This window comes from Prionailurus bengalensis, chromosome A3 (assembly GCF_016509475.1).
Source record: "Prionailurus bengalensis isolate Pbe53 chromosome A3, Fcat_Pben_1.1_paternal_pri, whole genome shotgun sequence".
In the NCBI taxonomy this organism is placed as follows: Eukaryota; Metazoa; Chordata; class Mammalia; order Carnivora; family Felidae; genus Prionailurus; species Prionailurus bengalensis.
Window position 1 is genome coordinate 84980002 of NC_057354.1, and position 72089 is coordinate 85052090.

Genomic DNA, 72089 nt, shown 5'->3' on the forward strand with positions numbered 1-72089 from the left:
TTTACTCAGAAAAAGAACCACAGTTCTGGGCTCTCTAGACATTTCTAGCACTTGTGAATATGTCCTTTACTAATGAGCTTGTTCAAGTAATTTGTCAAGCTGTTAATCCTCTGCTTTAGATTTCACTTGACAATATTTTTCTATAATCTGGTAGTACGCTTTCAGACTCAAAGGTTTATGTTAATAAATTGCACCTTTTGCTTGGTTCTACCAATGAACTTTTTGATGTTGAAAGTGTTATTAGTGGTTCAAAAGAAAAATATTTTTGAGGGGTACGGAGCTGAAGTATAGTTTACTTTCATTTAGAACAAACTGTAGAGAAAAAAAATTACCAAATAGAGGCAGTCAAATCAGTTACTTGAATACTTCCAAGTGTCTTTGAAGCAACAATAAACAGATAAAAATTACTGGTTTTTTGATGTCTGAAGATTTATTTTTGTGAATTGTCACCTATACACGAAACAGTATCTTATTATTTCTGCTTCCATTACAGAGTTACTCTGTTTTCATTTTTTTTAAGTTTATTTACTTAGGAGAGAGAGAGAAAGAACGTGAGTGGGGAGAAGGGAAGAGAGGGAGAGAATCCCAAGCAGGCTCCGTGCTGTCAGCATGAGATCATGACCCAAGCTGAAATCAAGAATTGGATGCTTAACCAACTGAGCCACACAGGTGCCCCAGAATTACTGTTTCCTTGGGCATACCCTTATTATGTTCCTGCCTCAAAATTCTAATATGCAAAAAGGAATTGTGTTTATTATTCACTTAATATGTACTTTCATTATGTACCTCAAATTTCAGGGTCATTTTAAAAAACAGCTAATGCTAGGGGCACGTGGGTGGCTTAGTTGGTTAACTGACCGACTTTGGCTCAGGTCATGATCTCAGTTTGTGAGTTTGAGCCCCATGTTGGGCTCTGTACTGACAGCTCGGAGCCTGGAACCTGCTTCAGATTCTGTGTCTCCCTCTGTCTCACTCCTGCTCAAGCTCTGTCTCTCTCTCTCTCAAAAATAAATTAAAAATTAAAAAAATTTTAATGAAAAATAAAAAATTAAAACAAGCTAATGCTAACACTTACTGAGCACTGACATAAAAATTTAACATGCATTATTTAATTCAATACTTCTATGAAGAGGATATTGCTTCATTTTGTAGATAAATACATAAACATAAGGAAACAAAGTGGTTCATTATTCAAGATCACATAGCTAAAAGTGGGAGGGCCAGAATTCAAACCAGTCTGGCACAAGTGTTCACTTTCTTAACCATTTTTTTAACCATATTTTTTAACTCTATTTTTTTAACCATAGAAAATATGAAACCCACATCTTAAATATGAGGAAATTGAGACTCAGATGAGGTTAAGTGACTCAGTCAAGGCTACATTTTAGGCTAGAACCAGTACTAGGACCCAGATCTTCCCAATCACATCCTACTTAATTTTGCACTAGATGAACCAATTTTCTGTTTAGAGTTAGGAAATGTAAAAAATTGCTTATATATCTATAAGGCTCTTGAATTTTCACTGCTGAAGAGTCTGTTTTAAACATATTTATTTAAAATATGCAATAAATAATGTAAATAATTTGGCTATATTCAAAAGCCCGAAATATAACTTCTATGTTCCAAAACACTAAAATAAAAATATCTTTTATGAGTTTCTTTTTACTCTTGTATATTTTAGTAAATTGTTACTTTAAGCCCATGATTAAAGCTTTTCCTGTTTTTATAACAATCCTATTGGCACACTTTATTTAATGAAATTTCCTAAATTTACCTAAAGTTATACATAAACATGTAACCGAAATTCAGGACAGAAAGTTTTCTGTTCAATTATATTTTCAGAATTATTTTTTTAAATCAATAAAGTTTATTAAGAACTTTGATCAAAAACTATTTGGGGTATTCTGACTTTGGTCTTAAGCAGTTTGACTGTGATATTTCTAGGCTTGGTTTTCCTCATACTTATCTTGTTTTAGATTCACTGAAGTACTTGGATTGTAAATTTTTGTCTTTCACCAAATTTGGAAAGTTTTTGATCATTATTTCTTCATATTTTATTGTGCCCCATTTTCTTTCTCTGCTTTCCTTCTGGAATTCTAATTACCCTTTGATATTGTACTACAAGTACTTGAAGCTCTTTATACTTTATGTCTACCCTTTTTCCCCTCTCTCCTTCAGACTGAATAATTTGTATTGATCTATCTTCAAGTTAACTGAGTGTTTCCACTATCATCTTCACATAGCTCTTTAACCCATCATATGAATTTTTTTAATTTCAGATATTCCATTTTTTAGTTCTAAAATTTCCATTTGGCTCTTCTTTCATAGTTTCCCCACTAATCTTCCTATTGTTCATCACAAATATCTTCATTTATATCACTGAGCACAGTTTTAAGAGCTGCTTTAAAACCCTTGTCTGATTATTCTAAGTTATTGATCATCTTAGAATTGGCCTCTACCGATTATCTTTTCCCTAGAGATTAGATCACATTTCCTGGATTTTCATACATCAAATGATTTTGAGTTGTATCCTGCACATTGTATCAGTTACGTTGTAGAGACTCTGAATTTGGTTATATTCCTCTTAAGAGTCTTCATATTTTTGTTTGAGCAGGTGGTTAGTTTGGTTGGATTCAAACAGAAACCTCTGCCTTGCCTGTGGTGAGTAGCAGCTCATATCTCAATTCACACTCCTTTCAATCATCTCAGCACATGTGTGGTTCTAGAGTCAACCAGGTCTGCCCAAATGTTTAGATTTGCCTTATCTGCCTCTCTCCTTTCTGAGTTCATACACAACTCTGCTTGTTGTGTCTCCTAGCCTTAGTTCCTCTGGAAAAAAAGACAGCAAACTTTCTCTCAGCATTTTAGCCACTTTTCACTGTACTACAACTGTGCTTGACCTTGCAGTAAAGTCTCTCAAATAGAGAAAATTCACCTTCTGATGATTATTGCCTCCAACCTTTAGTTTTCCTCTAAAATCTGCCTGCTTTTGTCAATTCTTTAAAATCCTTAGGTGATTGAACTTTTAATTCTGTCCAGACTTTTTAGTTATTAACTATATGGTGAAGGAGAAGAGTTTGTTATGTTTATTTTTTAATTGGAGAAAGAGCTGTCAATTTTAGATATTTGGAATAGAAAGAACTAATATGGAGATTTTGTTCATGAGAAGTTCCTAATGTAGGCATAAATATGTCATATTTCACACAGCCCCGAAATAACACAAAATATTTAGATACAGAAATCCATATTTTAACTTCTGAACTAGCCAGAAGTTTTTGTCATTAATTATTGTTTTGTTTTTGTCATTAATTCTTGTTTTGATCAATAATTAATTGCCAACTAAATTTCTCTGGATATCTGTTATACCCACTATGAAAATGAAGGAATTAATTTAGATATCTAAGATCCTCAAGGTTCTGTATTTCTAAAAGAAATAGGTTTGAATAGGTTTTATGTTTGTGTGCTATTATTGTTAACATATTTTGAAAATTATAGTTTTAATCAGGAGGTTTTAATTATATAACTTTATATAATAGATAGTTCCTGGAAAGAGTATATATAAATTAATACTATATAATATTTAGAGTATATAGTAGATGACTGTCATTTATAGGAACTGTGTGGATTATTCTTTTGTTATGACAGTTTTTGTTAAAACAATCACTTCCTAATTTAACTTTTGTATAGATGTATATTCATACACACACACACACACACACACACACACACAAACTGATTACATGCTTTGAGTTAGAAATATTAGAAATAACCATATAATTTATTGCCATGATGTGAGGTAGCATAACCTATAAGCTTTGTTGTATAGAGTTACTGACTTTTACAAGTAGATAATTTTTGTTGTTAACTAGATAATAAAGCACCTGTATCATTTTAATTAATACATATATTAAAAGAAGTAAAAATTTTGAAGTTAAATTAAAAGAAATTTTTCAAATAAAATTTTCAAAATTACCATTTTGTCTTTACTTAGGTGAAAAGAGGTTATAAGAGATATGGCTAATCATTTTAAATACATTCTAGGGGTGCCTGGGTGGCTCAGTCAGTTAAATGTCCGACTTTGGCTCAGGTCATGATCTCATGGTCCATGGGTTTGAGCCCCGCATTGGGCTCTGTGCTGACAGCTCAGAGCCTGGAGTCTGCTTCGGATTCTGTGTCTCTCCCTCTCTCTACCCCTCCCCTGCTCATGCTCTCTCACTCTATTTCCCTTTTTCTTCCTCTTCCTCTTTTTTTTTTTCTCTTTTAGAAACAGGATCATAGTTTCTTGTTCGTTTTTTTGTTTTTCACTTCCTTTTTTCTCTTTTTTTTGGATCAGACTTTTTAATTAATTTTCTTTCTTTTTTCTTTTTCTCTTTTTTATTTTCTTTGTAATTGGCTTTATAGTTTTTTGATTCTCTGTTTTGTTGTTGTTGTTCCTTTTCCTTTTCTCTTGTTTGGCGATTAGGCTCTCCCCTCCTCCCTTTTTCCAGGCTTACTTCAACAAACATATCAAAGTACACCTAATTAAACGTCCAGATACTTCCCACTGCAAGGAAGAGCTCGGCAGAGGTCTGATCAGTGGGAAAGGGCAGCCAAAATCCAACAGCAGCATGCATACAGCATACACCAGAAACACTTCCTAAAGTGCCAGGCTCTGGACAGTGTATGACCCCTTTTTAATACAGCAGGACTCTTAGGTGCAGGAGACAAAACAAGCTTTTAAAACATGCAAAAGACAGAAACTTAGCCAACATCTCAAGATGGAGGAGTTCTCCCCAAAAGAAAGGTCAAGAAGAAATCACAGCCAGGGACTTGCTCAAAACAGATATAAACAATGTATCTGGACAAGAATTTAGAACAACGCTGGGCTTGGAAAAAAAGCATATAAGGCAGAAGAGAAACCCTTGCTGCAAAGGACGAAAAACTAGTCAGGCTGAAATAAAAAATGCTATTAACTGAGATGCAAAACTGACTGGATACAGTCGTAAAGATGACTGAAGAAGCAGAGGAGAGAATGAGTGACATAGAAGATAACATTCTGGAAAATAAAGCTGAAAAGAAGAGGGAAAGGAATGTATTAGATCACAAAGGGAGAATTAGAGAACTTAGTGATTCTATAAAACAAAATAATATCTGTATCATAGGAGTCCCAGAAGAAGAGCAGGAAAAAGGAGCAGAAGGTTATTCGAACAAATTATAGCTGAGAATTTCCCTAACCTGGGGAAGGAAACAAGCATTCAAGTCCAAGAGGCCCAGACAACTCCCTCAAAATCAACAAAAATATGTTAACACCATGACACATCAGAGTGAGACTTCAAAATACAAAGATAAAGAGAATTCTGAAAGCAGCTAGGGAAAAAGTTCCTTAACTTACTAGGGTAGACACATAAGGTTACCAGCAGACCTGTCCATGGTAACTTGGCAGGCCAGAAGGGAGTGGCAAGAAATATCAAATGTCCTAAATGAGAAAAATATGCAGCCAAGAATTCTTTGTCCAGCAAAGCCGTCATTCAGAATGGAAGGAGAGATAAAGAGTTTACCAGACAAACCAAAACTAAAGGGGTTTGTGAGCACTAAACCAGCCCTGCAAGAAATTTTAAGGGGGACTTTCTGAGAAGAGGAAAAACAAAACAAAACAAAACAAAAAAACCCCAGAAGACCAAAGCAACAAAGACTACAAAGGACCAGAGAATATTGCCAGAAATACCAACTCTACAGGTAACACAATGGCACCAAATTCATATCTTTCAAATAATCACTCAATGTAAATGGACTAAATGCTCCAATCAAAAGGCACAGGGTGTAAGGATAGACTAAAAAAAAAAAAAAAGATCCATCTATATGCTGCCTACAAGAGACTCATTTTAGACCTAAAGAGACCTGCAGATTGAAAATGAGGAGATAGAGAACCATCTATCAAGCTAACAGATGTCAAAAGAAAGCCGGAGTAGCCATATTTATACCAGAAAAACTAGACCTTATTTTATTTAATGTTTTTCAGATTTATTTATTTATTTTGAGAGTGAGGAGGAGAGGGGCAGAGAGAGAGGGGGAGAGAGAATCCCAAGCAGGCTCCATGCTGTCAGCACAAAGCCTGATGCGGGGCTTGAACCCATGAACTGCAAGATAGTGACCTGAGCTGAAATCAAGAGTTGGATGCTTAACCAACTACGCCACCCAGGTGCCCCTGTTTTCTTTTTTATTTATTTATTTATTTACTTACTTACTTACTTACTTACTTATTTACTTATTTATTTATTCTTTTTTTTTTAAGTTTTTATTTTAATTCCAGTTAGTTAACATACAGTGTCATATTAGTTTCAGGTGTACAATTTAGTGATTCAACCTTTCCATACATAACGGGGTGCTTATCACAACAAATGCCCTCCTAATCCCCATCACCTATTTCACCCATGCACTCTCCTTTGTAACCATTAGTTTGTTCTGTATAGTTAGGAGTCTGTTTCTTGGTTTCTCTCTCCTTCTCAATCTCTCTCTCTCTCTCCACCCCCCTCTCTCTCCCCCTATAAGAGTCAAATGCAGAGAGGGGCGCCTGGGTGGCGCAGTCGGTTAAGCGTCCAACTTCAGCCAGGTCACGATCTCGCGGTCCGTGAGTTCGAGCCCCGCGTCGGGCTCTGGGCTGATGGCTCGGAGCCTGGAGCCTGTTTCCGATTCTGTGTCTCCCTCTCTCTCTGCCCCTCCCCCGTTCATGCTCTGTCTCTCTCTGTCCCAAAAATAAATAAACGTTGAAAAAAAAAAAAGAGACAAATACAGAGAACAAACTGAGTGTTGCTGGAGGGGAGGTACATGGTGGGGGTGGGCTAAATGGGTGATGGGCATGAAGGAGTGCACTTGCTGTGATGAGCACTGGGTGTCATATGTAAGTGATGAATCACTGGGTTCTACTCCTGCAACCAATACTACACTGTATGTTGACTAACTTTAATTTAAATAAATAAATTAGAAAGAAAAAAAAAAGGAGCTGCCTAATTAACTCACATAATCATGGGAGATAGTAAATGTTATTATTTAAGTCCCTGATTTTTAGGTGTAGGTTGTATGCATCAACAGAAAACTAACACAACCAATAAGTTCTTTTCATCCTTTACAAATTTTACTTCTCTCATTCATATACTTTTATTTGTAATGGCTAATATCTGCAAGAACATTGTTGAATAATTGTCATCATTGAGGGTATCCCATCTTACCTCTGATTTTAATAAGAATGCTTCCAGTATGTTTTTTTATTATCTACATTTCAGACTTTTAGAATGAGACACATATCTTGCTAATAGTTTTTATTATTTTTATCCTATGATTTATCTTATTTTTGTAAATCAAGGATTTCTGCTTAAAAAAATCTTATTATCATCATTAGTGGTGATGGCTATGGGAGATACTACTTTATGTTTTTATTTTTTTTTTTATTAAGCTTTTTTTAAGGTTTATTCATTCCTGAAAGAGGAAGACAGAGCATGAGCAGGAGAGGGGTAGAGAGAGAGGGAGGCACAGAATCAAAAGCAGGCTCCAGGCTCTGTGCTGTGAGCACAGAGCCCGACACGAGGTTCAAACTCATGAACAGAGAGAGCATGACCTGAGCTGAAGTTGGATGCTTAACCAACTGGGTCACCAAGGCACCCCTGGGAGACACTACTTTATATTGCCCAATATCTATTCCCCCCTTCTTCATTATTAATTCTCTAATGTTAGTTGGGGCCATAAGGTCCCTAACATTAGGGTATCACTGTATCATTTCTAAATTGCTTATGCTCAATCTATTCCAGGAAAGAGAAGTAAACTTTCATTTCGTTAAGCCACTGTTATTTGAACAATTTCTTATAGCCAATGAATGTGTTGCCTAATTAATAAAGTAACCCTGTGAGTTTTCTCTCTTGTTTTTGTTTTCAATCTTATATTAAATTACTGGTTTTCCTAATCTTAACTTGTCCTTGTAGTACTAAAATAATCCAGCCCCACTCAGTTATATTCTTGTACAATTCTTGGAATGTGCTGATGGATTCCACTTGCTAACATTTTGTTTAGGATTTTTTCAGCGAAGTACACTGGTAGTTTTCTTTTGTGTGGATGTGAAATCTGTTTCATACATTGGTATCAATGACATGGCCACCTTATAAAAAGGATTTAGAAGAGTGCCTTTTTTTTTTTTTACCATATTCTAGAATAAGTTAGGTAATATAGATTTATCTATTTCTTTTAGAATTAATTTCTGAAACCCTCACAGTCTGGAACTATGGAGGAATAGCTATTTGACAATTATATTTATTTTATGATAATTGGTCATTTAGATTTTCTTTCTTCTCAGGTAGTTGTAGAAAAATTCATGAAAAGATCATTGAACGTCTCAAGCAAATTGGTAACAAGGTGTAGGGATTACAAAATATGTAGAATTAAAATATAATGCAATAATTATATACAGTATGAAATGTTACAAATTTCTTACAGCATACACAAGTGGACACAAAGTTATAGGGGTAAAATGTGATGTTAAAGACATAGATTGCAAAACCTGGAAGAACAAGTAAAAGTAAGAAAGGGAAAACAAGCCAAGAAGGAATTAGGTAGCTTAACATTATTAAAATATCCAAAACAAGGCAGGTAAGGAAAAACAACCACAAAGAACAGATGACACAAATAGAGAACACTGTTTTCTTACCTGCTTTAATGGAAGTCACATCTTCCTCTCATCCTCTGCCAAAGGTGAAGCATTTCATGTGTTCCATCTCTTTAGAGGAACTTGTGATTTTTTAAAATTCAGTTTAATAGGTTGCCTTGCAACTCAACTCTCTGATAGGTTCAAGAAAAGTGTTATTGTTGTTATTAGGTTATCCAGCTGTATCTCATTTTTAGGAGGGAAGGAACATTCTCTTGTCACTTCCTGTATCCAAACGAAAAGCAGAAATCTTTTTCAATAGTTTTTGTCTTTGAACAGTGTATCCAAGTTATATGGTATACAATACAGATTCATAACTAGTATATTTTCATTTTCAATTTTATCATCTTGTTTTAGAAAGTAAACTTTTTTGTATCATTTAGTGATTTGGAGCCTGAATACAATCTTGTCTGGTATTAAAATTATGACCTTCCCTTTCTACTTATATTTGCTTAGTAAAATTTTGCCCATCCTTCAATTTTCCCTTCTGAATCACTGAATCACTTTTTCAGTTATGTCTTTTATACAGAGTTAGGCTTCACTTTCTCTTAATGGTTGAGATAATTTATTTATATTTATTATGATGATAAATATATTTGGTGTCAGCATCATATTATGTTTTGCTTTTTTTTACACTTGTTAAAAAAGCCTTTCAAATTAGCCTTATCCCCTCCCATGCATATATTTTTCATTTTTTCCTGATAATTAGATTTTTGTTTTCATTCTAATGAATACCTTTTTAATAAGAACATCACATCACATAGGATTAATTTTTTTTTTATTTTTTAACGTTTATTCATTTTTGAGAGACAGAGAGACAGAAAATGAGCGGGGGAGGGGCAGAGACAGAGGGAGACACAGAATTCAAAGCAGGCTCCAGACTCTGAGCTGTCAGCACAGAACCTGACACAGGTCTGGAACCCATGGACACAAGATCATGACCTGAGCTGAAGTCGGAAGCTTAACTAACTGAGCCACCCAGGAGGCCCTCTGGCTTTGAATTTTTCTATAGAAAAGTCTGGGACCAACTTCATCCCCCACCCACACCCCATACCTTAAAAGTAACTTGAGCTTTTTGCCTGATTGCCCAAATACTTGTTTCTTTTTCACTGAACTCCTCAAAAATTTCCTAGGGAATGTTTTATTGTTCCTTATTTTGAATATACATTTCTTTGACAGAGTTTTTCTTTTACTATGTAAGTCCAAATCTTTTATTTCAGGGAAATAAACTTGAACTATATTGTAAATCACTTGTTCTTTTTCATTTTTTTTCTTTTTGGACTCTATGCGAATCTTGAGTCAATTTGCTCCTGTTCCCTTTTACCTCTTTATTTCATTTCCTTACTTTTCTTATATCTATATTTTATTGTTTTCTGCAATCTTTTCTCCATTGTGCTTCTTTCTATTTTGCCTTTATTTGAGGGATGGTTTTGTCATTTTTTTCTTTCACTTTATAGTTGAACTTATAATTTATCTCTTCCTACTGTCTTATCTATTCCTTGAGCTTTAAAATATCTTTTCCATGTTCATTCTTCATAGGAAGTATTGCTTGATTGAGGTTTTTAAATTCTGTTGAAAAATTTGGCCCCAATTTATCTGATACAATAGGAAAAAAATTCTGTTTAAAAACATTTTTTTAATGTTTTTATTTATTTTTGAGACACAGAGAGATAGAGCATGAGCAGGGGAGGGGCAGAGAGAGAGGGAGACACAGAATCTGAAGCAGGCTCCAGGCTCTGGGATGTCAGCACAGAGCCCGACACGGGGCCGGAACTCACAGACTGCGAGATTATGACCTGAGCTGAAGTCGGACGCTTAACCAACTGAGCCACCCAGGCGACCCATAAAATTTCTGCTTAATATTCTTGGTAAGATACTCGTATTTGTTTCCTTCTCGCAGTATATTCGTGTATCTCTGGTGATACTTCCTTTTTTTTTCATTACTCATCTTCAAAGCAAATGAATTTCCCCAAGGTCAGTTATTTTCAGGAGTCTTATGTTTGGGAAAGTTGATGGCTATATTCCAGGTTAGCTGGAATTATCCTGAGGATCCAGAATTCTGTGGATCAGTTTGTCTCTCTACAACTTTCCCAAGTCAATAAGGATAGGAAGTTTTTCACAATGCCAGATCTCTGCACTCACTTTCTGCAAATACTCCCTGCAAATACAGCCGATCTGTATGATTCCTTGTTTGTTGCCATCCTTTTGATTCCCAGAAGTAAGCCAGATCCAGAGTAGTTCCTGCCTCTAGCACATGCAGCCTATTTGCATTGTTGCAAACAAGGCATTGGATTTGGCATCTCAGAGGGTATCCCTCATTGTTAAGAAGTGTGTTTTGCTGAATCATTCTTAAATCTGAAGCCGTATTTTCCCCCTTGTTCTTCTGGCACAGGCATCCCTGAACCCTTATGGGGAACTCTACACTTAGTTTTTAGTTTATCGTTCAGTACTCGTTCTGCAAAAAAAAAAAAAAAAAAAAGAGGAGTTTGTGTTATTTTATCTCCTCTGTGCTGCTTTGGGTGATATCCAGGAAGAAAATGGGGGAAATGTTGACTTTATAACATCATCTTCATCTTTGATGCCAGTTCATTTGAGATATTATATTCAACACTATAGAGGTTATCTCCCTTGGCTTGTTCCAATTTGCAGAGATTATTAAAGCATACTTCAGGAAATAGAGTTTTCAAACACAACTTCATTTGAGTTATTCATTTGTTTTTTTGCCTTTGAAGAAACTCTCAGTCGTATCTCTGACTTCTCACTATTTAAGTCACAATTGTTTCCTTTAAGTTTTCTTAACCAGTGAAATGTTTAGACCTAAAATACACAGTAAATGAATTTAGGTAAAGTGTTAGTTATGTTTAATTATAGGCAGTTATATTTCAACTATTTGGGGAAAAACCTCTTTTCAGGGTACAGGTTGAAAGTACGTACTTTGCTATATTTTGCATCACTACTCCTAGAACTCTATTGCCCCCAACTCATATTTTCATTTAACAGCTGAATGGACAATTAGAGCACTTGCTTTCTGGACCTGTTTTGCAGGCTATAGTTTTATTTGGATTTCATTGCCATCTTGTGCAACAATATTTGAACAATTATGTAAACAATTTATTGCATATTTTTCTATTTTATAAATTAAGTGGGAAGAAAAAGAATGAAATTGCTAAAATATGCACTTAGAGGAAGTGTATAGAGTCTGTTTTTAAAAATTAAACTATAACTTGCAAACAAAACAATCTGGCCTAATATAAGAGGAAACTGCAACACAGTTTGATACTGAGCCAGGGGTAAGGTTAGGATATGAAGTGTCTGTTGTGAAGTCCTGTTATTTTCACTCAGAAATCGGTGAAATTTGTGGTAGAAATTTGGCTTTTAAACTTTTTATCATGGGGCTCTGATTTCTTTTTCTTTGTGATGGTAGGGAAAAACGTTCTGGGTTTGTTCTGTTTTGGTCTACTATTAAGCACTGTTATAAACCCTCTATAATTCTGCATTATTTCAACTATTAATCAGGAACCTCGATGATAATCATAATTTCTATTTTGTCTTTAAATGTTGCAATTTTACCTTCCCTTGTTTTACTTTCAACAGTCATGTACTTTTTTGTTAGTCTAATCTATTTATGCTGGACAGAGAGAAGGGTCTCAGAAATACAAGCAAAGCTTAATGGTCTTTGTTTCATTCACTGTTCATCAGTGCAAATTTTACATTGTAAGATGCTGATTAGGTCTGGTTTAGGTCCCAAATAAGTACTTTACAAAAAAATGTAAAGGATGTGTACCACATTTGAGAATCATTGTCCTAAACTTTAGTCTCTGATTTGAATTAGTTAACTAACCTTTTCAAAAAGAGCTTCTCCTACCACAGAAGCATCTTATTCTTAAGAGGTAAATGAGCTCACTACTTATTTCTTCAAATTAGAGGATGGGAATTAGAGTGGCAAAAGGACTAAGGCTAATACCATTAAATAAGCAATTGAAAACAGTTGATTTTTCTAATCAGGCAGTAAAGAATCTCTTACCCTTGTGACATCTCAAGTCATGAAAGCCATGTATTTGAAAAACTCTTTTGTATCAGAAAGGCCTTTTTCACTCCATCCTTTTCAGGATTGTGGACTGTGGTTGGGGGCAGGGGTGAAGGGTGGGGGTGAGGTGGGATAGTGGGGAACCTTTGGAAACAGAGCTGGTAAGGAATTTAAAAATCTCATGGACAATGTAAAAGAAGAGAAAAGATTTAAGGACATCAAGTGAAACAGACACTTCCTTTCCTGACAGATCTTAAATGGCTGGGTGGAAAACAATCTTCAGACTATAAATTTTATCTATTGGAAGTAATTTTATGACCTGCAGTTGTAACCATTTCAGCTGATTGTCATGACTCTTGGGCAATTTTTTATTATATTCAGTGATTTAATTTTTCTATTAGAGGACATGATAATTGCACATTTTGGAAAAGCAATTATGTATATTTCTATTTTGGACAGAGTATGAAGCAAAAACTATATACGTATAAAAACTAGATTCACTAATGGAGTTATGGTTACTTGATCAGTCTCCCAATATTTTTAATTAAGAGAACTGTATCAAAAATAGCAAATGTTTTGTTTGGTGGAATTGTAAGATGATAAACAACAACAAACAATTCAAAATAGGTTCCTCTTAATTTTATGACCGAGGCAGGAAATATTCCAAGCTACTGGCTGCTCATTGTAATCACCTGGGAAGCATCTAAGTAAATACCAGTGCCCATCTGGGCATATCACCTAGGGATTGGTATTTTTTAAAAGCTCTGTAGGCCATTTTAATCAGCATGCAGTGTTCAGTACCACTATCCTCAAATAGACTCATCCCAATATTGACTAAGCCCAATATTGCTGAAATTGAGATAGTAATTATCAAATATATTGAGTCTTACTGTAGTTAAGGAATTTACACTGCACTGGGAAGAATTACTTAAAATGAAACACGTAAAAAATTTCAAAAATGAGGGGCACCTGGGTGGCTCAGTGGGTAAAGCATCTCTCTTTTTTTTTTTTTTTAACGTTTATTTATTTTTGAGGCAGAGAGAGACAGAGCGTAAACAGGGGAGGGGCAGAGAGAGAGGGAGACACAGAATCTGAAACAGGCTCCAGGCTCTGAGCGGTCAGCACAGAGCCCGACGCCGGGCTCGAACTCACAGACCGTGAGATCATGACCTGAGCCGAAGTCGGACGCTCAACCGACCGAACCACCCAGGCACCCCAAAGCATCTAACTCTTGATTTCAGCTCAGGTCGTGATCTCATGGTTCATGAGTTGGAGACCGCATGGGGCTCCACACTGCTAGTGCAGAGCATGCTTGGGATTCTCTCTCCTCTCTCTGCCCTTCCCCCGTGCTCTCTCTCAAAATAAATGAATAAACTTAAAAAATTTTTTAAATGACATTAAGACCCAACTATGGTAGAGAATTGCTTCTAAAAGTGTTCTGAGAAGAAAGAAATCATAGAGGTGTAGCAATTAAAGTAAGCTTCCAAGAGAAGCTGGGACTTCGTCTGGGCTTTTTTTTTTTTAATGTTTATTTATTTTTGAGAGAGAGACAGAGACAGAGCATGAGCAGGAGAGGGGCAGAGAGAGAGAGAGAGAGAGAGAGAGAGAGAGAGAGAGAGAGAGAGAGAGAAATCCGAAGCAGGCTCCAGGCTCTGAGCTGTCAGCACAGAGCCTGGCGTGGGGCGTTGGGCTTGAAATCACGAACTGGGAGATCATGACCTGAGCCGAAGTTGGCTGCTTAACCAAGTGAGCCACCCAGCTGCCCCTCATCTGGGCTTCTAAGTGTAGTAGTTCTGAGGGTAGCCAGCCTCCAACATGACTTCCAATACTCCCCACTCCTGGTATTCATATCCTGTGGCTTTCCTCTTGTTCTCCTTCCCTCCTATTAATAACCCTGGAGGATGCCAGTAGTGACAGCTTATGCGGAAGTCCGTGTGGGGAGAAATGGAGGCGCTGGCTAACAGACAACAACCATGTGAGTGAGCTGAAAGAAGATTCTTTAACTCCAGTCAAGTCTTTAACAGCAATCAAGCAGCATCAGCCGACAGCTTGACTGCCACCTCCTGAGTCACCTTGAAGCAGAACAGTTCAGGCCAAGGATAGAAGACAAGACTTTGGCAAGAACAAAATGAGCAAAGGAATGAAGTGGATCTGAAATTGTAATGATTCCAACAGACTATTCTGGCTACACACAACTATGTTGCCTAGGAAATATGCGTGTGTTGGGGGGAACACAGATTACTGAGGTTATTGAAAAATTTACTAAACTCTTAATGTGAAAGGGAATACGGAACCACTGAGCTTTTATTTCTCCTCTCAAAATTTTGGAAACATATTTTTAAAAACATAGTAATTCAAATGCAAGGAAAGAAAATATTTTGTTTATAAATTAGCAAAAGAAAAATTAGTTTATGTCTCGTATTAAAAAAGATGAGCACCACTCTTATAAAAAAATGTTTAAGTGGGCAAAGGGTTTGGGTAGACTAGGAGATTTGGTATGTGAGGTAACTTTTATCAATTACTGGTAAACGCTGAAGCAAAGAATAAATTTATATACCATAGACCAATAGCTTGGTCCTTAATCTAAAAATATCTAAATATGTATTACAGAGATAAGAAAATCCCTTACTTTACTAAGACTTGATTTCCAATAGTGATTCCATTGGACTTCAAATAAATTTATTAAAACTTACCACCATTAACAAACATCATCTGAGTGCTTTAGACATTTTTCACATAACCACTTATTTCAAAGTGTGTATATATATATATATATATATATATATATATACATACTAAATTTAAAGTCCAGGAGCAGCAGTTTCTAATTTTTTTGCAATGCTGTAATAGGAGCAGGAAATAATTTTATGAATGAAACTTTACCTGCTTTAAGTACAAGCTTCTTTTAGCTGTTGGAATGTTTTCCTAAAGAATTGTGCCTCAGGCAAGTCTGTGATTTTAGAATAAATCAGATCACGTTCAATTGTATCAGTGTTTTTACTTTTGGCCCACTGTTTATTTTGTAAGTACAACTCAAAATCAACAGTGTAGTTCAGGGTGAGCATTAAGGAAGTTGTGCCCACACTGTAGGGTCTGCATGAACCGCCTGTGGGGAGTAATCTATTTGCTATTTTCCACATTTCTTCAGAAAAGCAGATAGAGCATCTTGCTTCCTAAATTAAAAGTCTTTTTCATTTTAAAAGAATGCACATTTATTACATAAATTTCTGAAAGATCAGAAAAATAGAAGGAATGTTTTTAATTGTACACTATAATACCACCAAGCAGAAGAGATCACTATTACATTTTTCTTTCTTTCCTTCTTTAAAAAATTTTTTTTTTGATGTTTGTTTGTTTATTTATTTATTTATTTATTTATTTATTTATTTATTGAGAGAGAGTGAGCATGAGTGGAGGAGGGGCAGAGAGAGAGAAGGAGACACAGAATCCAAAGCAGGCTACAGGCCCTGAGCTGTCAGCACAGAGCCTGATGTGGCGCTCGAACTCATAAATCATGAGACCGTGACCTGAACCGAAGTCGGATTCTTAACTGAGTCACCCAGGCGCCCCTTCTTTCTTTCCTTTTTACATTTCTCTCTCTCTCTCTATCTCTATAAATATATATATTTATTTATTTATGGTGTTATATAATTATGATTATTCAGTATCCATAATTTTTATCCTATTTCTCCTCCCATTTGGGATTCATCATTCCATTCATTCAACAAATATTCATTGAGCAATATGGCATATGTTCTCATTTAACTTTAATTCCATACATATAATTTTTAATGCCTGCCTTAAATCCCATAAAGTACCTTTATCATAGTTTATTTAAGCAACTATTATTAAACATTTAATTTTCTGTCATTTTTTATCTTTGAAGTTTTTTCTTTTAATTCTTAATTTCTCTTAGTTGTAAAATAATACTTACAAATCAAAAATCCAAATAGTAAAAAAAGGGTTTATATGAAAAATTTCCTTCCCATCCCAGACCTCCAGATTCCAACTCTTCCCCTTATTTTTCAAACTTCCTTTTCTAAACAGTCTGTGTATATACAAACTTGCTTTTTTTCCTTATACAGATAGAAGCATGCTATATACAATGTTTTAAATATTTTATAGTCTTTTATTTGTAGATAGCTTCTGGTATTCTACTGTATGTATATATATATGTGTATGTATGTATATATACACATATATGTATATATGTATATACATATGTATACAATGTATGTTCTCCTGTATGTATATGTATGTACATGTACATATATATATATATATACACACACAGACATACATACATACATATGTATCAATGGAATAGGCTAGAAAACTAGTATATATATACTACATACATATATATATACATATATATATATACTAGTTATATATGTACTAGTATATATATATACTAGTTTTCTAGCCTATTCCATTTGTTAGTACAGCTTGAACAATATTAAATTGTTCCTAGACTTTAATAGGGTTGTACCCAACATTGAGCAAGATTCTAGCTTTGGCTTTAGATAGAAAATCATGGTAAGGACATATCCATCTATTATTATGCTAATGAATTATAAAAATCAAGAATGGATATTGTATTTTTAGTATCTATGAAGATGAATGCATTTTCCTCCTTTGATCTATTAACTGGTGGAAGTATATTAATAAATTTCTTAGAGGGGCGCCTGGGTGGCGCAGTCGGTTGAGCGTCCGACTTCAGCCAGGTCACGATCTCGCGGTCCGTGAGTTCGAGCCCCGCGTCAGGCTCTGGGCTGATGGCTCAGAGCCTGGAGCCTGTTTCCAATTCTGTGTCTCCCTCTCTCTCTGCCCCTCCCCCGTTCATGCTCTGTCTCTCTCTGTCCCAAAAATAAATAAACGTTGAAAAAAAAAAATTTAAAAAAAAAAAAAATAAATTTCTTAGAATCAAGTCACCTCTGTATTCCTAGGATGAATTTAGGTAATGCAGAGTTCCAATAATACTACATATTTATTTTCATCTTAAACAACATACCAAAACTTTTCATTTTATTTTAAATCCTTTGTAAATATTATTTTATTGATTACATAATTTTCCATCTAGCAGATGATTATCATTTTTTTCTTAATCATCTATTGTTGGGGATTTGTTTCCCTTTCAAGCTATCTTAAACAACGAGGAACAGATTAAACAATTTTGATGTATGCAATATAACTCAGAGATAAGCCTCAGTCTTCTAGCCTTATGAGTTTTACCATTAAATTCAAGTAATGTGAGTCTCTATCTCCCTACGGTGGGAAACTTAGTGTGTACCACAGTGTGTCTCTTTGAGGAGCCTCTGAAACGTTTCTTGTTCTAGTTTTTGGCTTCTGCTGAATTTTCATCTCATTTGTTTCTGACCTCTTGTGGAAGCTGTCTTTTCTTTAGTTGACTTACCAGAGATCAGAACTCCCTTTTAAATTCCTTAAAACACAATCCAAACAAAGCAGCTACCAAAGATAGTTATGTGTAATAGACTTTTATTGTTGATCTAGTGATTAGTTACACTGAGTTATAGCACAGCAGATAAGATTAATATTAGACACTGATGTTCTTGTAAGTCCTTTGACCATTTGTGCTATTGAGAATTAGTCATTTTGTGACTTTTCCTTTAACGTTATCTTCTTCCTTCTCCTTTCATCTCTGGACTGTCCAGAGATGAGCTCTCTCTCATGTCCCTGAAAATTAAAATTCTTCCCATTTCATTAGGAGGAACAATTCAATGCTTTATTTATCCTTACCTCACAACTGGCCATGTCCTAAGGCCTGTCTTTCCACAACTGAAATGACCCTTCATATATTTTTTTTTTTTTGGTTTGTTTTTCTAATCAAAAGGTATTTCTCTCCTAAGAAGAATTACCCTGCAGGATTTTAACGTCCTTCCCTAACCGCCTCTCAGCTCTCTCCAGGAGTGGTGATCAGTTTCACACATGATGCTAAGTTTTTAATAAAGTTAGTCAGATAATGCGGCACTGGTACTGGTGTGGCATTCCTTCCTGTATTTTTCAAGACTTTTGATAATGCAGTAATTACCTGCCTTTTCTGTTGACGGAAGAATTAGATTGTTGAGATCCTAACATGATGTATCTGTCAGCAGCATTGATTCATCATTACTGAATGCCAAGGTTTTCTCTGATTTAAAAAATGGGAGGATTAATTGATCAGTGTCTTTTACCTCCTCCCTCTTTCCCATTTTTATATCCCTCTGTATTCTCATGTCATGTTTCTACTGCCTGCTTCCCCCCCCCCCCCCGCCCCCCGCACTAAGAGAGATATCATGGTATGGGGTGGGAATTGGGAGGGTCAGATGTAGTGTAAAGAACACACTCTTTCCTCTAGGTTAGATTAGCACCTAACTCTATTTTGTTTAGAAAACTTCTGAACAGTGCATATTGAGTTAGGACTTCTTTCCCCCATTTTGTCCTATATACCATCCAGGCAAGCAACCCCCTGTGGATTCTCTGACCACCTAGGACTGTCTCTGGTTAGATTATGTTTGTCCTCTGTATATACAAGATATGGGCCTTATATTTAGAGTGTTGGATATAGGGATTATGGTCCCTACGCAGTATGTGTTCAATTACATATATTCACTTGAGTCCACAACATTGGGTGCTCTCTATAAACAGAAATAGCTCAATGTTCAGCATCTGAGTGTAGATTTGTCTTCAAACTCACAGGGCCTGTATGGATAGTGCAGATAAAACTTTCCTTTTTAATGTCTTAAAATTTCCTTTAAATATATTAAATAGGACCTTGAATCCGGCTTGTCTCCCCTGACACCTAGTAGTCATCATTATCATCTTCATCGTCTCTCACCACTCTACTCTCTAGAGTGCACTCTTCCTTTTCTCTCTCCCTCCTGCCTGGAGCCAGTGGACAAGAAATGCTGCACAGAGCTCTGAGAGAGGTCAAGGGTGCAGAGGGTCAGGACTGGCCAGGTGGTGAGAATTGAAGTCACAGAAGCAGATGATATCGGGAGTAAGTGTGAAGAAAGGAGGATCATGAGTCTTGTGCATTGCTGAATGGGGAGGGGGACAGCCCTAGAAGTATCAGAAAAGGAATAATCCAATTAATCAGGAGTAATATCATATTTAATAATAGGTTCTGATTCATGCCAACAGTGTGTTCCCAACCCTAATTAGTAATGGGGGAAAAATTATACCCAAAGCACTCATCTCTGAAATTATTCATTTGATATAGATATAATAATGATTAAGCCTCTCATTCATATTAATTGGAGACAAAATAAAATCCAAATATAATCCTCAATCTTCATTTACATTTATAATTCTAATCCACCTGCACTACCTTTTTTTCCAGCATAAGTAGAAAAATGAATGGTCAGCACTTTACTTGTTCTTCCATGTCTAGGGTAAGGATACAAATTGCAGTGAACTGGTCACAATTTGAGTCAACATGCGAACAAAAGAGAAGCTAGTAGTAAAGATCCTGGCAATTCAAATGTGGAGTGATAGGCTCCTGAAGTAATGGTTACTCAATGTCTCACTGAGGTGACTGTGGGTTCAGCGTTTTTGCCTTTAAATTCTTGTTCCAACACTACATACAAGTACTTGGAACTGAGGAAGTTAACCTCACTGAGCCTTACTTTCCTCATTTCTAAGACAGAGATGATAATAACAGGGCCTACTTTATACAGATGTTGCAAAGAATAAATGAGATAATACATACAAAGCACATACTTGGCACACAGTAAGCACTGGATAAACAGAAGCCATTACTATGATACAGGCAGTGATTACACAAAGGCCACCTATCACAAATGTTCTCAGATGCTCAAGCAGAAGACCCGCTTAGGCATCCTTAACCCTACCCTATCTCATCACCTCATCAAATCTTTGACAAAGTCCTGGCTTTCTTACTTCCAATACACACCCGAAATCCACGCCCTTCTCCCCAGTTCCACTGTGACCACTCATGCCCATACCGCCATCATCTCTCTCTCCTAGCTGAGTGCACTGACCTCCCAATGGGTCCCTAGCTTCCACCCTTGTCAAGTCCATTCCTCAAACTGTAGCCAGAATAGACTTACAGAACTATAAATCCTATCAACTGGGGGCATTTACATTATACACTGTCTACTATTTGTTTGTTTTTATAATAAGCCCCAACTCAGCCCCACGGTTTATAAGGGCTGGCTGGACTTAACTCCTGTGTCCCTTCCTAGCTCTTATTCTACTCAATAAAGTTCAGCCATATGACCACATTTTGGTTCCTTGTCCACACAAAGCCCTTTGTCCAGGCACTTGTTCTCCTCTCAGCCTGCACTGTTCTTTTCCCCTTCCTCTGAATGGCTGGCTCATTATTGTTATTCAGGCTTCGGTTCAAATTTCATCTTCCAGAGAAGCCTTTTCCATCTGCTCTAAACATGGTGACTACCTCCAGTAACTGTTGTCTCATCACCTGGCTTATTTTCTCCATGGTGTTCATTACAACCTGGAATTATAATGTACATTTTTTGCTGTCTGGTTGAGTCTCTGTATGCCCCACTAGAAGGTCAGCCCCATGAGGGCAGAGATGAATCCTGGGGTTTTTTTGTTGTATCTCTAGGGCTTGGCATTTGGTATATTACCAGTGAGTATTTGTTAAAATGTTGCATAAATGAGTTGTGCACCCCTTAGAAAGTGTGGGTTTATGTGAGAGGAGTGTGTGGGTGTTTATATGACTGTGAGTGCGAGGATGCTCTACTACACACGAATACGCAGGAGTATGTGAGTGTGTCTGAGGGTGTGCCTGTGAGTGTGGTTGTGTTACTGCTTGTGTATGTGTGTGAGAATGTTTCGGCGTGAGTATGTGAATGTGTGCATGTTTGTGTATTTGAAGAACATTAGAGAAACCGGATTTCTCTGGTTTGATCTGAATCAGATACTTTAATTAAATACTTACCAATTAGGGTTTAATCAAGTGCTTTAATTAAAATAATCCCATGATGACAAACTATAGTATTATAACAAAGGAGTATTTTATAGTCCTCTATCTTAAGAGATTGACCTCATGAAGTTAATCATTAAAATGGGATATGTTGAGTAAGAAATTGTGGGATTTTTGTTAAATCCTATGGGAACTCAATGCTTTTTCTATTTCCTCTTTAAGGAGACAACCCTGTGATCTACAGGGATTTGCTGGATAAATGCATACATTTTCCTGCCTAATGTCCATGCCATTCCTACTGCTTGGAATAGTTTTATCCCACCTCTTTGCTTGGCTGAGGTCATTTAGGGATTCACTGTCTGTCTCCTCCTCTAAGCTCGAGGAGTGTAGAGACCTCCCTTTCTTGTTCATTGCCACATCCCAGCATCTAACATAACATCTGGCAGAAATGCTCAAAAGAAATTCTACATAGTAATTAAAAAGGAAAGCTAATACCTTTTTTAAAGTATATATATTAAAAATATCAAAAACAATATGACATATATACACATATATATGAAATGATTACTTTTCCCAAAGGCAGGGCTTGCTTGGTGTGTGATACACACATAGATGCTCAATAAAGAGAAGTCAGTTAGTTGAACCTTGAACTCATACTATCCTATGCCCATGAACAAGGACATTCTAAAATAAGACCACCTGATTACAATACAAATTCTGTCACTTATTAGCTATATGACCTTGGGGAATTCACATGGCCTCTCTGAGGCTCAATTTGCTTCTCTGTAAAACAGGTTTTCTAATGGTACCTTCCTCAAAGCAATGCTACAAGAATTAAATAAATACTTTGCACCATACTTGGAACATAGTGAGTGCTCAATAAATACCGAAAAGAAAAACAAGGCTATCAGAAATTATATCATTCAAACATTTAACATTTCAACATTTTAGCATTCTAGCCTTCAGAATAGGGTATATAAAAATATGCTTGTAGGGGTGCTTGGGTGACTCAGTTTGTTGAGCATGACTTCGGCTCAGGTCATGTTCTCACAATTCATGGGTTTGAGCCCCACACTGGGCTCTGTGCTGACAGCTCAGAGCCTGGAGCCTGCTTTCAGATTCTGTGTCTCCCTCTCTCTCTGTCCCTCTCCCACTTGCACTCTGTTTCTCTCTTAAAAATAAGTAAACATTAAAAAAAAATAATAAACATGCTTGTAACCTAACAGTGGGAAAGGATTTCTTCAACAAAAAATTTTCTTTTAATTTTTTTAATGTTTATTTATTTTTGACAGAGAGAGATACAGCATGAGCAGGGGAGGGGCAGAGAGAGAGGGAGACACAGAATCTGAAACAGGCTCCAGGCTCTGAGTTGCCAGCACAGAGCCCAACACGGTGCTTGAACTCACAGACTGCAAGATCATGACCTGAGCCGAAGTCGGATGCTCAACCAACTGAGCCACCCAGGCGCCCCTTCAACAAAATTTCAAAGTGCAAAAAATTAGTGCTTTGATCACATCAGAATTAAGAAGAATTTTGGTCAGCTCAGGTCATGATGGAAAGAGTAAGTAGACAAATGGAGAAGATATTTTTAATATCTAACTGACCTTGATTATTCTAATATCCTTTGATTATTATTTATAAAAGGAAATCCTAAAAATCAACAAGGGAAACACAATTGTGCAACTATGATAGAAAAATGGACAAGGCATATGAACAACAAAAAAATGTATAGACAACAAATTCCCAAAGGCTAATGAGCATAACTCCCTAAATTAATTTTTATCAGAGAAATGCAAATAAAGAAATAATGAGATATCCATTTATGCCAATTAGTGTCACAAAAATTAGAAGCTGGAAAATGTGAAATGTTGGCAGGGATGGGGCATGTAGGGAGTGTAGACTGGGGTAGCCATCTTGGAGAGCTGTCAGTACTTAGCCAACTTAGGTATACACATACCAATTCTGCTCCAGGGTATATACCCCAGATAGATTCTCACAGAGTGTCTTAAAAGACACAGCTGTCAGGATAAACTCAGTTGTGTTGTGAAACAAAGAATCCCGAAATCTCCGTGGTTTGAATAAACACAAGTTCATTTTTGTTCACACTATGTGTCCAGCATGCATTGGCAGGGGCTTCCTTACTTAGCTAGTCTCTTTGGGGCCCATGCTGATAAAGCAGCCTTTTTTGAACATTGCTCATCCCTGAGCCACAGGGAGAAGCAGGTCTTAGGAAGTCCTGAATGGGTGATTAAATGCTCTAACCCAGAAATGACACATGTCACTCTTCATACAATTCATTGGTTAGAACTAGGCACATGGTCTACCTGACAACCAGGGATCAGGACTTATAATCCTACCTTGTGCTACCATAGAGAATGAATCTATTATAAGGGACATATACAAGAATATCCCCTGGAAGGACTCAGAGATGGGAGCAACAGATTAGATATGTACATAGCAATGTGGTTAAATTTTAAAATCATAGTGTCGAACACAAAAAAGAAACAGAGTAAGATCAGATACTATTTATGTAAAAACACATAAAGATAAAACTGTATACATTTCCATGGTTTCACCCTCTGAGCCCAAGGTTCTGCCTTCAGAGTCATTTTTTTTTTTTTGAAGGGTGGTAATATTTTTGCAACTGAGTAGTTTTATCATTCTGTTTCTTGCCTGTAGAATTTGGGGGTCCAAAAGCCTTACTTCATTTCATCCTTTCCCTGTGCCTTTTGGTCCATGTTGGCAATGTCTGCATAACAGCTGGCGGTGTTGGAATAACATTTTCAAACACTTTGTGAGTCTGCATATATATCATGAGATTCACACCATTAGACATTATGGTCGTCTAAAGATCTCTCCTGGATCACCCCATCTCTATTCCTCACTTCTACTGAGACTGTTCAGGGTATCCATGAGTCACACATGCCTAATCTCTCCTGCAAATTTTGTCCCGCCAGCTATACCCTCAGCCATCTTGCCAGAACACATACTTCTAACAGTGAATCTCCTAATTTTGTCTGGATAGACTGAGAAATTCCAAAATCAAGTCCTCGTTTTCTTTTACTTAATAATTCTTCCCTTAATTTGTCTCTTTCTTTTCCCATTTTATCGTAAACAACAAGAAGAAACCAGCCTGTACTTTGAACATTTTGCTTTGAAATCTCCTCAGCTAAATAACCACAGGTCATCACTTACAAATTCTGCTTTCCACATAACCTGGCAGAATACAACTCAGCTAGATTCTCTGCCACTACATAACAAGGATCCCCTTTTCTCAAGTTTTGAAAATACTGTTCCTCATTTCCTTCTGAGCCTTCCCAGCAGCTTCAGCATGCATTTTGCTACCGACATCTTGTGTATGGCAGTGTATGTATCTTGTAAGACAATACAGGCTTTCTCCGTCATGCTCTCCTTCTTAGCCCTCACCAGCAACATCTTGAAGATTCCCTTTTCTACCAACAGTCCTTTTAAGGAAATCTAGGCTTTTTCTATCATGGACTTCAAAATTCTGCCAGCCACGACCCACTGTTCAATTCCAAAGCCATTTTCACATTTTTGTGTATGTGTTGCAGTAGCATCTCCTTCTCAGCACCAAATCTGTATTAGTTTCCAGTGCCTGCTGTAACAAATTACCAGAAACTTGCTGAAAACAACAGAAATTTATTCTGTCACAGTTCTAGAGGCCAGAAGTCCAAAAGCAGTTCCACTGGACTAAAATAAAGATGTCTGCAGGCCTATGTTCCTTTGGAGTCTCTGGGGAAGCATCATTCCTTGCCTGGTCTAGCTTCTGGTAGCTACTGGCATTCTTTGGCTTTTGGCTATGTCATTCTAATCCTTGCCTCCATGGTCACATTGCCTGAATTTCCTTTGGGGAGGGACATTATTCGATCTATAACAAACATTTATAGATATATGATCTTCTCATATATTATTATAGAAAGCTATTATGCTTGATTTCCTAGTGTGTGACCGTGCTTGCATTCAGGAAAAACTCTACATAATAATCACTTGATCCTTTTGAAGGCTCTACCGTATTCCATTTTATAACTCTATTATTCTTTATTTAGCCAAATTTCACCAATAAACATTCGGGTTATTTTATTTATTTTTTTGTGAAATTTATTGTCAAATTGGTTTCCATACAATACCCAGTGCTCATCCCAAAAAATGCCCTCTTCAATACCCATCACCCACCCTCCCCACCCTCCCATCCCCCATCAACTCTCAGGGTTATTTTCAATCTATCTATATTATTTCCTTATAAAATCTCTACATATGTGCACACAAATTTTGTGTACTTGTCCAATTGTTTCATTGGAATATGTTCCAAGAAGTGGAATTGCTGAGGCAAAATTTTTGCATTTAAATTTTTTATTTATCTTATTAAATCACCCTCTAAAAATGTTCCAATTTAAAATCTCGCTTCTCATCTAAGAGGGTTTGTCATTCCCCCTATACCCTGCTCAGCTCAGATTACTAACAATTCATTTTATGAGAGGCGAAACATATTATTTTGTAATTTCATTTTACATTGCTTTGATTAGTAGTGGAACATGTTTTATATCTATTACTTGTCCATTTTCTGTAATTATCAATCATCTTTTAGATTTTCAAGAGCATTCGTATTTTAAGGTAGTAGCTTTTTTATATTCAGATAACTTTTTATGTAGGCTTAAACCTATTATTTTGTCATTTTGTCATTTTGTCATTTTTTTCTCTCAACTCTGTTAATACTGCCTTCAGTTATACAGAGTTTAAAATTTTTAGGAAACAGAAGATGCACTCCTCTCATTAATGTTTCTGGATATAATATTCTAAAAAAGGCCTTTCTAACTACAGGAATATTGGTCATTACTGGGTTTTTGTTTTCTTTTGTTTTTAGTATTTATTTTTGAGAGACAGAGTGTGATCAGGGGACAGGCAGAGAGAGAGAGGGAGACACAGAATCCGAAGCAGGTCCAGGCTCTGAGTTGTCAGCACAGAGCCTGACGTGGGGCTTGAACTCACCAATTGTGAGATCATGACCTGAGCTGAAGTTGGATGCTCAACTGACTGAGCCACCTAGGTGCCCTAAGTCATTACTGTTAATATGACCTTACTTGCAATTACAGAACGGTGAGGTTTAAGGGCATTCATGTTTTGTTAGTTATTTCCTAGGCAGATTCTAGGCCTTCTAGAGGGTTCTTTGTTGTTGTTTTTTGCTATTTTTTCCTTTCTCTTTAATTTTTTAAAATTTATATCCAAGTTAGTTAGCATATAGTGCAACAATGATTTCAGAAGTAGATTCCTTAATGCCCCTTACCCATTTAGCCCAGCCCCCCTTCCCACAACCCCTCCAGCAACTCTCTGTGCTCCATGTTTAAAAGTCTCTTATGTTTGGTCCCTCTCCCTGTTTTTATTTTTGCTTCCCTTTCCTTATGTTCATCTGTTTTGTATCTTGAAGTCCTCATATGAGTGAAGTCATATATTTGTCTTTCTCTAATTTCGCTTAGCATAATACCCTCTAGTTTCATTCACATACTTGCAAATGGCAAGATTTCATTCTTTTTGATTACTAAGTAATACTCCACTGTATATATATACCACATCTTCTTTATCCATTCATCCATCGATGGACATTTGGCTCTTTCCATACTTTGGCTATTGTTGATAGTGCTGCTATAAACATTGGGGTGCATGTGTCCCTTCGAAACAGCATTCCTGTATCCCTTGGATAAACACCTAATAGTGTAATTGCTGGGTCATAGGGTAGTTCTACTTTTTTGAGGAACCTCCATACTGTTTTCTAGAGTAGCTGCACAAGTTTGCATTCCCACCAGCAGTGCAAGAGATCCTTTTGATCCACATTCTCGCCAACATCTGTTGTTGCCTTAGTTGTTAATGTTACCCATTCTGACAGGTGTGAGGTGGTATCTCATTGTGGTTTTGGTTTGTATTTCCCTGATGATGAGTGATGTTGAGAATTTTTTTTAATGTGTCAGGGTTCTTTTTAATAGAATCCAAATATGCTTCTTGAATGCAAGGCTAGTATAGAAATATTCTGAAGAGACATCCTGATCAACATTTTATGCCAAATGAACTTTTACTTTACTATTAATCTGTATTCTGTGTATAAACAACGTGAGCACTTTTTTTCCTTCTGTTCTCCTTCACTAAATGCTCAAATCACTGTGATCAGATGCAAACATAAGTGAGAGGAGGAGCAGAACCTGAGGATCTCACACAGGTCTAGTCTCAAAGGTTTCTGAGTCATAAAGACACGGCATAATAACTGAAATGTGGCATCTGAACAGTAGTTATTACAAACTACTTAGGTTTCATTTTGTGTAATATTTTAACAAGAATAAACAAAGAAAAAAGCTTTGCCTGATATTAAAACTGAGAACTTGAATTCACATACCAGTTCCAGACAAGATAGGGGTACATTTTTTTCTCCTTAACTGTTCATTCGGGGTCAGAAAAATTCCAGATAAAGTAAAATTGTAAAAGATGTGCCTTCATATGAGTTTATTTTTCTCCCTCTGAATTCTTAATCAGGTCCATATTTGGATTGTTTGCATTCATGTTAATCACTTCTCAGAACTCTTTCTTTCCAATGTTACCTAATATCAAAGGGTGGATGAGAGATATCAATTAAATTTTGCTCATGCTTACCTCTCGTGGGGATTTCAGACTTCCCTTTTTGGTTGTTATAAATGTAGATCCCTTCAGGGTATCCGCCTTTGCAACACCTGTCATTTTGCTTCCCTCAATGAGGTCATCACAGACGCACCTACTTTTTGAGCTTTTCCTCTATAATTAATTTCCTTGAGTCACTGAATAACTTTATCTACCTCCTGCCATAAACTTCTCATTTTCTCTGATACCCTTATTTGCAATAAGTCAACCAGAATTGAGCACAACATGGCTCTTCCCTTCAATGGTGCTGAAATAATTTCTTCTGACTCACGCACTGTGCACTGAGTGGTGATCAAGGCAGTCTGTGATTTCTTGTTTAAACACTTGTATGTTAGATTATTTAACTATTTGTTTAATTGTACCTCACTGAGACTCTGCTCTCTGTTAAACCTTGTTATCGTTTGAGTACTATTCACTAAATACATCTTTCTCTTAATCAAAGTGGTTCAAGTCAAACATTTATTTCCTTGATTTAAAGATGTACCAGCTGCCCAACACACGTTTTTTCACATTTCTGCAACCAGACTATGTCCTAAATTCATCATGCAATTTAATATAGTGTTTTTCTCCAAAAGGACGGTTACTGAATTCTTCGTCTTACAACGAATAGCTTCTTAGAATCCTGGAGGTGTGGCAAGACAAAGGTACATTAAACTTGGTCATGGGTTTGAGACATTCATGAATTGCCATAAGTCCTTTTTTAACTTTACTCCTCAGAACCCCGCCTTTTGCCTTTTGTGCGTTTAGGCCTGAGCTCTTGTGGTTTGGTGTTTTTGACTTTCTTTCCTCTTTGCCATTTCCTTCTCCTGGATCCATATTTAGAAGGTAGCTAATCCAGGAGACCTACTCTGCTTCACCCACATTTATCAGCTCTTTTGCACTTACACCACATGGCATCTGGTAAACGCCTGCCCATTTGGGTTTTTTCTTAAGTTCTTTGCCCTTGAATTTATGGACGAGTCTTCTATGTTACAATTTTATCAAAAGTTTTGTTCACGTCAAGGATGGATTATATGTAAACACTGTTTTCTCTGTTTTGGCTCCTCCTCATAAATGTTCATAGAATTTTTAACTATTGAAACCCTTTAGCTCTGAAAAGGAGTGGGTAAAATGCCAACTTTAAATACTAAGGCTCTGTTAGTTTGACTTTCAAAATGTAAAGGCATCTTTATTAGCTGTATTCTTTTAAATACTTAATGTTTATTTTTGAGAGAGAGAGAGACACAGAGAGCAAGCAGGGAAGGGGCAGAGAGAGAGGGAGACAGAATCGGAAGCAGGCTCCAGGCACTGAAGCTGTCAGCACAGAGCCCGATGTGGGGCTCGAACTCACAGACCGTGAAATCATGATCTGAGCTGCAGTCGGCCGCCCAACCAACTGAGCCACCCAGGCGCCCCTCTTTTAAATACTTCTTTAGCAAAATGTGTACCAAATGCAAACATATTTTCAGATATCAAACAGAAGTTTGATAGGTAGATGGAAAAATGTATGAATAAGTATACATTTGTATCTATTAAAATATGTGAGTGATTGCGCTTAAGATCTAAATAATTATTAGTATATTCATTTCTATAGACATACACACAATTAGATATGTGATAATGGATTACACAATATTGACCTATGTTATTGACACATGTATAGAAACATGTATAAATTTAGGTGTATCTTTATAAACACACATAATCCATTCAGTGAGATGCAATAAAACAGGGTTCAAATTATAGCTCTGCCATTTCCTTACTTTGTGAAACAAAACCATTTAAATATTCTGATCCTGTTTCCACATCTATAAAATGAATATAAAACAATAATGCCTGCCCTACACACAACAGAAGACTATTCAGAAAACCATTCAAAAACTTTTTTTAAACTACAAAATGCTTTATAAATATTGATGATATTTATTCAAACACTCCTCTTCCTACTCACGAGAAAGATCTCACCTTCTTCAAACAGTATATTTTGTCAATGATTTTGCATCTGGTTTTTCATTTACATCCAATATGTAACACCAAAGATTTAAAACTCTTTTAAATGTTATCATAGGTATTTATGTACAGTAAAATACATAGTATATGTGGGCTTTGGTATAATCTGTGGTTTCAGGCATCCACTGGGGGTCTTGGAATGTATCCCCTATAGATAAGTGTGGGGGGGAACTACTGTATATATATTTCATTGCATTGCATTTATTGTATTGTATAAAGTTGTATATGGTTTTAGAGACCAGAAGTATATAGCATAAATTTACAACAGATGTCAGCTTATTTTCAATGCTTTAGCCCAGAAAACCCACAAAGAAAAGCAGAATCTACTTTTAAAAGTTTCATTTATTTCCCACATGTTTAGGTTTAACATCTCCAAAATGTGATTTGAAATAATGGCACATTACAATTAAATATATCAAACGAAATCATAAGAGAAATCCTACATAAACATCTGTGGCTAAAATTAAATTGAATACTCAAATAACTCAAAGATCTGAAATATCTTATAGGTTTTCGCAAAATTAATCTGCAATCAGCATGGTCTGTAAAGCGTTGCTGCACTGAAGTTTCTGGACACCAAAGCCACCCTAGAAATGTCTCAGGAGAAGGCCCTGGGCATCACTGAGTCAAACACTGAGAACCAACTCCTATAATACATGACTGCTGACACTTGCTTTTATACTCTCCGTTGAGACTTTTAAATGTAAAGCAGCTTTTTCAGCAGCCATGCCCAAGAATCTTCAGGGACTTAACTTCAAAATCGAGTAGGTGGAGTCAATTTGGATAAACTCTTTATCCTGGGAGCTCCAGTCTCAGGTTAAAAATACATTTTCTTTCCGTGTAGGGTGAAGAACCTTCTGGTCTGTGTTGGCTGCTCTCAGGTAGAATGAATACACAGGGTCAAGCAACACCGAATGAAGTACAACTAATATTAGAAAGTAAACTACTGCATCTTTCTTCTTCCCCCTCCCACTCATAAATGTGCCTGCATCCATTTCCTAAATTTACCACTCCTCCATTAAGTGGTAGAGTATAATCCTCCTCTCCTTAAATCTGGAGAAGGCTTGAGAATTGGTTTGTGGCCAGCAGAATGCATCAGAAGGGACACTGCTTGACTTCTGAGACCAGGTAATAAAAGAAGACCTGCTTCATGCTTTACACACTGGGTTATCAGCCTTCAGAGTTCTGAGCTGCCATGAAAGAAGCAATTAATTCTGTTATGGTGTGAGAAAGTCTAACCCACATGGAGAGGACACATGCTAGTGTTCCAGCCAAGAGCTCCAGCTGTAGTCCTAGTTGACAACCAGTATCACTATCAAACACAAGTAAAGATGCCTCCTGATGATTCCAGTCCCTAGTCTTTGAATCTCACCAACTGAGGTTTCAGACATCATGGGGCAGAGGAAAGCCAACCCTACTGTGCCCTGTCTGAGTTCCTGACCCAAAGACATTGTTAAGGATAATAAAATGGTTATTTTTCATTGCTAAGTTTTAGGGCAGTTTGCATCAGAGCAATAGTAACTGGACTACTTCTCCTTTGAATCTAGCTGGCCTCTTGCTTGCTTTAGTCAGGAGAATGAAGACAAAGTGACAGTGTCCTAGTTCTGAACTGGCAAGAGAACTTGCCCATTTCCACTTAGGTATTGTGGCTCAGTGTCACGAGGAGAACATGCCTGGACTAGGCTGGTGGAGGATGAGAGACACGTGGAACATACTTAAGTAATCCCAGCTGAAGCCAGCCTACATGAGCCAAATTCCAGACGTAAAGCAAAGCCACCTAGCTAACCACGCCAGGGAAATAAAAATTGCGTATTATCGAATGCCACTAAAGTTTTATGGTTGTTTGTTAACCAGCAATATTGTGGCAGGAGATAATCAATACCCCACTAAAAATCCAGAGCAAATAATACACCCTTCCTTCATCTCATATTCCTCTTTATGAACTGCCTTATACCATACTTTTCTTCACAGCAGCTTCTCAAATTCGTTACCTACTGCCTCTATTTCCACTTCCTTATCTCCTAGTATCGCCTCACCCTTAATAATTCTGACTCCTGTCCTAACCACTATACTGAAACTGCTCTTGTCAACATCAGTTACTCTCATAATGCCAAATGTAATGCATTTGTTGCTTTATCATCTTCCTGGACCCTTCTGCAGCATTTAACATATTAGACCATATTCCATTTCCAAACCTTTTTTTTGTTTTAGCCTCTGAGATACCTCCAGGTTTTCCTCCTACTTCGTTAGCTGTTCCCTTTTATCTCTTTTTTCTGGTTTGTTCTTTCATTCGTTCATTTAAAAAATATATTGAGAACCTACTGTGTGTCAAGTATTTGCAGGGTTGGGGTGGGAGATATTTTGTGATCACAGCAGCGAAACGGGAACAAAATTCTTTATAGGGCTTATGTTCTAGTGAGAAGAGAGAGAAACAAGCAAATAACAAGTAAATATATACCAGACAGTGATAAATTCTATGAAGAAAAAACAGAGGAAGGAGGATAGACAGTGATAGGGACAGGATTGGTGTTGCTATTTTAAATAAGGCAGTCAGTGAGGTCCTCGCTTAAATGGATGACATTTGCATGGATACCAGGAGAATGTGAGGGAGTGAGTCATATAGAATTCTGAGGGTGAAGTGTCCCAGAAACACAGGGAACAGCAACTGCAAAGGTTCTGATTCAAGAGTATGGTTAGCATGTCCCTCGGCCTCTTTTTTTTCCTACCCTCTTACTGGACTCATTTTCAAATCCGTTGCTTAGCACAAAATATTTATTTTGAGGTATGAGAATAATGGGAAAACTAAGTAATGGGGATTCGACTCTCATCTAGATCTTCTGGGAAGTTGGAAGCACCACCCTCTTCTGCAGGTCGATGCTTCTCCAACTTAGCAATTAATTCTTTCGCTGGATTGAAGACACCGTTGGTCTGCTGGTCACAGACATAGCAGCGAGGGGTGGTGCGGAAATGCTGCAGTGCACAGCTCTCGCAGAAATAATGCCTGCACTTGGTGACAACTGGACTCTGGAAGGTCTGGCGACAAATGAAACACTTGAATGGTATCTCCTCCTCATCGCTTGCCACTTCATAGTTTTCATCCTCATAGACACCATAGCAACCCTCATCAAGCTCACGTTCGATCTGCCACCCATGCTTGTAATCTGAACGGTCATGGAGGAACTTGCAGCTGTCTCCAAAGCCACAAAAGCCAGTCTCCTTGTAGTCCTTACAAATGTCGGGCTGGTAATCCCAGCGCACAGTGGCACGAAGATGCTCGGGAGCTCGGATGGGGCCCTTCCTCACCATCCCGGAGGAAGCATTGCCCATAGACGTATCCTTGGGCTTCATGTATTTCTTATAATTATTGATCCCCCGATAGATCTTGTCATCTTCCTTGCCCCTTAGCTTTTCCTGGATCTTCTGGCTGCGCTCAAAGATGGCTTGTGCGTCACGCTCCTTCTCTGTGTCTAGCTCGTAGACTGCAGTCGCCCCCATATCCTCTGGTCCCACAGGCTTTGCTGAGCGGGTGGACTTGTACACCATGCCAAGGCTCTGGGGCTCGATCTCCTCCTCCTTGCTGCTCAACAGAGCAGCCACCTTCTGTTTACCACCACCATGGGTCTTCTGTATCATCGGATTGTGGATCACCCGCTTGTTTTCTGGGCGAACCACTGTGCTGCCTTCGTCACTGCTGCTGCTGCTGCTGCCATCTCCAGACTCCCGGTTGCAGACGGGGCGCTTCCTGCAGCCTGCAGCCCCTTTTTGTCTACCAGGCTTTTTGAAGAAGAAGGTACACACCTGGTCTGTCGTCTTTCCCGGAGAAAGCTGCTCTGCCATTTTAGAGTCCCAAGCTCCAGAACGGCTGTGGTGTGCTCTGTATTGAAGTTTTAATAAAAAAATAAAAATAAAAATAAGAACAATAAAATGATCCTTCACAAGCATATATCTCAATTTGGTACAGTTCTTTAGGGTATGAGGAAAGGAATGCCTTTCAAATCTCATCTTGGGTCATCTGATCAAGTCTTCTGGAGCATGATCTCTGGCCCTGACACAGAGGCTACGTACAGCCTGGGTTTTAAATGCTGATTCTTCAGAGTTCAGTCCCTCTTTTCTCTCTATACTCAGGCCTTGAGTTAGCTCATCCATTTTCATAGCTTTTAATGCCATATGTATGCTGATAATGCTTAAGTTGACATCTTTAGTCAATACCTTACTTCTGAGCTTCAGACTTAAATATCCAACTGCACCCTTGATATCTCCACGTGGGCATCTCTAACTTACCATGTCCAAAGAGAAGTCTTTATTGCACCAGCAGACCCCAACTCAACCTCTTCTCCCCAGTATTTTCCATCTTTGGAAATAACTATCTACTCAATTTCTCAAGCCATAAGCCTTGATTCCTCCTTGATCCTCCTTGATTCCTCCATTTTACTCATATCCCAACTTCAACCTTTCATCTTTTAGACTTTACCCCAAAACATTTCTCATATCCATCAACCTTTTTCTTTCTTTTTTTTTAAGTTTATTTCTTTTTGAGAGACAGAGACAGAGCACGAGTGGGGGGACGTGCAGAGAGAGAGAGACACACACACAGAATCCAATGCAGGTTCCAGGCTCTGAGCTGTCAGCACAGAGCCCAACGCGGGGCTCAAACCCACAAACCATGAGATCATGACCTGAGCCAAAATCCAACGCTTAACCAAGTGAGCCAGCCAGGTGCCCCAGCATCCACCTTTTTCTATATCCACTCCTCTCAAGCTGTGCCAAGGCATCAGCATTGTGTGCCACATTCATGATATTCATGGCCAGTAGCAGCTACATAATGTAAGAAAGCAGAGGTTGATCTACGCTGTACCATCACACAAACTCATTTAACCAAAATCAATTTAAGATAAAGCAAACAACCTAAAACATGGACGAAATGCTGGCAAGTTTGACTTTTTCAACTAGTAGTTCTATATTTCGCTTATAGAACTGTATTTTTTCTGTGGTACTGAATATATTCCTATGTGAGTTTCAAAAAAAAAGAAGCAAATTTTAGGTTGAGGCAATATTTAGAAGAGTGGAAACATCTCAGTGCTTCTTCCAAAGTCACTTTCATGTGTACGATTTTATGATTTTTATGTGTTCTGAGTGACAATTCTGGCCCATTCTTACTCTAGACCAGTTTATTAAATTATCGGATTCCTGGTTTTTACAGTGTGAATAGAGATTTTTTATGAACACGAATAACTATTATTTTAATAATAACTCACTGTGCTAAAATTTGGCATTTAAATTTATAAATAAGATCACAGCTGCTGACCTCTTTCAGCAAAGAAAAGAACAAAAGGAGTTAGCATCTCATTCTGAGAGTCCACCTAAATCAATTAGGATGTTAAATCCATGCATAAAATAATGTTTAATAAAAGTGCTTTAAAGGGAAAATTGTCTCATTTTAAATTGAATGAATACAAAAGATGACACGAAGTTCCCGGATTACTGCTATGAGGCTCTAAGACACCAGACTCAGGCATTGCTAATAGTTCAACAGTAATTGGAATATTAATAGGATGTGTCATTCTGATTATATAGAATATGCATCAGAGTATTTTACCTGCCTCTTCTGGATTGATTGGAGAGTGGCAGAGAATAATCTGATTGTCGCTTCTCTCAGTTTAAGAGCCCCATTTCAGAATGCTTACTCGCAGACTCTATTTGAGGACACGTTAAAAATAAAACCAATGCATTTATAACCTAATTAGCTGGTCTCCATTGATTCATGTTCCAGATATTCAGTGTGCATAGCATTACTGTTTTCACGAACTACCTGTAAATATATGCTGGGTGGCACACTGGGCTAATGCACTAGTCTCTCCTTAGGGAACTGAACTAGCAGCTAATGTAGTCATCACTGAAGTACTATGTTTGGCAGTTTTCTACTAGTCAATACACGTTAATAAGACTTCAAAGTTTTATTTATCACTTAATCTCAGCCAGGTCCTGGGCTCTGTACGTAACATTAGATTAGCAATGGTTCTTGTGTAACGAGTCTACTGTCTAAAAGTAAAGGAGCCTTGACCTTTGAACAGCTGGCTGTCTCCGCTCAAGTGTATAAGCAAGAGGTCAGGGGTTCACTGCAATCGTGTCATTTGAGTGTAACCCCTTCAGGGATGTGGACCCAGGCACAGGTTCTCATTGTGCCCGGCTTCGGAAACCGCAAGTACCCTTTCAAGTTTGTCTGCTGCGAATTTATCCACAAAGTTTCATATAAAAAGAAAAAAGACGTCAGACCAGATGATCATTTCAGCATTCTCCTGACTTAAAAAAATATCGGAGTCCAGGTTGTATGTTCAGGAACGGTCATACCTCTTTAATTACATCAAGCAAACTGGTGAACTTTGCTCTCAAAACACACAAACGTTCCTTAAACCGTGGAGAAATGGCAAAGCTCAACTCTGGGGCGCCGATGCAAACAGAGGCTTAAGGATGTTAGTGGCTTTCAGGCTTGAAGCTCTGGCTCTCTGGGCTTACATAGGATGTCATTGATTTACTCCTTCCACAGAGGTGAAGAGAGAGGACCAGGGGAGATAGGTTTAATTAATCTTAAATATCTCTGCAATTTAAGAATTGTAGGCCTGGAACAGTTCCTGTACTAACATGATTAGCAAATATTGACTTTTGAATACAATAATAATGTGTCATCTGAAACCCTTGATAAGTAACTTAAGTACTTCCTTAGCTTGCATCTTATTAAATTAGATGAGGTATGGTTGAGGCACATTACACAAAGACATTGAAATGAAAAATCAGACCTAAGGGTTTTAACATTGATTTTAAGAGAGCTAAAAGTCACAAAGAAAACATATATGCTTCAGTTCTGCAACCTATGAATGTAAGCTGTCTATTTTCTCTAGATGGATTTTTTTAAAGTATGTAGTAATTTTCATGGTGCAACTGTAGTAAACATTTACAATTTGTGACCTTTCTGACAGCTGTAATCAATCATCAGATTATGTATGATGACCATATAATTTTAGTTTTATGGAAGGTTAACTTACACAGATTATGAGCTTTTGATGTTAAAATATGGAAGAAAGAGCCATGTCATACTAGTGTGCCTGTGAATATGGTAAGGCTAATCTACCCAACCCCCTTCATAAGGTTTAACTTAAAAATGTGTACAACAAGTCAGCTACGGAAAGAGTTTTAAGATGTAATACTAGTCAGCTGCAACCTGACAAATCTTACTGTATTGATTAGTTTTCAAAGGCTGTATGGCATGTGTACTCTACTTAACAATAGAATGGGAATGAGGGGAGAAAAGCCTCCAAATGTCATCAAAGCAAATGGTCTGTGAATGTTGCTTCAAAGCTCGTCATTAGTTGCCAGGGTATTTGGCCACAAAGCTTGTAAAGAGGTTTCTCCGGAGGGGTAGGTATGACAAAGTGCACTTCTTGGCAAGAAGACTTAGGCACTCAAGTAGCAGCACACATTAATTCTTGCTTGATTAATTCGAGGATTAACATTCTTTCTGAAATTTTGCCTGCTTTTTATCCTTTTCTTTTTTGAAACCAAGGATAGACCCCAGGCCTTTTCTGTCCTCTAATGAAACTGCAAATTGACTTGTGTTCAAATGGTGCTGGAGTAAAATGAACAATTAAAAATGTATTGGTAACAATGAGATGTATGAGCCAATCTCTTTAAGGATTAATTAGTGGCAGGAACAATCTTTCTTATACAACATACCAACAAGAATAGAGCAGTGGTGGGTGAACAAGAAGGTGTCAAAGGTTTTTAATGTGTGCATACAAACACATGTATGCACATATCCACACACACACATATGTAGTACAAGAATATAGGTACATATATGTCAGCATCTGTACAGGTTTAGACCGAAAAAATTAACTGCAGCTTCCTTGGAGATATTTATTCCACCTTAGTTAGGATGATTCGACTGTTGCTGATTAGTGATCCATTAGTTAGCTTGAAGGCAGCCAACAGATTTTACTGATCGTAATTTATCATTAAAGCAGAGAAATGCTTTAGGTATTTAAATAATGTATGCAGATAAATTCACTCTTATTTTTTTAATTATCCACCTGTACCAACCTTGTAAGAATCTTTGCCCCCTATCAAAAGTTTGCTCTCTGAGGAAAATTTCAAAGTTAGCCTAAAAGGAAAAGCCCTTCTCTCTGGTTGCATCTATCGATTCTGCATTTCAACCGACCCCTTCTCAAAATGCTTGGTATGTTTCAGGTTATGTCTGCAGTTCTTAAAGAAACCTGAAATTATCTCTACATTTGCCACTGCCGACTGAAGGCTTATCTTGCAAAATATGATACCTCTGTCATTTCTTTAGCAAAGATTTCAGATACAGTAGGGATAAATTGTAGTCCCCAGAGCCCACTGTAAAACTTCAGGGAAAAACGGACATAGTTCCCTTCTTTAAGACCTGTTTAAATAGATGATACTCTAGAAAATGTCATTTTTGTTAGGCTGCCCTAAAGTCAGATCTACTCAATGCCACCAATGTGCCGAGTCAGCATAAAAGGGCATTTAGCACTAAGGCATTTGGTAAATACTGCTTTATTGTGCTTCATCCTCCCTACAGGGCATTCTGAAAAGATGAATAATAAGTGTGAACAGGAAGAACAAGTTTCCAGTCCTGTCAAATTAATTAGACTAGTGTAGAATGAAGTGAGGTTTGCCGTTAGGTAAGTTGAAAACATGTAAAGAAAATCATCCAAGCAATCTGAAAGGATTTTAAGAGAGCAAAACATCCTCATGAATTTTTGTATATTTGCATGAGAGATATTATATATATGTGGATAACTGTGCTGCACATAAAAGTGCATAGTATCTGAACAGAAAATGGTCTATGTGTTTATGCAATACATACAACATATCCCAAAACATACATGGCCAGCCACAATTTAAAAGGAAAGCCGTAATTCAAACAATATCTATTAAGGGGGGGTGCGGGGGGGTAGAATAGACCTGACCCTTTTACTTACAGGAGTAAACCCTGGTTCCATACTAAGAACTGTATCAGGTAGGCTTATTAAGAGATTCATGAGTGCACAGGGAGCAATGCAATTTGGTTGTTGTTTCACCAGGTTCCAGCTGGGTGCTTTTAGCCTCAGACCTTACGTAGGCAAAGATACAGGAAAGGGAGAGTTACACTGTGCAGCAAGGTGCTCTTCTGAATGCAGGGCCTTCAGTTGGTAGTTTGGGCTAATTTTAAATGACCTTTTGAGATACGTTTCCATGTATTTCACTCTATTCTGGAAAATTGATTTTGGTAATTGAAGTAATCAATTTGTGTATCTATAGAGCATTGACTGCTTTGTACCACCGCCACAAAGCAGGCCGGCCAAGGTTCCATGATGCAAATTGATGTTTTTATATCGAGTTCCAAAGGGGCTGGCTGCAGCCACCCTATTTGTCCTACTCAGGAGAAGTAGTTTCTCCCCACAATCATGGGACCAATGCCCACTGCATTAGTTTAAACCTTCCTAAACCACAGTATTTCCTGAATCACATAAAGGTTGGTAAACGATTTTCTTTTTGCAAAGGACGTGAGGTCCTGAAACTTTTCATATATCTAGCCTTTCTTCCTCACCCTTCTCCTCCCCCCCGCCCCTTTTACCTTTCCAGTCTCCATGCACCTCACCCTCTTTAACTCCACTTTCCTGACCTTTTACTAGTTCCCTTTCTCTACTACCTAGCATCAGTCAATGTTGATATGCCACACTCAGGCCCTCTTCTGTCAAAACGAAGAGAATCTACAATTGTCATTTTTTCTTCTGTGCTGCTCACTCTATCTCGCTGCACCTTTGGTAGAATCCTACAGCTAATTCCAACTCTTCCATACCATCAAGTGATTTTCCCAATTGACGCTCCCATTTCATTTGAGTTTTTTCATAAACAGGGTAGAGGAAGGCAGAACTTCTCTGCATCTGAGTCTGAATGCTGGGTTTGATTTTACATGTAACTGACAAAAACGTCGCCTGCAAAGCCATGACTGGAAGACATGAGAATACTTGTTTCGGCAGGTGACACCAGGACAACTTGCTTTTGGGTGTCAAAAGTGTGTTTTAGCTACCTTTTCTTTTTCAGGCAGACTCAACTGTCCTTCCACAACAGAAGCAGGACATGTCATCTCCCAAATGAAAGAAATTCATGCCCATGATGAGTAACATTCCAATTAAAATTCATCACTAACAGCAGGCTTTTTATCTTTCTTGGACAACGTGAATCATTTTTGGTGCTGGGAAATGTGCTTCATAAACCTCCATTGTCGTAGAATGTCTACTTCGACGAGAACTTGTTTTATATTAGTAAATAAAACATCATCTGACATTTTTGTCACTTCTTATGTCTGGGTGCTGACGAAAATAATGGGAATGCTCGGAGGTTATGGGACATTGTTTATCAAGGAATGTAGGTGACGCCACAAAGTATAAGTAACGCTATACAGCTGGATGATTGATCCCTGCTGCATATTTTAAAGCTCCTTTCATTGCTTATCGAAACCTTTTAGGTAATGCACTCCTCTCAGATATCATTTTATGTTTGAAAAGCTTTATAATTCATAATGAAAAGTTGCTTAGTTACCCCAAGTGAATCCATAGCTTCAATTATTCTCTGTGCAAATGGTTGGACTCCATTTTGACCAATGTTTATGGTGTTTGGCAATTTTTCAGTAGCTACTTTGCTCTGATATGATTAATTTCTTGCATAATACTCTGCTTTGCATGTGTGGAGCTGAAATAATCTTAGTAGGCAGAAAGGAAATGAAAGACCTTGTGTGTTTCAGTTTTGGAAACATCTGAAACATAACATCATAATGTTAAGAGTGCCAAAAACAATACCAGTTAGGCTGGATAAAGACAACCACAAGAGACACAAATGTACTGATGAGACCCAGCCCTGGGACAGACAGCCCTTGCCTCGTTCTGTGGCCAGGTTGCTCTGCCTCGAGACATTGAGGAAGGGGAGAAGACAGAGCCCCAGAATTTACCAAACTGGATTCAACTGCCAGAAAAAATACTGGCATCTTCTCATTAGTATCATTTCCTAAAGTTATCGTGGGCCTCTTTCTTGGACAAAATCACATAAAACACATCCTCTTACTCATTAAGTGGCTACACGTGAGGCTGCTGCCCCTTGTGCAGAAAGGTGGGGGACACGCATAACTGTTGAATAAATGAATGAGTTCATTCATTCAGGAGCATTATGTGTGGTGACTACCTGACTTTCTGGCTTTGGGAAAATGTTTACTGTCCCCTGTCTTTAGATGATTTCTGTTGCTCTGATACTCTGGAGTACCTGCCTTTTCCAAGTTTCAAACACTGTCTCTTTTCTTCAACCCCGTTCCGATCAATGGTGTAAGTTGTGAAATGACGCCTACAATAGAAAGCCTGGAAGACCGGCAGAAAGAACACTGGTCTTGAAGTCACACCAACCCAGGTTAAAATGTGGTGAATTGCTGGCTTGGAAGCCTCACATGGCCTCAGTCTGCCTCCATGAAAAACAGGAATAATGATATAGTTTCTGTTCTAGGCATACTCATTTCTTTAATGCTCTAGTGGTACTTCTTGTAGTACATGCCAGGTACTACTCCAAGCATTCAATGCACCAATGAGGTAGCTTCTATTACTACCCCCATTTTACAGAGGAAGCGACTGAAGCACGGAAGTGTTAAGCAATCTACTAAGGATCACAGAGTTAGTACGTGGCAGAGCCAGGATCTACAGTCTACCTACAGAATCCATGCTCTCAACCACCATACAAAGCTGCCATCTGTAATGGTAGCTGCCATTACTGTTATTATTAGCATTACTGCTGCCATCATCGCTCTCATTACTGCTACAGCCAGAGGCACCTGGAAGACCTGGTATCGGTGGAGGTAAGTGGCCCAACCTTTCACTTTTATCTCAAAGCCTGTGGACACTGTCCCAACTGAGCAGCCCAAAGCTGATGCCACTGCACAGCATCCTCAGCTCTGTTAAGAAATACGTGTGCGTATGGCTCAAGGGCTCAAGGATGCTGTAAGTCATCGAATTTTCATTTCAAACACACAGGTATTCTTGATATGCTAACATATTTACTTCAGATTTTCACCATTCGATATATTCGTAGGGCAGCTTTTATTATAAAATTAATTTACAGAGCAAAGCCATCTTTTTATTAGAAGATAGCTCCTTTAGTAGCCCTTCGTTACACAAACAGCAGTAACAAATTTTCTCTTCTTTTTACAATGGAAATCTGCTGAGCCTCCCTCAAAGAGTATAGCAACTTTTCCCCTGCTGAGAAGTGAGAAAATAACGTCAAATTTCTACCATGATAAAACAAAATAAGACAGAGAGACCCTGGCTTTGTCAGATTTGCTTTCCCCAACAGAAGTCCCTGAAATCAGTGGGAATCGGGGATTCCACAGAATGTGGAAGTTAGTGTATAGCTCTGCCAGATGAACAGGGGATGGGGAGAAAGGCCGAGGCAGTCTCAGATCAGAAAGTCTGTTGCTGGACCTAGAAAAACAAAGACTGGGGCGCCTGGGTGGCGCAGTCGGTTAAGCGTCCGACTTCAGCCAGGTCACGATCTCGCGGTCCGTGAGTTCGAGCCCCGCGTCGGGCTCTGGGCTGATGGCTCAGAGCCTGGAGCCTGTTTCCGATTCTGTGTCTCCCTCTCTCTCTGCCCCTCCCCCGTTCATGCTCTGTCTCTCTCTGTCCCAAAAATAAATAAAAAAACGTTGGAAAAAAAAAATTAAAAAAAAAAAAAAAAGAAAAGAAAAACAAAGACTTACACTTCCAATCACAGCTGATTTTGACCTAATTCTTGTGAAACAACATAAAACCACACAGAACCTATCTTCATTTTTTTTTTTAAGTTTATTTATTTGAGAGAAACAGAGAGCACACAAGAGTGTGAGCGGGAATGGGGCAGAGAGAGAGGGGGGGGGAGAGAAAGAATCCCAAGCAGGCTCCACGCCGTCAGCACAGAGCCCAACATGGGGCTCAGTCCCATGGATTGTGAGATCATGACCTGAGCTAAAATCAAGAGTTGGATGCAAAACTGACTGAGCCACCCAGGTGCCCCATTTTCTAAACACTGATCAGCAAGAATAATTTACTTCAAATTTCTGTTTGTAACCAAAGTTCATCCCTTACACCAAGAGCTAGAAAAATGGGTAAATCAGTTAAAAATGGGAAATATTCCCAAAAGGTGTATGTAGAGCTTTCTCTCTCTTTCTCTTTTTCCTATTCATGGTATTTATAGATGAAATGTCCATAATATCTATAATCCTTCAAGAGTGGTGGCATGCTTTTATACTCCAACCTGGAAATATGTGGAAGTAAAGGCATCATGTAAACTCTGCATAGGAGTACACCCTTTCATGGACCTACAATCGAGACCAAATAAAAAGTCTGGCAAATTTCACGAAATTCTTCCAGCACAAGGCATACTTATGTTTGAATCCCAATGAAAAGAACTGGAATGTAGTCATATAATCAAAAATTTAATACCTAGTTCTAACAGCACTGAATTACATGAGATGAGTAGGTAGCATCTGGTTACCAGAGAATAAGAAAAATTTTCAGAAAGAAAGGTAGGGACAAGATTACCAAAAGTTGAAATCTTCAAAGAAGTCTCTGCCATGTATATTTAGGCATCACAGATGACTTTCCACATCTAAAATGCTGGTCACTTCCCCAGTTACAAGAAAATGCTATGTGTACATCTTAATAATTCAGTTCACTAGAGTTTTTCTGTTTCTCTTTCCTCTACTTCTAAAACAAGATATTTTGAAAAGCCTAATGTTGTAAGCATGGGAAAAGAATAAGACATATGTATTGATAATCTGAGATAGATGATATTGTTTTAAAAAACTGGTATGTCAAAAGCATATGCTATGCCTCATGGCCAAGATGGAAATGTCAGGGGTTTAATTGGCAGCTGTGAATAGCAGCACCTGCAAACAGCTCAGGGCTTGTTCCTGTGGTCTGGCAACATTCTTACTTTATGCTTTAAATAAAGGCTTACTCACTGGGACAGAAGTAACTGACAATGGATGATTGATGATTGCCCATCACCCAATGGCTGACATCTACCGTTCACCAGGTCCGTTTACGAGTGCACATCCAGATTTCATTAACAGGGGCACGACATCCAGGGGCTGGCCTGCTACAGATGGCCACTCAGTAACCTAGTTCAGAACGCCTACAATAGTCTAACTTCTTTTTAACCTGGGAAAATAGAGCACTGGGGATTCAGAATTCTTTAGGAAAATAATTTTTTCTTTTTTTTTTTGGAAGATAATTTTCAAAATTCCTTTTTTCCTGCTTGTTATGTTGCTTTTTGTGAGAGTTTGGTTTCATGTTCAATATCAGGTTGCCTTTTACATTTCTCTGATATTTATTGCAAATTGGCTTTGCATTTGAAAGATTTGATATGAGGAAGAGGCGTATTAAAGGAGTTTACTTCTAATTATTAATTCATAACACTCTCATGTCCAGGGGGCTATTTAAGCTTTGAGTACAATAATGTTTACTATTTTAATTAGGAGGAGCAAAGACAGGGCAAAGAAATAAATCCATAGTGCAAACAAATGGCTAGCATCCTTTTCCACACCTGGACATCCATCAGTCCACAGCAGGCCTCTAGGCATAGCCAAAAACACACAAGCAATGTTGGAAAGAGCACTGGTATAGCAAACCTTTCAAAATATAGTGCTAAATTAAAGCTACCTTGCAACTGTTCAATAAAACCCAGAGTATCTCCAGGCTGGTATGTTCTAGGATGAGGCTAACATTTAGCTTTAATTTTTTTTCTGCGTTTCTTCTCCCTAAGTCCGCCTCTCCCCAGCTACAAACCTGCACTACACATCTGCCTTGACTAATTTTTTTTCTCCAACTAAGTTGTGAACTTTTCTGAGGCACTTACAAATCTTTTCAGCTTTTAGTGACTGGGCCATGGGTTATTTCATGATCTACCTTTTGGACTGACAGTTCCCACATGCAGTTTTAGGAAAATGATGAGTCATTTTAATTAACGGTAAGTAACTGGGTCTTCCCCTAGAACTGTGCTCAGGGACTAGTATCTGTTCAGCGACAAATGAATACATTTCTACAAAGAGCTGTATTATAGGTTTTTCATTAGCCAAACTTGAATAAAACAGACAATTTGTTTGTAGCCCTTTCTGAATCTCACCATGTTCTCCTGAGGGAAGTAGGGCAGGCATCAGCATGGTCATTTCACAGCCGGAGAACTGACTGAGAGAAACGAGGCAACTGGTCCCACACTGCACACCTTTAGTTATAGCACAGCAGCCTGTCTGAGTATCTGTAACACACACTTTGCACTCAGTGGGCCGTTTGGCTAGTAAGGATCATGGGCTGTATGCCACATGTCACCTGCTTATTGTGGTCCTTGACTAACGTGAAACCACAGCCAGATGATGGCTGTTCTATTAAATGTCCTAATTCAACCAAACCCATTTTGTGAGTACCAGTGGACAAGGATAGAGTCCCAAGCATGTGCAAAAGGCTACAGTGGTTGCCAGTCAGTACACAGTACATTATTGCAAAATAAGGGAGGTTTGCCTTGCCTGTGAAATTGCTACTTTTGAATATGCATCCATCTAGTTGGCTTTCCAAATTACTTTTTTTTTTTTTTTGCTATAAAATCTGCTGTCTCTCTTTTTGTTTAATTGCATTCAGTTTTACAGTCTCTCCCAGGAAGAGCAGCTAATTATAATATATTTCAACAGAGAGAGAGAGAGGCAGGTGTTAGCTAAGATAGAAGTCCTAGTTTTAGCCTTGACAGTTCATACAGTTTAGCTGGATCTTGGTGTAAAGTCAGCAGACCAGGCAAGTGCAATTTCATTGTTTTAGGTTTTCCTGGGTTGGTAGGGGATCACAGGACTACAGATTTAAACTCTGAGGTTATGAAATGACAAAAATGATTGATAATAATGACTGATGGGGTTGAGTTTTGGTCTTGTACACAAGAAAACCTGCTTCATCTGTAAATCCAAGTGAACCAGACATGGAAAGTGGCTAAGACCACTTGGACAAGCTGTCAAACATCTTGGGATTGAAGTGTCTATACATTTGCTAGCTATGTAATCTTGGGCAAGTCATTTAACCGCTCTGCTTTTATTTCTTTATCTGAAAATTGGGGTAATAACAATTTCAACCTGTAGGTTGTTGGGAGGAATAAATGATGTAACCATGTAAAATACAACACTGTGCCCAGGGCACAGCTAGATACACTCATTATTTTCAGAAAATAATTGCACTGCAAAAGGCTAAGATCCCTGGGACAAGAGCAGACAGAGAAAGGGCAGAAATTAGAAAAATATCCAGTAGAAAATTCTCCCCTAACAAATGCTAGCATTTCAGAATATATCCGAAACAAATGCTTGCTTTTGAGATAAGTGGGTTCCTCCTATATTAAGATCATTTTAGTTTCCATGAACACGGCATTGACAGTCAAAATATACAATAATTTGTTAAAATAATCTTCAAATTATTCTGATGTATTTGTGTACATCTCTATATGTGTATGTGTATCTTTCTTGTAGGTTTGGAGTTAGTAGGGGGCCATATTACATAGGCCACATAACCAAATGATTTACTGAATTTCCCCTATTCTAATTGGTTGTTTTGGCCAGGGCCAGCTCTGGCTCAACTCTGTTGACTGTAATTTCTGGGCTGTTCTCATAGGGCCTCCTAGGGAGTTACCAGTTTTTTTTTCCAGGCATCTGCTAAGTGCAGTCATGGATTATAGATGTTGCCACTTCCCTATCCCCGGAATACAGAAGATGCAGGCAGAATCCGAATACTAGTTGACAAAATTGCCACTGCTAGTGATGAGTAATTGAAAACAATTTTAAGACTACCCTTAATAGCTGCATCTGTGCATACCACCCTTCCTTAAATGCTGCATTGGGCTTCTTTGCTAAGGATCAAAAGTCATCATGGCTCATTCCCTTCTCTGACTCTCCAAATTCAACCTACCAACCCCCCTTTTTAATAGTTGTCATTTCTATTTTCTCCTGTCTCTACTTTTCTAGTTAAGCCCTACATCCTCTTTTCTTTGGACTATATAATGGCCTCCCAAATAGCCTTACTCATCCTTGTTTCTCTCCCTTCAAATTCATAATCCAGCCTCCAAAGTACCACTGGAGATATCTTTCTTAAAGCCTAAACCTCAGCCATGGTTCATTAGTGCCACAGACTAGAAGCCAACTTTCTTAGTACTGCGTAAAAGACTCTCCGTGATTTAGGCCCTGAAAGCATGGTCAGACTCACCCCCGACGCCTTCCCACTCATGTTCTGTAACAATGAAGTGCTTGCAATGGTCTCTCTCTCAATCTCTCTTTCACTGGTTTCACTCTTCCATGTTCTTCTAAATATTATTCCTGGTATATAAGCCATCTTCCTCTTGTGTCCTTAGCACACTACTATTTACATTTTATTTTATTTTTATTATTTAAAAAAATGCAATTTATTGTCAAGTTAGCTGACACACAGTGTATACAGTGTGCTCTTGGCTTCGGGCGTAGATTACCATGATTCATCACTTACATACAACACCCAGCGCTCATCCCAACAAGTGCCCTCCTCAATACCCACCACCCATTTTTCCCTCCTCTCCGCCCCCTCCATCAATCCTCAGTTTGTTCGCTTACGGTTTGTCTCCCTCTCTGTTTGTAACTACTTTTTCCCTTCCCTTCCCCCATAGTCTTCTGCTAAGTTTCTCAAATTCCACATATGAGAGAAAACATATATGTCTTTCTCTGACTTATTTCACTTAGCATAATACCCTTCAATTCCATCCACATTGTTGCAAATGGCAAGATTTCATTCTTTTCCATTGCCAAGTAGTATTCCATTGTGCGTATGTATATGTATGTATGTACATATGTACACATACATATACATACACCACATCTTCTTTATCCATTCATTAGTCACAGCTGTTATCATCAAGGCAGGACACATACACCAATGGAATAGAATGGAGAACCCAGAATTGGACCCATAAATGTATGGCCAACTAATCTTTGACAAAGCAGGAAAGAGTATCCAATGGAAAAAAGAGTCTCTTTAGCAAATGGTGCTGAGAGAACTAGATAGCAACATGCAGAAGAATGAAACTAGACCACTTTCTTACAACCATACACAAAAATAAACTCAAAATGGATGAAAGACCTAAATGTGAGACAGGAAACCATCAAAATCCTACAGGAACCACCTCTTTGACCTCAGCTGCAGCAACTTCTTACTCAACACATCTCCAAAGGCAAGGGAAATAAAAGCAAAAATGAACTACTGGGAGCTCATCAAGATAAAAAGCTTTTGTACAGCAAAGGAAACAATCAACTATTTACATTTTATGATCCTGCTTAGGTTTACCTTTTCATTGACTTCTCCAGAAAAAAAAAAAATCAGTTACTCCCTTCTCTAGGCTATTTTTGTATAGACACAAATGAGATTTTATATGTATTACACTGTAAGATATTTCTTCCTCTCTATTTCCCCTACTAGACAGTACATCTTTGAAAGTGGGGTCATTTAATTCATCTTTGAGTCTCTATTCATTGTCAGGGCCTTTAGGTACAAGATGTGTTGTAAACAGAGTTCACATGGTTTTATATTTACTCAAGGATTCATCTAAACAACTGTATGTGATAAATAAAATTGTATGAAAATAAAATCCAGCTTGGGCAAATGAAGTACCTATTAAGATTCATGCCTTGGATGGAATTCTTCCTGGATGCCTTTGACAACACAACCCAAGCAATACTTGCTTACCATCCCCACAAATTCTGTAACTCATCAAGTTTTAATTAAATAGCTGGAATCTTGGTCAATTAATTGGTGTTCATATTTTCAAATTTTGAAAAATAATGTTGACAATGACAAAGAAATATAAGCTTGGAGATTTTCAGTCTTAAGTGGCTCAGTCCCAAAGGCTGGTCCTTGTCCTTTAGCAACATTGGGTATTGTGTGCATTGTGCAAAAGTGACTTTTCCTCTTAGGGAGAGCATTCAAAACAATAAGGAGACAATATCTAAAATAATTAAGGAACAAACGTTGAGGACGGGAGAACAAATGTCATTGCCTCTTGGGAGGGGTGTTGTTCTTACTGCTGATCTGTGCCCTTCCCACCCAACTCCCTTGAGGCTTTTAGAGCAGAAAAATCCCTCACAATTTTCATTAAGAACCATTATATCAAAGGGACTATCATTCAGCCTACAAGAGACTGTTCTGAGGTGGAATGTTTTTCAACTTAGAGCAAATGTTCCTTCAGTCATTTTCTTTTTTTTAAGGGAGAGTTATTTTGAATGCATGTAAAATGCAAATAGATATTTACAGAGCTCACACCTACTAAGTCCAAAGGAGCTTTGATTTAAAAACTGAAAATTGGCAAGTGGTCGATCAACACTGGCCTCCAATTGCTTTTAGTGTCTTGACAAAATAAAAATGCTATTTTAATGCAGAGATGGTTCACTATGAAAAGTGGCTATGGAACATGCACAATAACTATAAAGATGTTTTCCTCTGAATACATAATCCACATGATCAGCTACATACACACTTTGGTACTGCATGCCTATGACTGACATGAGGCATTTTAATTTTAAAAATGTTTTCCAAAGTGCCTAAACACATGTTTATGCATTATAGTTACTGCATGGTATTAGATGGAAAACACACAAACTTTAAAAAAAAAATGTTACTCTGTGCATGGCCATACAATGGAATATAATGGAAATCAGGAAAAGAGAAGACTGTGTCATTTCACAGGCAAGGCCAAAAAAAGGGGGGAAAACACCCACCCAAAAACCTTTGACAATTCAGTCATGCTAAAACTAGGAGACAATACTGACATAAGAAAACACACTCGACATTAAGGCAGCAGAGCCCTTCTTAATCACAGCAGGTCTAGACAGCTCCCACAGCTGTGTCTGCTCTCTCACAGAGTGATGTGTGGCCCTAGCTGGAGGGTGGCGTGAGCTCAGAAGGGAATGTCAGCACAGGGTCTTAATTAATTTCCTTCTGCCGGGGTGTGTATGCCACAGTGCGGTTTTGCATTTGCTGGGAGGCAGCTTACTGGGAGGGCCTTAGGTGCACAACACCTCAACTCACCAAACCACAGGGCAGAGCTCTCACCCCAGTGAGAGCACACACAGTCCCTTCCTGGCAGAGCCATCCAAGGTTCTGCCTCCCCTTTGGGCCAGATTTCAGCCTCATGACCGGCATCCCTTCCTGGCCCAGCAGGGGCTTCCCCAGCTTGTTTCAAGTGGTGTGCTTGGCCAGGACTGCTTCTGTGGTGTGCTTCGATGCAACCCAAGACGGGGGTCTGAAGCTGGAAGGCTAGAGACCATGTTCTCTGTTTCTGCTGGCTTTATGTGTTTTTTTAGCTGTCGGGAACAAATAAAGTATCAGCCGTTCTCCCCATGTCCCACGAGAAGGGAGGCAACAGACCCAATGGCTCTAAATGCAGACATCAAAAATGCCTAAAAAGAACACTGGTAGTAAGATGAATAGAACAAGATCCATCAAGTACGGTGCAGCTCTTTACCAACAGGGACTGTACCCTAATTATTTATGGTAAATAATGGAGCTACATCTCGTCTAGTTAGTCTCTTTTCCAAAGACAATAACGTCTCTTTCTTCTGAATTCCTGTGACCTTGATTATCTGTCTATACCAATGGTTCCTAATTCAATTGACAGGAGCCTGGCATTGCGATGGCTTGTGTGTGTGTGTGTGTGTGTGTGTGGCAAGATCTAGTTATTAGCCTGTTGTCAACCAAATGAAATGTTATTAGCCAAATGGGAGCTTACCTTGCTGAAAGCTTGGATTATCAATGGCAGTGCCAGCGCCTCTGAGAAGCAGCTGTGAAAATCAGAATGAGGTGGTAAAGTTAAAAATGACCCTGGCTAATAAATTTGTTTAGGGCAGGAATACTGTTTACTATAACCTCATTGAGGACAGGAACATTTGGTCAGAAACAATACTTTACTACACCTCCACTGAGCATCTAAGCAAAATTGTCTTCTAGTTGGTTGACAAAATGGAATTATTTAAAAAAAAAAAAAAAAGCCTCCTATCCTTTCAAGTGCAGCCTTCTGGCCTGGGAGTCTGGAAAGCGGGGCTCTTGTTCCAACTCTGAGTGGCTAAAGAATTTCCAAACCTTGACATTTTTTCCTGGAGCTACCACAGTATCATTTGACTCACTGCCCTGAAAGACTAATGGAAGCAAGTTTTTTGAAATCACGGGGACCACCCTTATGGGCTCTGGTCACTCATCTGTAAAACGATGTCACCAATGTGATAAGATGATTTCTAAGTCTCCTTCTGTTCTCTTCTGTTTATGCCCTGCTATGATTCTGATTATCATTCTCTGGCAAGCTTTCTTGTAGTGTTCTGAGATACCTGAAAGAATATATCTGTACATCCAAGAGCTGAACATTTAAAATTCTCTTCAGACAAATGTTTCTTTCATGTGGTACACCATTTGCAAATGCAATTTGGGGCCAATTTTTTTCTTGTTGTATCTGAAATGGATCATGGGGTTTGTCCCCAAATGTCCATCATACACACAAACTGAAAATTGGCAAGCGGTCAATCAACACTGGCGAACCAAGGTCTGGAAGATTTGGAACTGACCTAAACAAATCATCATCATCATCTTTAGTTGTTCTTCATTTCTTTCCCTCTAGATACAATCTAGTAGGCCACGCTGACCTGGGTTAAGAATTTTTCAAATATAAATGGTCTAAATGTTACTTTACTTGGCAAAACAAAGGCAGAGTAAGTAATTTTTCCAAATCTCTCTTCAGACATGCCTTATAAGGAAGGTTTTCTTTCTAGGGGGATTTGGACTCTCATTAATCTATTTCTCCTTTCAACAATAAAATGAAAAATGGAATGAGATTATCAAAATGGATAGTCTGGTGTGGACCTGATAACATGCTTTTGAAAAGTGGTTTACATTTGACATCACTTAAGCTCCCTGGGCCAGCACATCTCAGGTCTGCTATGTGGGGCCTGGACTCCACTCCCTGCTTGGACACAAATATGCTTTATTGGTTTCAAACGCCTCTCAAGCCAGTTGGAAGGATGGATGAATTCCTGGTGCAGTAAATATTAAGTCGTCTGCAGAACTATAAATATCCCCTTACCCTATCTTATTCAGCATTTATACAAAGACATTTTTGTGCAGTATGCTTTTTCCTTAACCTGGATATATACTTATTTTAAATTTTTATTCTTTCCTATTATATATATATACATATATATTTTTATACATGGTACAAGAGGTATATGGCATAAAGTGGGCAATTTGGGTACTTAAAATTTTATGTATCTTCCTTTGTGCCCTTCGGCATACATAACGATAGAGTCCACCTGCTTCTTATGTAAGGATTTTAAACAATCTTAGTTAGAGTGGAAAGTCCTGGGTTTCTAGTAATCACAAGAACAATGGCAGTGAAAACATCTAACTTACCACTTAAAAATAATTCTTTCAAAGCAGTAATTCAGAATATACAGAGTGGCTTAAAGAAAAACAACAAGCTGACAACAACCTACCTTGTAATATTGCTTCGCTGGTTGTGGCTGTGTTTCTAATCAGATGTGTGATGAGCAGAAGTGACTAAACCCACACACTACGGGAGAGGTGGCCAAGATACAGATGTTGTCTCTGTCTCGCTCAATTGATTAAAAATTTCTTGATACCGCTAACACTCTTCGCCCCACTCCCTCAAAATCATGCTTGTCGAGTAAATCATGAGATAAACTACCCTCTCCTAATGTCCTTTAATATGAGTGGAACCCAGGAGTGCTCAATCCATAAGCCACTGAGAGAGGGTCCATACTAAGCTAAGAGCTTAGCCCTTATTAAGACTAAAAGCTGGTGGCAGCTGGCCCTATTTCTCACATAATAACGTGCAAAGGAAAAAACAAACAAAAACCAGGAAGGTGGCTACAATGCAGATTCCTGGGATCCGTGCCCGGAGATGCTGATTCAGTGAATCCTGGGTAAGGCCCAGTGTGCCGTACCTTTAAAAACGGGGCTCTGGAATGATCCTGTTAACAATACCTGTGGCCTGAACTTTGAGAAGCATGGACAAGGAAGGTCTGGCCACGGATCCTGAGGTGGAAAGACTTTGCCGTGGACCTGTGCATTGCACCTGAGGTCCGGGAACTCAATTCCTCCTACCTCCCATAACGTCCCAAGACACGAAAACATCTGAACGCGTTTGCCTTGCTGCACCCAAAGTTCTACGGTGTGAGAGAAGTGACTCGTTTGAACTCCTGAGGAGGAAAGGGCAGAATCCAGGCCTCTGTGCAAAGCAGACATCTCGCCGTGGCAGGAGGTCTTTTTTCACCGCATCATGCGGCTGAAAGGCACGGGCTAAATTAATGAGCGGGGCGAAAGGAGACTGTGGGTGTCAACCCCAGCGTCCCTTCTGGCGTGCCTGCTCTCTGTCCTTCAGCCCGAGACCCACACTAAAGAGCTCCCTGGAAAAGCCCCTCCTGCTGTCTCCTATTTGCTGTCTCCTTCTTCCGCAGAGCTACCCCTAGAGCTGTGACCTTCTATTTATACTCAAAGTCAAACTGGCGTTTAGAGTCCCTAATGAGGCAACATTGCATCAGCCAAGGGGGAAACCAGTACCTGAAGGTAGTCACACCCACTACGAGCTCAGATGGGACCACTCCATGGTTCCTCCGCTCCGCCTTCCGTGCTACGTCTACGTGCTACGTGCTACGTACGTGCAACAGCTCCCCCAGCGCCCAACTCCTCCCTGCAGTCAGCAACTGCCTGCAGTCAGCAGCTGCCTGCGGTCAGGCGAAGCGGAGTCTGAGTGCGAGCTGGGAGTGCGGGATTTAATCATTTGGGAGTTTGGGGACAGGATTCTGGATTTTTTTTTTTTTTTCGTGTAAGTGGTAAACATCTTGCTGTCTTTCTGCCCAAGCCCTGTTTAATTAAATAAAATCACCTCAGAAGTGATGTTCCAGGGTGTTAACTGAGAATAACGGTTTTGAAAATGTTTGAATCTAGCCTGAAAGGAAATTCCGGGACTTCCATTCCAGGGAGACCAGTGGACAAAACTACAGACTAAATTCTCAGCTGTACGCCCAAGTGAAGAAGAAAACCCTTCATTTCCCCTACCCCGGGCAGTACTTCTTAAAACACAAGATTTAGCAATTTCTTGGTTAATGAGAAAATTTGGTAACAATTATTCATTCAAGTTGATCAAATATCCCTTATTCAAAATAACCATAGAATTGCTAAATCTCCATTCCACTTTTTGCTTGACATAGCTCTGCAAAAGAATTTAAACACTAAGGGTGTGTGTGCGTGCGTGTGTGTGTGTGTGTGTGTGTGTGTGTGTACAGGCCTAACCACTGAGCGATTTGCCCAAGGTCACATAATAGTTCCCTGCCATTTCCTTTATTGTCTGCCCTCAAATTCTCTTTTTGTAGTAAGCAAAGGGAAATGACGTGGGCTTCCAAATTTCATTATAAAAGCTTCCATTTAAAACAAAATGTATTGCATATTATAATTGCAACCAGAACCAGTGAGGGCAGTGGCTTTCAACCTTGTGAGAAGTCTGGGGCTGCTGTTACATGTGGCTGACTTCAATGAACCCCAGTCCACCCTCCAGCCTGCAGATTATAGAGCATTTTCAAAAAAATAGTTACACTGTGCAAAACACAGACACATTTAATGTCTTTTTTTCTTTTGGTTAACAAAATGTACGTAATTTTCTTAACCAAAGAAATTATGGTAATAGTTCTGTAATGGTAGTAAAGTGTTCTGTTTTCCTTAAAGTCCACATTTGAATCTGTATACACAAAACTGTTCGGAAAAACAAAGACACAACTGTTAATTAAAACTTGTTTGTTTGTTTTTTTTTCTCCCAAACAACAAGCTGTTGAATTCAACTGTTATTTGTTTATGCTGTTGTTGTTTCAAACCTGCTTATGGATGTAAACATAGCTTCTGTGTCTCTTTGATAGGTGCAAAGGAGTCCAGTGAACTTCCCCTATGACAACGATGACAACTGACATTTACTGAGTGCTTACCCGTGCCAAGCCCTAGGCCTGGCACTTTACAACCATTAATTTATGTAATTCTGCCTGCAGAGACAGAAATTATGATCTCCATTTCACAAGTGAAAAATTAGGCTTAGAAAGGTCAAGAATTTGCCCTAGTTCACCCCAGCTGGGCTGTGGAGGAAGCCCTGCATCTAGGGCACATGGCCTTCCCCCATATGCTGCACTCTCACATGGGCCAGACACTTCCATCTCATTCACACCGAGGTTCTGAGCCTCCCACTAGTTCCCACCCCCTGGAAAATACAATTAAATATACAGAATCCTCTCTTAAAATTTTCAAATTAAATTCCAAATCTATTTTACCCACACCCATGAAACTCGTAGCAAGCACTCAGTTAGTTACTAAGGAGTTATTACTCAGGCCTTTGAACCTTAATTACTCCCAGGACTGAGCTACATGGACAAAGCAAATAACGCAATGCAGAGCAAAGTAGGGGCTTAGAAAAGGAAACTTCACACTTTTCTCCCTCTTCCTCCTTTTTTTCTTTTTGGGTATAGGCCTTATGTTATCAAATGGGAGGAGATGTGTTTCATGTGCAAAGACCAGAAAGCAGGGGAGTTAGGGTGACCCGTCTTTCTGAAAATGTTTCAAGGCCTAGAGTTGAATATAGCCATATACCTTTGTTGATGTTCCTATTACCAGTACCCATATCTAAGACCAATACTGAAGAGGAAGAATACTGAATCCCAACTTTGGCAGTGGTATGATACTCTTATTGGAATACACCATTCAGCTTTCAACTTCTCTGTTAAGACACTCAGAAGCTGGGCTTTGGGTCTCTGGAATGGATGGGCTCCTTTTCTCTAGCAACAGTATGTACTTACTGAGTACATACTCAGTGGGAAAAGACAGGACCCGAGTCTCCTGAAGGCTGCAAAAAAGGGAATTCTTTCTGTTAGACTCATTATGTTTGCAATGGCCCACCTGAGACATTGGTTGTTTTTCTAAAATAATTTCCTTTTATGTATGTAGAATTGGAATATTTTACTAACAATTCCCATGACCTGTTTCCAAGATTTTCCACAAACCTGCCATACTTAAGAGACTCTTTCTCTATAGAGTTTGAAAAATGGGACTCAACATATTGTCCATATTTAACAATCTTACATTTTTGCACAATGTTAAGAGTTGGAATCATTTCCTTCTATTAGGGAGAGGAATACCAAACAGAATTCTTCAATTACTTTTACTTTTGGATCCAAGTGAAGGAATAGTTTGAAGGTGATTTTCAAAATCCACAAAATGGGGGTAAGGTTTTTCATCAGGGATGAATTATTTGATATGATCATGAAAGAAATCCTTAAAATTCAGATTTCTTTTCAAATTCTATCTTAAATATCCAACATACAACAGAGAGGGAAAAATACCATGATAGAGTTTTTAAAATTTAATTAAGGCAGTTGATCTTTTTCGAGATTTTCCAGTATGCACACAGGCTACCAAAAATGGATAGATAGATAGATAGATAGACAGATAGATAGAGAGATAGAGAGATAGATAAATAGATAGATAGGATACAACCTCAGCTCAAGTAGCAACAGTGACCTCTAGTGTGTCTTTTTAATTTTCTCACTCTGCAACTTCAACTCATTGTTTCTTTAACCTCTGGGGCATTATTTAAGCACAATTTTCCAGTTCGTATTTGGTCTAATTTCTGTATTGACTCTATATACTGACAACTGATTCTTAAGAGACCTTCTTTGATCCTGGTAATGTATGATAAAGTAATTGTGCCTTCATTAATGACTGTAATTATAGTACATAAAGCTGTCATTTACATGAATAATCACCCACCCCTCCCCCCCTCAAAAAAGGCACTTTATTTGCAAGATGAATTTAACTTAGGCTGAAAAACTCTTTGAGCTCTAAGCCATGACTCCACACGAAGTCATGTGTTGTTTGCAGGAGTGCCCATTTCTCTTTGATAAGACCACCTAGTTTTTTATTTTACTAAAATTAATTTGAGAGAAAAGGAATCTATCTGAAAGGGAAAACATTATTTGGGTATTTTAGTATTTTGGGTTTTACCCTAGATGTGCGCTGATGTCAGGACAGAACCCACAAGAATGTAGTGCCGCGGGTCTGGCAGCTCGTGTCAGCACTTCTATTCCAAGTTCCTCTTTTCAGGAGTTTATAACATTGCAATAAAATTTATTATGGGCTGGGACCTGGCATACGGGAGCCTGAACCAATGCTGTAAAGTAGTTTGGAGATTTTTTGGTGTGTGTGTGTGTGTGTGTGTGTGTGTGCGCGCGCGCGCGCGTGTGCGCGTGCGCGCCGTTTTCCCCAAGCGAGTGTTCAAATCTGTTGTGTCCTGTCTTCCTGTAGAAGGAGTGCAGAATCAAAGTCTAATTAGATGGACCTGCCCCCCCGCCCCGCCTTGGTCTGTAAGTCAGAGGCAATTGAAAAGGGCCCCCTACCTGCTCAATGATAAATTCTTTTAGGATAAGTTGGAAAGGGGTGGGGGTGGGGGGAACAATAAAGGAGTAAATGTTTCCTGTAAATGGAAGAAGCCCTTAGAATTGCAATTGTTGGAAAAGATCCTCTAGGGTAGGAGAGGGAGACATGAAAAGGTATTCAAGATTGTTTTCTGTAATTGGGTGATCTTCAGTGCCCCCCAACAGCTGGGCTTGTTGGCAAACAAGAAGCCTGCATGTGGAAAACATGTTCCAATCTGTGTAAACTAAGCATGGCATAAAAACAAGCGTCATCCCCAGGTTAAAAACAAAATGAAACATGCAGAAGACAGATTCCTGGAGAATCAGGAAGGAGGATGTGAGTATGTGAAGGTAAATGTTTTTTTTTTTTAATGTAGCACATATAAAGTACATACTGTATGCTCTGTATTTATGGTTAATGTCTATCTTATCATCCATGCCTCCCTTGCTATTGTCTTTTTGTTATTGCGCATGAGAGTCTGTCTCAGTGACAATTCTGAGACAGCACCTATCCAAAGAAAGAAGAAACAATTGAATCAGAGAACTGATGAATCCCATAGGAGGAAATTAATTAGAGCTGCATATAGCTCAATGGAAGAATTTCAGAGTCAGAAGGAACAATAGAGCTTTGCTTGACCAACCTCCCTCATTTACAAGTGAAGAATGCCCAACATGCCAGTTTACCTATGGTCAGGGCTAATCTCCAGCTAGAACACACATATTCTTACAGGTTGTTTATGGCCAGCATGAATTCTAATTGGACAGTGTGCAGGCTATCCTGGCCAATGATTCTTGAACATTTTTGTTTATTTATTTTTAAATGTTTATTTATTTTTGAGAGAGACAGAGTAGGAGTGGGAGAGAGGCAGCGAGAGAGGGAGACACAGAATCTGAGACAGGCTCCAGGCTCCAAGCGGTCAGCACCAGGCCCGACATGGGGCTTGAACCCGTGAACCATGAGATCACGACCAGAGTGGATGTCAGACACTCAACCAACCGAGCCACCTAGGTGCTCCTTGAACATTTTTTTAATATCACCCCTGTCTATGGTCACATAGTGAGTTTGTAGCAAGCAGCTAAGTCCTGGGTTTCTCGCCAGTTATTAGAAATTGTTCAGACTCTAAAATTTATAGCTTGATAGATGTGCAGTAACTCTTAACCAGTCCTGATTTAACTGCTTTGTCAGGTTAGATCTACCCTATTAGCCACTGCTCTCTATTTACTGCACAAAACTCACTGCAGAATGAATGCTAATGGCTCCTCACCGTGGAGCTGAATGTTGACCAAGAACCAGTGTCATCTGAAGTTTGTTTCCAAACCTGTTTATGTTGTACTTGTTGATATAATTATGTCATTTAACATCATATTACAATATCAGACAAAATATGAAGGTAGAAAGGGTTATATCAATGAAAAATTAAGTTGAGTGCTTTAGAAAGGCTTGATACAGGTGAACTTTTAAAAAAGTAGGCTGTTGAAATAGGAGTGCGTAAGACAACTATAAACGATCCAAAAAGCTGGACAGCTTTTTGGCTGTCAAATTGCTTTGCAAGTATCATTAATTTTCCTCAGAGAAACCAGAATGTAGAAATGCATTCTGGATATGTATATAAGAAAGAAGACTTGGGACTCCAAAGAGAATCCAGACAGAAGGAAGTGGCCTCCCTCTTGCATCAGCACACACATGAAGTAAATGTGCATTAAGATAAATGTTCAAGTATAATATTATTTCAAATCATTCACCACTTGAACTAACTTTGGATTAATTAATTAACAACTGGTTTTATCATGTCTGATAATAGGGCTCTTCTACGACTCTTAAATCTGCCATCTTGGCAGGATCCTAGAGAGGGTCTTGTGGTTTTCAATTCTGAGTGCATGTAGTGGTGGGGAGTGGAGGTGGGGTCAGTAGGGGTTGAGAACAAAAGCAATGGAAGGTGGTGAAGCTTTTGAAGAGGAACCTATTATAAATCTGGGTAGGTCCCTTACAAATAATATAGATTTAAGAAGGCAACTAGCAAAGATTGGTCAATAGACAATAGCATTGGAGAAAAGCAAATTCAAATAATGAATGACTCATTCAGAATGACTCACTTGGAGAACAAATGGTGTGTGTTCCTCTTAATGGTAGTTGGTATGTGCCTGTAGACAGATTTTTTACAGGCAGTCTATTCTCTCCTACTTCTGCTCACTTCTAGGGTATTTGTGAACAGGAAAATGCAGACACGTCTGGGCAGATTATTTGCAAAGTTGTTTTATGTCTCCTTTTTATCTGCCTTTGCAGCTGCAGGATTGTTCTGTGGGTCAAATTTGCCAGAATCTTCTTACTCTCCCTAGCCATTAACTAGGCAAGGTCTCTTCCATTATCCTCCTTTAGTGTGTTCATAAAAATGTTGTGAGTCTTTGCCATGGAAGAATGTAATGCTAGATATGGTTTTGACGGTCCTATGGAGTCACCACTCTATCTTTTAAAGATATAATTTAATTGACTGGAGCATAGTTCTTCTGTTAAAACCATCTTGGCTTTAAAAAGCTTGAATTTGGGTAGAGGGATAGTGTTCAGTTCGCATCATCTGGCTTTTGTCAATTTGTGTCAAACCTTAATGTCATCTCTTTCCTTTGTAGTATAAATAACATGAAAATTCTCCTTTTTTAGTATATGTGCTGCCGAAGTGAGCACGAAAATTCTCCTTTTTAAAACAACTAAAGAAGTGAGTTCATGGTTTCAGTTTTTCCCTTACAGGCAATATTTAAGGTATTTTTTGAAATGTTTTTGATATTTTTAAATATTTTAGCATACTCTCCTTCAAATGTTCTTTATTATTGTGAGGAAGAGAGAATAAAGGAGAAATCCTGATTTTATTTATGATCGCTTAAAGCATCTCATATCAATGGTAGATGTGCTTTTTGAAGTTTCAATAATAATGTCGCTATATCCCAGGGAGATAGACACTAGTACTATGTTGCCCAAACAGACAGAGATGTTTGCTGAGGTATTGTTTACAATAGGGAAGAATCTGAAACAACATGAATGTTTGTTAGCAGAGAACTGGTTCAGTAAAAACGATAAAATTGTAATGTAACAATGAAAAGGATGCTGTCTCTTATCCATATGCATTGACATTAGATCTCATGATTTTTTTTTGAGTGAAAAAGGTTAGAAATTAATAAGTAGGGTATAATACTATTTATATAAAATTACATATATACCTCTGCATATATATATACATATTCACAGATATACAGATATTATATACAGAGAGAGAAATAAAGAGAAATTTGAAAAGATAGACATCAAAATAGTAATAATGCCTACCTTTGGGTGGTGGGATTTAGTTTATTATTACTACTGTTATTTTAGCTACAAAAAAAAATGAAGGCTTCTGGAAAAGATGCAAAGGATACCAGTTGTGGTATACTTAGAGCACACTGGGGTAGATACTTCTGGTTGGCCGACCCAGCATTTATTCCTACCCCCATCTCTCTCCATGCCTTCCACTATTGATACTGGAAGAAGAAAATACTTTCTCAGTTTCCCTGGCAACTAGAAGTGACCATATGACATAATTCTGGTGATAAGGCAAAAGGAAAAATGTGTCAGGGACCCGGAGAATCTAAGAACTTTTGACTTTGATATCAAGTGACTCAGCAGCCATCACATCACAGGCATAAGAGAAAGCCAAGGTCATCTCAGAGATGCCAGTCCCTACATCAAGTCATGCAGCAATGGATCTCCAGCCTTCTTGTTAGGAGGAGAAAACTAACCTCTGTTTGTTTTCAGTTTGTCAGGTATTCAAGAACTTGCAGCTGACATATCCCTAATTGGTTAGGAATAAAAAATGAAATCCCCTTTCAATCTCTCCACCAATCCAACTACCCAGAGTTTACCATCCAGGGCGGCATTTTCACCCCATCCTCTCTTTTAATCAATCTGCACGTGCATGTGTATGCATTAATGTATTTGCATATGTGCGTATAGTTACATACCCTGTTTTCTAAAGCTGAAAATATACCCTATATTTAAATTGTCCTATAACTCGTTTTTATTTAAAATAAAAAGTAATTGCAGGGTTATCACACAGTTCTATCATATTCTTTTTAACAGCGTTATTGAGATATAATTCAAATATAATGCAATTCAGCCATTTACAGCATACAATTGACTGCTCTTTTGTATGTGCAGAATTATGCAACCATCATGACAAGTTCCCCACCCTCAAGAAACCCTATAACCAGCAGTCACGTTCATTTCCCCCTAGTCCTCCAGCCCTAGACAGTAAGTGTCTTATTACTCTTTAACATTTGCTTAGTTTTCTGCAATTGGACTTAACATAATTCAGTATTTTTTTTACTAATAACTGTTTAGGTGGTTAGTTCATTTGAAGATTTTTACCATTCCAAATAATGCTGTAATGAACATCCTTATAAACTTCCTCCTTCACACATGATTACAGTTGCTTTTCTACTTGCGTATATTCCATCTTTAGAATCACAGCAAGGGATTTATTTACACTAGAAAAATTCAGGTCATGGCCCGCAGAGAGGTGTTCAGTAGACAGGGCCCAACTAGGGATAGGATCCAGCTTGGGCTGTACCTGCCTAGGAAGGTGTGTGCTCTGGCACAGGCTGCAAGAGCCCAGGGCAAGGGTGCCTTTGATAATGGTCTACCAGGACAGGGCGCTTCTAATTCAACATAGGCAGGGCACTTGGGGGAGAGTAACTGAAGGTAGCATTGGCTGGTTGAAGGTTTGGGGAGAATTTGCAATTGTTGCAGGGTCTTGCAAGCCATAGGAAGGAATTTGGATTTTATTCTGAGTGTGACAGGAAGCTATCAGAATCTTTTATCAGGGGAATAATATAATCTGATTTTAATTTTATAGAGCTCACTGTGATTGTGTGACTGCAGGTGAGGAGGGGTGAAGGTAAAGCTTAGAAGGCTATCATGGTGGTCCTGGTGAGAGATTGGTTCGACCTCAGAGAGCTCAGAATTTAGGAAGAGAGACAAATTACACGTAAGTTACTACGATGCAAGCTAGAGAGTCATAGATGTTGGGGCACCTGGGTGGCTCAGTTGGTTAAGCATCTGGCTCTCAAATTCAGCTCAAGTTACGATCTTACAGTTCATGAGATCGAGTCCTGTGTTGGGCTCTGCACTGACAGTGCAGAGCTGGTGGGAATTCTTTGTCTCCCTCTCTCTCTGCCCCTCCTCCATGTGCACTCTCTTTCTCTCAGAATAACTAAATATTTTTTTTAAAAGTTATAGATGCCATCCAACAGTCACATAAAAGAGTCACATAAGATGCTATGAAAAAGGTGGAAGAAATTATTTTCAGCAATCGAGATCAGGAATGGCTTCATGATTAAGAATTATAGTTAGGCCTTGAAGGATGGGGAGAAAAGAGTTCTGGAAATAGAGAAATGGGGGAGGTTGGTAGGTAGACACAGGCATTCGGGAGAGAACTTCTTATAACCTATAATATTTACTGTTCACTCTCAGGAACTAGGCACTAAGCAGGGCCATTTGAAGTGAGAAGGGCCCAGCCTTAGAATGGGCATCTAGGTACTGAGAACGAGAACAATCCTTTCTTTTCTTTTGCTAACAATTTCCTCGCCCACCCTTCGACCTATAAAAAAACCTTCCATTTTGTACAACTCCTTGGAGTATCCCTACTTGCTAGATGGGATACTGCCTGATTCGTGAATCGCTTAACAAACCCAATTAGACCTTCAAATTCACTTGGTTGAATTTTGTTTTTTAACAGGCAACAGATGTGATTAAGGATCTTGAGAGGAGGAGCTTTCTCTGGATTATGCGGCTAGGCCCACAGCCCAGGAATGCTGGCAGCCACCAGAAGTTGGAAGAGGGAAGGAACGGACTCTCCCTGCAACCACAGAGGAAACAGGGCCCTGCTGGCGCTTTGATTTCAGTTCACTCATACTGGTTTCTAATTTCTGGCCTCCAGAACTATGAGATAACAAATTCATGTTGCAAGCTACCAGGTTTGCAGTTATTTGTTGCAATAGCCACGGAACCTAATACAGTCACATACACGTGATATGTGACTCCACTACGTGGAAACGTTTGAGATGTACTAGCTCATTATGCCACCCCTCTCTGGGAAATGTTTGCCTATTTTACAAGGACCGTTTGGAAACTCACTGCTGTAGCTCAAATGGGAAACCTTAGTGGGCAGGATTGCAGGGCCATGTCAGGTGAGGGGAATGGTATTTTGAGTTCGGAGCAGGAGGCTAATTTAGTGCCATTACATGGATAACCTTAAGGACACTGCCTTTTCCATCTAAAGGCACCAGTGAGTCTTGATGGGTTTGAGGTCCATCTTCATCATGTGACCTTGAACAAATAGATCATTTGAGGGCTCTCCATCTCAAATATTCATCTCTAAAATGGAGAGACTAATTCTTATTTCAAAAGTAGGATTTGATTATTAAAGAAGATAGCATATATGAATGCATTACGCAAATTACGATGTGTTATGAATTCAGTAGCACTGTTATTATTTTCTGTGCATGAGGCCTTGAGTTGAAGTTGAGGAGACAAATGATATCCTGAGTTGGACACCTGTTAACCTCACTAGTTTTTTGTGAGGATGAAACAAGGGCAAAGTAATTGCTGCCAATCATGAGGGAAGATAAGATGATAAATACTGTGTGAAATAAGTCCCTTCATCCTTAGAACAACTCTCAGAGGGTATTATAGCCCCCGTCTTACTGCAGAATAATTATATCTTAGAGGGCTTTCACAGTCCTGGCACATAGTAGACACTCAATAAATGGCAGGTGATCTTAAATTTGGTCCCCATCGGGCCCTGCAATTTCTGCCTCAGTTCTACACTAGTCTACACTATGCTATTGCTTAAAGCAGATGAAAAAAGACCATGATTTGCTGGTCTTCCTGTACTTTTCTGTAGAGTTCACTTAAAACAATAAGTACCTGCTTTGACTACAATGAATAACAAGGCACAGTTTCCATCACTGGCTGCCCAATTCTGGAGATGAATAAATTAAAAGAACTGAAATCTCTGTCTTGCAGCAGCTTGATCTTTGAAGGTTCTAGAGGAGAATTATGCCTGCCCCAGCTTCCAGAAGCATTCCTCAGGTTTCCCTTCTTTGAGTACAAAAGAGGAAGGGCCTCAGGCAGGTCCTTCCAACAGCTTGCAATTCCTAAGTTAATTATCATCTTAGGGAGCTCTGGCAGTCCTCAGCTTTCCTTCAGGGCCTCTCTAGCCAAGTCTTGGAGCTGCATCAATTACCTCAGTAATCCCTTTTGTTATTTATCTTCGAAATACCCACTTAGTGGGAGTTACACTCCAACCTCACCTCACATCAAATGACCTATGTACAGGAGAGAGCCTTGGATTTCCTAGTTTGGGGTTAAGAATGGGTTGTAGTCCGATGCTCAATGGTTCCGAGGGGATCAGGTAGATAGATTTTGGCACAACGGGGGACTTTTTAGAGGCAGAACACCAAAGGGGGCTTCAGTGCAATGCACTATCAATTTATAAGGAAAAACACACCACGTCGATGCATTTTTAAAAATACATTAAGTATGTCCTTAATAATATTCCTAAGAAGGAATTCATATTTTAAAACTAGGGGGACACTAGATACCTGTTTGTCTGGGAGAAGTAAGAGGGGAGAGAATGTGTTAAGAGGGCAAATCTACACCAAAAAGCAAAGGCACGTGATATTAGGGGAAAAGCAGCAATGTTTAAAATTAATGATACCCGAGGGATAAAAGGTTGTGCTCAAGAGGTATGATGCATGGGGAGACACTGGGTGTCATCAGGTAAATCCTGGCAGGTTTTATGAAGGTTATGGCATCTAAGTGCTACCTTTGAAGGAGGGGGAGGGTATTTAGCTCAAGCTGAAGACAGCACATACTTGACACAGAGACTCTTGTATGCAGAACCAAGAGTATCCATAGGAAAATACAAGTCCTCTCAAGGATTTTTTTTCAATCTTATGATTCATTATGATTAATATACAGATCATTATATATGGGTAATTATTAATTTAATTCAGGGCTAGGCAGGCAGACCAGAACTTGCCCGTGGGAAAGGCTTTAAAAATTCCTATGTAGAGACACACGTGCATCAGGGATTCGTTGAATAAAAAGGAAATTGTTTGTGAGATTAAACCCAAGTTTAAAGTGGAGTCAGTCAGCACAACCCCCACATGGGCGTATACAACATGAGTTATAACTCGGGTTCCAACTCTGCCCCCAGACCCTAGCATGCAACAACTCTGTGGTAACAAAAGAACAAACCCTAGAACTACAGAGGAGCTCAAGGTGACATTGTCAAAGAGAGTTTCCTGCTGCTGAGACTGAGGTCCAGAAGCGACTTGCCCTCATACATAATGCTTACAAGTGGCAGAACAGGGATTATACCCTGAGTTCAGGGCTTCAGACACTGACCCATCTCTCCTGCATGTACTAAGCAAGGATTTGAACTCACCTCACTGAGAAGAGGTGGCCTGCAAAGTATCCTCAAGCTGGCCCAATTCACCAATAAATAGGCAGGTGCCCCAGAAGGATCAGGAAGTGAGGTCTTGGTATTGTTTCAAAAATCTCTCTCCTACTGATCTGACCCCACCCTTCTAGAGATTTCTATAGTTATTCCTAAAAATCCTCAAGAAATATTGTCTAAAGTTCACATATCTCTGGAGGAATACTAAAGTTAATTATTGGCTATTAGCCAATGGCTGAGCCTATAAACAAAAAGAATTAGGGGTCTCAGAAAAAGAAAGATAAGGCCCAGCTTTCACGACATAGAAAAGTTACTTTAGGCCCCCAGCCATTCTGTGATCTATGCCTGACCAGCACTATTTTCTCAAAGCACATTCTTGAGTTACCTCTGTAGGATCTCAACCCCTTTGAGCACTCAGATACCAAACCAACTAATGCCAGAGAAGTGATGATATTGACCCTTGCAAGCCCTGGTGACTTCGACCAGGACCTTTAGCAGATTTTTGCCTCAATTCCATGCTGAATTCCCTATTGTGCAAGCCCGTTCATGAATATATATGAACCCTTAGCTTAAAACTTCCCCAGTTTTGTTGTTCAAGGAGACATCGTTTTGGGAAATATCCCCAGTGTTCTCCTTTACATGCTGGAAGTAAAACCCTTCCTTTTCCTATTCTTTGGCTTGGTTGTGTCTTTTGGCTCGACACCCACCCACCAAGAGGCAAACCCAGTTTCAGGCAAAAAGCCCATCAGATATTTTTGTAGTGATAGCTAGTTGAATGGAATGTAATAAATGCAGTAAACAGAGAAGTGGATTTGAAATATTCTGAACAGCAGAGCCTATTTTCAAAAATATATTGTAAAAACCTACTCTCATCTAATCTAACCACACTTATTTATTATAAAGTCCATCAGTTAGATCAGTGGAGTTGCTTCAAAAAATTATTAATTGGGGGCTAGAAAAGACTGCTGCTGTCTTGGGGCACTTGGGTGGCTCAGTTGGTTAAGTGTCCCAACTCTTGATCTTGGCTTAGGTCATGATTCCATTGTTTGTGAAATCGAGCCCCGCATCTGGCTCTGTGCTGACAGTGCACAGACTGCTTGGGATTCTCTCACTCCCTCTCTCCTTGCCTCTCCCCTCTCATGCTCACTCTCTCTCTCAAGATAGATAAATAAACTTAAAAAAAAAAAAGACTGCTGCCAGCTCAAAAGGCATAATATTTAAATTAAGTTGTCTGGGTCACCTGGGTGGCTTAGTTGGTTGAGCATCTGACTCTTTGATTTCAGCTCACGTCATGATCTCACAGTTCATGAGATAGAGCCCCACATGGGACTCTGTGCACAGAGTCTGCTCAGGATTCTCTCTCTCCCTCTCTCTCTTTGCCTCTCCCCCACTTACACACTCTCTCTTGCTATCTCTCTCTCAAAATACGTAAACATGAAAAAAAAACCTTTAAAAATAAAGAAACAAAGAAACAAATAAGTAAATAAAGGATTGTCTGTACAATCCCTGAAGTGTCACTGTATAATCAATTCTAGAAAACTCAGATCAAAAGTCAATTGTTAGCCTGGTGTCTCCCAACTGTTTGCAGACACCAAAGAATGTTCATACAATTATCTACTGGTAGGGAGAAGGTGGTATTAAAACTTTCATAGTTAATCTCATCTTTTAAAATGCTAATTTTTGTATCTATCTTATATATAACTTATTTGTGTATATAATTAATAAATGTACAGATATTGAGAGATTGCTTAAGATGGTGTATGTAGAATGGATAGAGATAATGTGAGGCCCTGTCCATGGCAGGAAGAGACCTGGACTGGAACTGGACACCCCTTATTTTGCATAAGTTGAATTTAACACTAACTTCAAATTAGAAGAGAAATCTTCTGGGTCAGTGCCATAAAAAAGGTTAAGCACAGAGTTTGGAGTTGGGTAGGACCAGTTTTTATTCTACAGTAAACAACGGTCCCAGTAAGCCTCATGTCCCAGGATACCACCTCTCACAGTCGGTCACTCCTTCCCATCCAGCCTTACTGCTTAGAAACCACAAGACTGTGGGTGAATTACCTATCTTGCGAACTCCAAGTTTCCTCATCTATGAGATGGTGATAACAGGAGAACCTATCATATGGTTCTTTTGAACACTGAATGAGATAATCCTCACTGAAGGATTCAGAGAAGTAGGGAGAGGCAGGGCAGGGGGCAGGAGACAGCCGAGAGGGCTCATGGATACAGAACACTGGAAGAGCACCTTTGCAGCTTCTGTTCAACCCTTCTCTGGGCATCAGAACCAGAACCCTTCCCTTGATTCTCAGTGTTTGTTGATTAGTTGAGATTGACCACACTCGTGCCCCTGAATTTTCACATCACCTTGTATTTACAGGTAGGAAATGCTTCTTCCAAGATCTTTTCACTTTCAGGAAGGCCTCGCCCTGCCTCACCCTGCCATGTCCTTGAGTGAGGACATAGAAGAAACTATGTGACGTCCTACCACCTTCCTGACCATTCACCCATGTCTGATGTTAAGTGCTTTCCATGACTGTCAGAAGCCAAGAGAGTAGAGACTTTCTTCTGCTTTCTTCCTCCCTCCCTCTCTCCCTTCCTCCCTTCCATCTTTCCTTCCTTCCTTAGAAAGAAAAAGGGGAAAGCATCCAATTCAGAGATTAAGAAATAAGTATAAAAGCAAATTATTCAGTAGGGAGACTGCATGGCATAGTAGAAAGGGCATGATTTATTTGTTCATTCATTTATTTTTGTACCAAACTGCAGGACTGGAATTCTGCTGCACCCAATGTGAGTCATGTGAATTTGAACAACTTTCTGAGTTTTTGTTTTCCTCATTCATAATGTGGAAAAAAGAATACCATAACCATAAAATTATTAGGAGAATTAAATAAATTAATTTATTAAATAAATTAAATAAATAATTAAATAAATTAGGTGACTCAAAGAAAGCATGTAGCATAGCACAGGGCCTGAAAATGTTTTCTTTTTCTTTTCTTTTTTTTTTTTTTTAATTTTTTTTTTTCAACGTTTATTTATTTTTTGGGACAGAGAGAGACAGAGCATGAACGGGGGAGGGGCAGAGAGAGAGGGAGACACAGAATCAGAAACAGGCTCCAGGCTCTGAGCCATCAGCCCAGAGCCTGACGTGGGGCTCGAACTCACGGACCGCGAGATCGTGACCTGGCTGAAGTCGGACGCTTAACCGACTGCGCCACCCAGGCGCCCCTGTTTTCTTTTTCTTTTAAAGAAAAATAAGATACAAATACAGAAAATCCCAAGACTTTCTTGTTTTTCCTTTTTTTTTTTTTTTTTTTTTTTTTGGAGAGGGAGAGAGCATACACAATCTGGGAGAGGGAGAGAGAAAGAGAGTGAGAAAGAGAGAGAGAATCTTAAGCAGGCTCCACACCCAGCATGGAGCTTAACTCGAGGCTCAATCTCACAACCAACTGTAAGATCATGACCTGAGGTGAAATCAAGAGTGGGACACTTAGGGGCGCCTGGGTGGCTCAGTCGGTTAAGTGTCTGACTTCAGCTCAAGGTCATGATCTCCCGGTTTGTGAGTTCGAGCCTGTGTTGGGCTCTGTGCTGACAGCTCGGAGCCTGGAGCCTGCTTCCGATTCTGTGTCTCCCTCTTTCTGCCCCTCCCCCACTCTCCCTGTGTGTGTGCCTCTCAAAAATAAATAAAGCATTAAAAAAAAAAGAGTGGGACACTTAACCTACTGTGCCACCCAGGCACCACCACCAACCTAGACCTTCTTGATAGAACACTGAGTCAAAACAATAGGATTAAAACCTGTCTTTCCTATGTAAACATAGAACAAAACATACAGACCACTTCCTGAAATATGTTTAAAACACTCATATACATTTAATTTCACTTATTAAAGGGATCCCTGAAAAGGAGACTATGCAGAATACGGGTAGGAAAAGAGCCAGAACTATCCCTAAAGGACATGTGCCTGTGTTTTGGGGCTCCTGGAAGCTGGACAACAGCTGAGGTCTCATGTACTGGAGAACACTGAAAAATACCCTCTCAAAAGTCTCCCTGCGGTGAAGTGTGGGTGCTGTCTGCAATAGAGCCACAAGAAATGACATGGAAACAACAGGCAGGGTTCTAAGTGTGAAGATTTTACGTTTGGAGAACCATCTGTGGACCACAATCCACCCTTATCAACACTATAAACGGCTGGGTTAAGGAGAAACATAGCTAGTAGAGATTTTACAAGTAGCTGTTGAATGCTTTCTTACTTTCCTTGAGTTTTGTGCCAATTTGGAAACCAGAAAACACTGGAATATGCATGCTGACCTGGAGGCTATAAAACACATCCTCCCAAAGATTGGCAGAAGATACAAAAACACTGGAAAAGGGCTCAGTGAAACTTGAGGATTTTATGGTTGTGTTAGCTGCATCCAAATGTAGCTTAGGAACTTAGAAGGCTAAGGATTTTATCGAAAAGGGTAAAGGTCAAACAGTTTAGGTCTAAGTACTATGCGGATTTATGATTTCCATGGACTTAGATGGAATCAGGGGGCAAGAAAACATTAAGAGACAAACTTTGGAATGTGAAAATTGCCTGATATGAGGTTCCTACAGGTAGAGAGCAAGTTGCAATCTTACCTTTCAAGGGTATTTATATCAAAATGTGAGCAATTGATCCTCAATATTGAAAAATGGGGCTCATTCTCTCTCTTCACTGAGGTGGAATCCATAAAGGGTAGGGATAAAAGGAGAAAACAATGGAATGAAAAGAGGTGAAGAGGAGGGAGGTAAAGGAGGGGGAAGGAGAGAAGGGAACTTGCCAAGAAAAGTGAAGTTGGAAACATACTGATTTCAGGTTTATGGTTTTGGATTTTCAAGTGTACAAACTAGCCACTGTTTTTAGCTTCCATTGGCATCCCAGGGAAATACATAAATAGTCTTAATCCTGAAATAACTACTGCACAGGGAGCAAGCATCAGATACTTAAGATCCACGAACATAAAAGATAGCTAACATGGGTGGCAAATACCACAGGGAACCTGCACAGGCTGAATCTATTTGCCAGCTTTATGGGGCATAAGCACTTCCTTCAAGTGTGTTTCTCAAGTGTGGATGCCTGGACTCCCTCTGCATGAGTCAAGGGTACAAACTTCCACTTAATTTTAAGGATGAAATAACTCAAGTCCTTCGACTACCTAATGTTATATATTCTTCAATGGCCATCAGCTACCTTCCGACACACCAAGTTCCAAAAATTTGCCTCGATTTAGATACTAAACAGTAAAATAAAATATCCTTTCCTTTAAAGTAAACATCCTCATGGGGATGACTAAAGTGTAGAACAAAATAAGAATTTGGTTAATTGTGCTTTTGAGTCCCATACACAATGGGCACTATACTTTGGAGGCTTTTCAGCTCTGCCAGAACATAAACAGTTGCTTTTCTACAGATACCCTTTACAATCAGAGTTTTACTTTAAGTGACGCACTTATTAGTAGATACTCAGTTGCCATATAAAATAAATACAGAAAATAAAGTCCATAGTATCCTACGCCTCTCCTTTTGGGATTTGTACTCAAGACTCCAAAAAAATTCAGACACATTTCCATCTCTGCCAACAGACCTGACCAGACTTAATATATAGTAGGACTATTTAAAAATCAGCCTAATCAAATAATAAATAAATAAACTTGGTATACACAGTGACAAAAAGCATAAAGATTTAAATGTTCCATCTGCCTTGTGGAGGAATATTTGAAATAGGGGTCAA

The 72089-nt window shown here is 38.8% G+C and overlaps 1 protein-coding gene across 2 annotated transcripts; it reads right to left on the reverse strand.

The window, feature by feature from the left end:
• Positions 1-30595: 30595 nt before the first annotated feature.
• Positions 30596-54044, reverse strand: LOC122496925 (E3 ubiquitin-protein ligase RNF113A-like). 2 transcript variants are annotated; one of them, XM_043603531.1, is made up of 3 exons: positions 53958-54044; positions 51121-51172; positions 30596-34147 (listed from the first exon to the last, which is right to left on the reverse strand). In XM_043603531.1, exon 3 carries the CDS (start codon positions 34108-34110, stop codon positions 33076-33078), a length of 1035 nt encoding a protein of 344 aa, XP_043459466.1. In that variant the 5' UTR covers positions 34111-34147; positions 51121-51172; positions 53958-54044; the 3' UTR covers positions 30596-33075. The 2 variants fall into 2 exon arrangements, with proteins under 2 accessions (XP_043459466.1, XP_043459467.1); XM_043603532.1 differs by lacking the exon at positions 53958-54044 and adding an exon at positions 52871-53948.
• Positions 54045-72089: the final 18045 nt, after the last annotated feature.

What these genes read in the sequence shown, in the direction of transcription:
- LOC122496925 (XM_043603531.1), bottom strand. Translation starts at nt 34,110, where the DNA reads ATGGCAGAGCAGCTTTCTCCGGGAAAGACGACAGACCAGGTGTGTACC.